General features: G+C 33.9%; 4 protein-coding genes, 2 long non-coding RNA genes and 1 other non-coding gene across 7 annotated transcripts; 2 read left to right on the plus strand and 5 right to left on the minus strand.

Annotated features, from left to right (window-relative positions):
* Positions 1 to 1,192: 1,192 nt before the first annotated feature.
* Trnav-aac (transfer RNA valine (anticodon AAC)) lies at positions 1,193 to 1,265 on the minus strand. Its single transcript has one exon. It is a non-coding gene; the product is annotated as a tRNA-Val (tRNA).
* Positions 1,266 to 5,299: 4,034 nt separating this feature from the next.
* On the minus strand, positions 5,300 to 7,281 carry LOC129805628 (uncharacterized). The gene is made up of 4 exons (XR_008752100.1): positions 7,201 to 7,281; positions 5,541 to 5,629; positions 5,408 to 5,480; positions 5,300 to 5,338 (listed from the first exon to the last, which is right to left on the minus strand). It is a non-coding gene; the product is annotated as an uncharacterized LOC129805628 (long non-coding RNA).
* A 16,539-nt stretch (positions 7,282 to 23,820) lies between these two features.
* Positions 23,821 to 27,478, minus strand: LOC129800316 (uncharacterized). The gene is made up of 5 exons (XM_055844651.1): positions 27,373 to 27,478; positions 27,052 to 27,309; positions 26,798 to 26,994; positions 25,558 to 26,398; positions 23,821 to 25,026 (listed from the first exon to the last, which is right to left on the minus strand). Exons 1-5 carry the CDS (start codon positions 27,476 to 27,478, stop codon positions 23,870 to 23,872), a joined length of 2,559 nt encoding a protein of 852 aa, XP_055700626.1. The 3' UTR covers positions 23,821 to 23,869.
* Positions 27,479 to 39,739: 12,261 nt separating this feature from the next.
* On the plus strand, positions 39,740 to 43,044 carry LOC129805391 (insulinoma-associated protein 1a). Its single transcript, XM_055853280.1, has one exon. The coding sequence runs from the start codon at positions 40,195 to 40,197 to the stop codon at positions 41,260 to 41,262; it is 1,068 nt and encodes a 355-aa protein (XP_055709255.1). The 5' UTR covers positions 39,740 to 40,194; the 3' UTR covers positions 41,263 to 43,044.
* Positions 43,045 to 45,020: 1,976 nt separating this feature from the next.
* Positions 45,021 to 45,698, minus strand: LOC129805620 (uncharacterized). The gene is made up of 2 exons (XR_008752099.1): positions 45,632 to 45,698; positions 45,021 to 45,557 (listed from the first exon to the last, which is right to left on the minus strand). It is a non-coding gene; the product is annotated as an uncharacterized LOC129805620 (long non-coding RNA).
* A 91-nt stretch (positions 45,699 to 45,789) lies between these two features.
* On the plus strand, positions 45,790 to 52,361 carry LOC129805026 (protein-cysteine N-palmitoyltransferase Rasp). Its single transcript, XM_055852834.1, has 2 exons — positions 45,790 to 45,913; positions 50,890 to 52,361. Exons 1-2 carry the CDS (start codon positions 45,814 to 45,816, stop codon positions 52,338 to 52,340), a joined length of 1,551 nt encoding a protein of 516 aa, XP_055708809.1. The 5' UTR covers positions 45,790 to 45,813; the 3' UTR covers positions 52,341 to 52,361.
* Positions 52,346 to 55,850, minus strand: LOC129800388 (dynein regulatory complex subunit 5). The gene is made up of 4 exons (XM_055844771.1): positions 55,676 to 55,850; positions 54,884 to 55,612; positions 52,677 to 52,812; positions 52,346 to 52,619 (listed from the first exon to the last, which is right to left on the minus strand). The coding sequence occupies exons 1-4, from the start codon at positions 55,848 to 55,850 to the stop codon at positions 52,346 to 52,348; spliced, it is 1,314 nt and encodes a 437-aa protein (XP_055700746.1).
* Positions 55,851 to 59,191: the final 3,341 nt, after the last annotated feature.

The following is a 59,191-nucleotide window of genomic DNA, read 5'->3' on the forward strand; positions in this document are numbered from 1 at the left end:
AATAAGGAGTAGTAGTGCAAGTGTTGAGGGTGTAATTAATTGAAAATGTCTCTATGATATGATTGTTTTAATGATGGACGGGAAAAGGAACAAATTGAATTGAACATCGATCCAACAATACTGTTTATTTCAACGTATAGAAAATTCGAAGGAACAGGGCTAAGAGAAGTTAGTATTGTACATAATGCACGCACAATTTCAACAAAACGCACCCACACCGAAAAATGTGAATAGTGGAAATTCATGCATCAAAGCGACGAATTGAAAGTACACCACAATATTGGGTAAAAAACACCTGCCCTTTAAATTTATTTTAGATATGTAGATTTATTTTTACCAAGCAAAATTGGCCCCTATTTGTTACTCACATTCATTTCATGGAGTGTTTGGTAAAAGGAGATATTCTATTTGCTAGCTTGACGAAAGAATGTCATGACTATTTCTCCCCAGTTTTTTCCAGGGAGAAACACACCTCAGCCTGAATATTTAAATTGTAGGCACGAGCTTGGGTCTGTAATTGTGCAAAAATATGAACTGAAAATAGAGGGGTTAGTTGTATGACTCATTTAGAATACTTGTGGACGTCGCGACGCATTTCTTCGGCATTATTCAGAATGAAAAAGGGGGTTTTCGGGAAACTTGGGGAAGCATCGCGCATCATACACAGTGAATCACCGGGATTTCTTCTTACTTTACCATCGAATCTCTATATTGGGCACTTATGAAAAACTTGTTTGTGGTAAAAGTTGGTGTCTTCAATTGATGAGACTTTTAGGGCCATTATTCAAAAGTTTTCTTTTTAAATTCCAACACGAGAGACTTTTCTCAAGTTTATGTTCGATGACGTGAACGCTATTACTCTTGAACTCTATGCTGTGAATGTAAATCAATTTATTTGTTGTGATAAATATTTTATTCCAAAACATTTATTTGATATTATTATTTGAGCATAATATTCAGATATAGAAAATGCCTCAGGAGATTAAAATTTAAAAAGAAAACTGAAGTGTTTTAGTGACTGCGAAAAATATATAATATAAAGTACATACAATAACTAAGAAAATAAAGTAAAATATCTATAAAATGTTAGATAAATAGGAATTTACTGTATAGACCAAGTAGAAGAATCTGCTTAGAAATAGTGATTTCCTATGAACAGTAAAAATAAAATTTGTATGATAAAAAAAATAAGTGTTTCCGCCCGGGATCGAACCGGGGGCCTTCCGCGTGTTAGGCGGATGTGATAACCACTACACCACGGAAACATGTGGTGTACACTTTTGCTTAAATTCGCTTGGCCATGGGGACTGAATTGTGACCAGTTTATTTTGAAATACTTTCATTTTTCAATCTCGTATTGATAATTTTTTTTTTACATTCACATTCATACCAAGATAGGAAAGTCATAGCTTTACTTGATTTGACTTGATTAATTAATATTAATAAATTTGTTGCAACGTTAAGCAGTTTAAAGTACCGTCGTTGCGGGTGACTTTGCACGTTTTTTCGCTGTTTTTCAACTTTGCCCTCTAAAAGTGGATAGTTAAAGTGAAGGGAGGGGGGTTTTTGAGTAAAATTATTTGTATTCAGTTGTTAATGAATGGATTTTGTGCCACTAGCATTAATTTTATAAAATTTTACTATGTTTAAAAAAATCAAGAAAAAAGGCTTACACTGGGGATAAGGTGCGGGTGACTTTGCACTTTTTAATAAATACTAAAAAATCAACAATTTCTGATAATAAACGACAATGAAGATCTTCACATCTAAGGGTAAGATGCACGAGATCTACAAGATGACATGATCGCCATCTTGATTTGACGTTTCTGTCCGCCATTTTGAATAACTGTCAAAATCTAAAATAGGTTCGATTGGGTTGAAATTTTAGTATGTTGTAGCTGATATCAAGGCCTTTTCAGAACGTCTCTTGTAGCTCTATTTTGAGTCCAATTTTGGTTTTACAGAAGAAAATCATGAGAATAATTTCACACTCTGGTAGATTTGATCATACCGCTCATCTTTTTTCTAAGTGGAATATTTTGTCATTTTATGCACTTTTAATAGTTGCTCTTTCTAATAATTTTTTCAAATATAATAATTTAAATTCCTTCCTTCTAGCTAATGACATCTCAAGATCAGGCGATTTAGTACCCGTTCCTAGACCTAGATATGAGTGGTTCAAGAGGTCCCTAAATTTTAAGTCTCCCATAACTATAAATAATTTATATAGAGAAGGTATACCTCTGTCTATGGGTGCAATCAAATCTCGTGTACGAGATTTTGATAGATATAAACTACTGGGGGTGCTATGCTCAAGATTCGATGGCCATGTATACGCTTGTTGAGGCGATGTTTCTTGTTCTTCTTTATGTTTGTTCTCTGTACCATTTGAGTGTCTAAGAGGTTCACTTTTCCAAATAACCTTTTTCTATTTTTTTCTTTTCTTTTGTAATGTTTAGATTATTATTATTATTGCTGTTTTTTATTAATCTATTTGTTTCTTTTTTTTTTACTAATGGAGTGTTTCCTTCTTTTTTTGACATATCAGAAGCTTAATGAGGCTTGTTTGGCTGATTTCTTTTTCCGAATGGTCTCCCGTTTATACGGACCGCTCCTGTCGGCGGTTTGGGGGCTTTGACTTGATATGGCTCGGCGTCGCCCGTGTGTCTTTCCGCCTTTTATCCTTGCGGGGCCGCCTGAAGGGTTGAGCGGTGCCGGGCGCCCCAGGAGTCTGACCGTTCTCCCTGGGTTTGCGCGGTTCTGTTTTTTGAGGTTTCTTTTTTCCAGCTTAACTGGTTTTCTCTTTTTCCTCCTAATGTGATGAGCGGACCCGCGACTCTCTGGGGGAGGGACGCTCGGGTGCCGGGGCGTGGTCTGTGAGGGTGGGGGGATGTCCGGGGGGGCGTCGTTCTTTGTCTGGTTTGAAGTCGCCTGCCGTTACTTGTTTGGGGCTCCGTCTGGCGGGGGTCCGTTCGGATTTCAATTTCAATGACGCCAATTAATAATAAAAGAGATATGGTTTAGCCTTGCTTTTTTTTTTTTTTTTAATTTTTCTTTGCATTTTATTTTGTTTAATTATCTATCTCTAATTTTTTTTTTATTTTTAACTTCTCGGAGATCACATCTCCATTTAGAGAGCGCGAACAGCTTTTGGCTATGCGCTAACTCTACAAAAAAAAAACGCACTCTACATCCTTGTGCCTTTGCGCTAGGTTTCTGCCATTGTAATATTTAAAATGAATTTTGTAACATCAAATATTTGAAAGATTACACAGCCAATGAAGAAGCATTTCTGCCGTTTGGCTTCGGAGGCTGGTCATCAACGCTAAGACGGCGGCAGACGCATGGGAGGGTGGGATATGTAGAGTTTGAATAAAACATTATTATTATTATCTATGTTCCGGTCTACGTCAAGTATTTACCTTGATACAGAGGCTGAAAGTTTAAAAATTTGAAATATTCATATTTTGGCGATTTTTATTTTCTAATCCTGAATTTTAAAACCTAAACGAAATGCCTCAGAAACCATTAGAAATGGTTGAGGCTTTTATTTTATATATTTATTTACTCTTACATAATTAAAAAAAATGAAAAGTGCATTTATTTATTTTTTTATTTTTTCATCTTTGCAAAAGTTTTTCAGATCTTCAAATAATATGCTGTTATAAACAAAAACATTACTTTTCTTTTTGTTTGTTATTTAGATCTCATCGCCTAACGATAATACTGCCTTTTTTGTGATGGTTTCGATAAAAGAAGCTCTCCGTAGTTCTGTATTAATGAAAATGTCAAAATTTTGAAATTAGAGCCCCAGTATCCAAACAATCGCTTGACCTAGGTCGGATTTTATATATGTTCTGAAAAGGTCTTGACATCAGCCAGAACATACTAAAATTTCAGCTCAATCGGATAAGTTTTTTGTTTTGACAGTAATTCAAAATGGCGGACAGAATCGTCAAATCAAGATGGCGACCACACCATCATGTAGATCTCGGTCATTTTATCTTAAGTTATAAAAAAATTGGATAATTTTTGGCCAAATACTTCTATAATAAAGCGTAAGAAAGTCCATTATATGCAATTTTATAATATAAATCATGCGTTCTTAAGAAGACTATAGTGAAAAAAAGGAATTTCCTAAAAATACTGAACAAAATCGAAGTGGATTATTCTAGCCAGATAAATTTAGAATATATTTGGGCAATTTACTTCTCTGAAATCGATTTTGGAATTGCATCTTCAGATAACTTTTTCGCGGAGTCGTTTTTTGACAAAATACCTATACTGGGATTTCATTGACTATTACTGAAACTACAAGAATCCTTTTGAGGATCATTGTATCTAACTTGGTACTTGGTAGCTAAGGAATTATTAATTATCTTAAAATTGTGAGCTTGAAGAAAATTGAGCGAATTTGAATGTATATTTAAAAAAATTGATAAAATTTGCTAAATTTATTATAAATAAAAATATTTTAATTTTTGGTCTAATTCAAAATTTCAATTTATTTAGAAATAATACTTTTGAAAGTAAATTTGTTATATAAAGAACAAGAATTTGTCATAAATCAATATTTGCGTTCACCGCCGTCTTACCACTGATGGTGACCACCACCTAAATCAAACGGCGTAAATACTCTCTCAAGTTTTATAAGCCATCGGAATCTTTTTTAAAACCTTTCTAAAATTTCAGGCAAAAGGAAAAAACAAACTAAGCCGCCAAAAAGGTTTGGATAAACTACCGTTTCTCCCCACTAGGAAGTTCATTACAAAGAGTAATTCTCTCAACAAAGATACAGTGATGTAATTATAGTGTTATAAATTTCTGATGTTTAAATAAAACCATTAAACTTAATTTTTTAAAGCTTTAAATCATTTATTTTTGCAGATGTGATGGAAGTGTACAATAAACGTGTAAGTTCAAGTTAATTGCCATGAATATTTGAAAATCCTGTATAAATGTCCATAAATGTCCATTTGTGAGATTAGAATTGAATAGATATTGTACATCTTTATTTTCTTGACAGTTGACGAAAGTCACGTCTGTAAAGAAAAAGAATAATTTGTAAAATATTTTTCTTAATTTTAAACTGATAAAAAAATACCACATGAATTTTCAGCTAATAAATTTCACTACAACTTCAACTGCAATATTTCTGTAATTAAAAAGAAGAAAAGATGTTTGAAAATAATTAGTTAATCTGAAATATATTAAAAAAAATACCTTTCTAGTTTTCAACAGCGTCACCGATCTAATTCTTTTAAGGGTAGAATCGATAAAATGATTGACATTACAATGATTGAAGAACAGTGAAAAAAGAGTAAGAAGTTTTTAGAATCTGAAAAGTATTTTTAAAAAGAAATATTTTTGATTTTAAAAATTAAAAAAAAAGTTTTTGAAAGCTTACCACTAAGAATACTTCAAGACTCAAGTCTATTGGCACAATGCCTCTAGATCGAACTACAATATCTCTTGATGTTCTGAAAAAAAAGTTTGATTTTAAACATTCTTAAAACTATTTAAAACAATTTTATATTTACATCAACATGAACATGATTAAGACTTTCTTCGTCGGTTTGTCAAATTCGAGGAAATTGGTCTTGAAGATTTGATAAGAAAGTTCTCTGGACTGAAAAATAACCAAATTGTGTACTTCTAAACTCTTTTAATTTCTTGTAAAATTTCGGGTTTAGTATAGGGCATACCGGGGCAGAATTAGACACGCATGGTATTAGACATAGGGATGTTATAGCCTGTCTTAAAAGGAATGTTGAAGAAACCACTAGTCATTCAAAGAAAACACATCCCGTCCTATTCATTGAAATATTTATCAGCCGTTTAGAAACATTTTTCATTCTAATTATACGCATAGTAAAATTTCATTTGCTGGCTAATTCTGCCCAGGTCTCCCCTAGAGTTTTCTTCTTGAAAAATCTTATGCTTTTACTAACAAGAAATTTTAACAGTTTGCGATTATTATTGGGTGTAATTCCATGAAAAGACAATGCCATATTGCCGGCTTCAGACTGGAGGTTTAGGCTTGTTCCCGAAAGTCTCAAAAATCTTAATAACAAGCAATTTTATTGATTTTTCAAAATCTAATGAATCATTTGCCCTTAATATTCAATTCTAAACAACAATTTCCTAAAAAATCATGCTTGATGAGGAATTAGAGGAGTTAAGCCAAATAGCTAAGCCTGAGGTCTGAAGCCCGTATATGGCTGTGATTGTATGGAATTTCACATATTGTTAATTATCTGGGCTAAAATCCCGAAAAGCCAAAATCTCGAAAACCAAAATTTCCGAATTCTTAAAAGTGTCATACCTACGATTTTATAAGAAGTTATTCCACACATTATCTTTCGTATAATTTCATCCCTTTCAGGATTTTGGTCATTCGGTAATTTGGCTTCTCGGGATATGAGCCTTTGGAATTTCGACCTACTCGAGATTTTTCCCCTTTCGAAATTTTATCTCTTTGGGATTTTGGCTTTTCAGGATTTTGATGTTCGAGATTTAGGAGTTTGGAATGTTGACTTTCGGTATTTTGGCTAATATCGACTTTTCTAGGTCAGGGAAGAGTCTATCTTGATTTCCTAATCTTTCGTTTTAGAAATACTTTTCTGCATTTATCATCCAATTTTTCATATTGTCTTAATGGTGAAAATTGCCTACGCTTGTGTAGGAAAAACTGTAAAATGTGGACATAAATTTCTTTAGAAGCTAGAGGCCATGATGAGGACTTTAAATGGATGTTAAGTTTGAGGCTGCTATCAACAAGAAAAATTTTAAAATATCACATGCTTAAATAAAATTACTGTTCAATTGTATGTAATTATTTGACCAAATTTGCGTTTTTGAATACACAATATCCTTGGATGTTACGACAATCCGAACTTTTAATGAAAGAATCGCATCTCTATAAGCGATCTAGGATCATCCTTATCACTGGCTATAAATAATTTTAATATTTACTTTTGCCAGAGCAAACTTTTTAATATTCGTTCTTACAGTTCATTTTGCTGTTATAGTCCATCTAATCCTTTTGGTTTAAATTTAACTGCAAAACTTGCACCATATAGTAATTTCGAAAATATGACTCAATATAGATATCCATCAACTTCAGCTTTTCATCGGATACATTATTAAAGACTTATCATTAGTTTTAAATTCTCTGTCTATACGAAACACCTCACTTACTGTAAAAATAATGTCAGTTCCGGCAGCACAGAAAACAAATACTTCAACTGATATACCTAATAAGAAGGATAGTCGTGCAATTATTATCAAAATGCTTTCAGATCTCTGAAAAAAAAACAGATTATCAAAAAATGTTCTTTAATAGCAAATGATATATAAGTTATTTAAACTAACCATTTGCATTTCATAAAATGTTAAGCAATAGCTAAATACTGTAATTACAAATTGACCAAATAGTTGATATTGAAAGATGTTCTCAAATTCTGCAATGAAATTCTTGATTTCCTTGTGAAAAATTATACATTTGACGATTTCTCCGTAGTAAACGCTTCCCTTCTTCTTTGTCAAACCATTGATAAATTCATCTATTTGAATCATCTTTTCGTCTGGTTTAATTTTCGGATTTACAGCCAACGGTTCATGTCCCAACTGTTTCGAGACGAAACAGAGATTTATTAATTAATTTTTTGTTTTTAAATATTTTTTCCCATAAACTTATGTCTTAATTTAATTAAAATTGTCTTCAACTTTATTCAATTATGCTCATTTTTTAATTAACGTGAAGCTTCAATTGTTATACTACCTTTTCAATTCGAGCGCTAAGACGTTGTATTTGAGTATTGATGTACACAAGAAATATGTACTGCAATGTTGCTAAAATCGTAATGTATGTCACGAAAACTGCCATACAACAAGATAGATATATATATGTAAGATAATACATCGCTACGTTTTCTGTGCTCCATGGTACCCTTTGTGATATCAAAATTTGAATGAATTCTTTCAATAAAGTGAATAAAAACTCATTTTATTCTACAAAATTTACTTACCAAACTTTTAAGAAGAAGGATCGTTCATTAGTATTTAGAAGAGGAGGAATGACATAGGACAAAACTAATGCATAAATAATTGTATAGAAAAGTTTTGTTGCTCTATGAACGAGTTCTTCAGTCCTTTTAACAATTATTTCTTCCTCAAGAGATTGAGGTGAAAACATCGTTGAATTGAAAATTAGCATTAGTTTTTTTATTCTTGGAGTATAGTACAAGAAATGAAAGATTTTTACAACACCGAACATTTGAGAAGCAATAAAATACGATGATTCAATAAATTCGAAAATAGATTTCACTGTGAATAGGTAAAGGACTTGAGAAAGAGCAAAGCAAAACACAAAGATTGAGAATGAGAAAACAGTATAGTAGAAATAGTTACGAATATTTCCAGGATTCCAGAATCCCATGAAAGTAAGAGGAAGAATCTGCCATTTAAATTTTGAGTATTTTTTATCCATCTTTCTCGAATAAAGTTCAAAGCGTTAAACTGACACAAACTGTTCAAAAAGATCTTGAGGTGTGATTGCATGTCACGTATTGTAAATGATTTTATAGAGTCAAAAGATTGATCAGTAGAATTTACTGAATAATTTATTGCAATTCCTATTTTGAACAGAAAATTCCAGTTAAATTCAAGAAACAAATGAAAATTTTTCTTAGGAAATTTCCTTGAGAAAGATAATGAATGATCCCAAGCCTATAATCTTCTTTCATTGTGCTCATTGTGCGATATAAATTTTTAACAATTATTATAACAAGAAAAAGAAAAATATGTCTAAGGGTGTAATCACACTTGCATTTTAAATTTTATTGCGACTTACATTAATTTTTACTAATGAGTGTTCAAATGTGTTATTATGTACGTCTTTAAATTACTTAATATTCAGAGTTCGATCTATTGATTGATAAAAAATGTAGACTTGGCCCGCAAATATTGGTTTGAATTTATTTAAATCATAAATATGTTTTGGAATTAAAAAATTAATAAGATTAGATTTTTTTTGCATTAATTTTATTATAAACCTTGAGGGCCAATTCTACGTTTTATCTATAAATAGATTAAATTCTGCACATTAAGTGATTCTAAGACACAAATAACTTGAACGAATTTTAGACTATTTATATGAATCACAAAAAAGTGTAATACCTGGGCATAAATGACAGGGATCTTAAAAATTATTTAAGATAAAACAATAGTAGTTCTCCAAAAACTTGCACCTATAAAACTGATTGAACACATTTTAGAATATCACTAAAATGATTGAAGAATAGCGAAGACAGAGTAGGAATGTTTTAGAATCTAAAAAAAAATGAAGTCATTTCATTACTTGTTTCATTAATTAAAAATCCTCTGTATAAAAAAGCTTACAGCTAGAAAAACTTCAAGACTCAAGTCTATTGACACAATGCCCCCAGACTGAACCGTCATATCCTTGGAAATTCTGAAAATAAAATAAGCTTTAACATTTAAGCAAATTTTAAATAATTTCATATTTACATCATCATGAAGAAAATTAGGACCTTCATCGTCGCTTTGTCAAACTCGACGAAATTTGTCTTAAAAATTTGATAAGAAAGTTCTCTGGACTGTAAAATAATCAAAATTGTTTATATTAAAAATCATTTCATTTTTATAAAATCTTTAGGTTTCGCACATAGCTTTGTGTAAAAATATTCTGTTTTACTAATATGTATTTCTAAAAATTTTGCCATTATTTTTTTTACAAACTTTACAATAATAAATTTTATTATTTGCGTTTTTAGGGCGTACTGTATAATATCTCTTTCTTATATTTGACAACTCCACATGCAATGCCTTGTACCGTCGTTGCGGGTGACTTTGCACTCGGGGGGTGACTTTGCACTCTGCTGTCCGTAAGACTTTCATAAATTCTAGCACTTATTGATGGTCTTCGCCGATCCGGTCTACCATGTCAAAGTATATAGAGATATGTTATGTACCGAGTAAGGTACAAAGATCCCTAAAAGGATTTTTGTAGTTTCAGTAATAGTCAATGAAATGCTGATATAGGTATTTTGTCAAAAAACGGCTATGTGAAAAAGTTATCTGAAGGTGCAATTCCAAAATCGATTTCAGAGTAGTAAATTGCCCAAATTTAATCTAAATTTATCTGGCTAGAATAATCCACTTCGATTTTGTTGATTATTTTTATTAAAATATTTTTTTCTCTATTATCTTCCTAAGAACGCATGATTTATGTTATAAAATTGCATATAATGGTCTTTCTAAAGCTTTTTTATAGAAGTATTTGTCTAAAAATTATCCAATTTTGTGGGAATTTAATATAAAGTGACCGAGATCTACAAGATGGTATGGTCGCCATCTTGATTTGACGTTTCTGTCCGCCATTTTGAATAACTGTCAAAACAAAAATCTCATCCGATTGAGCTGAAATTTTAGTATGTTCTAGCTGATGTCAAGGCCTTTTCAGAACATATATAAAATCCGACCTAGGTCAAGTGATTGTCTGGATATAGGAGCTTCAAGTTTAAAATTTTGACATTTTCATGAATACAGAATTATAGGGAGCCTGTTTTATCAAAACCATCACAAAAAAGGCAGCGCTATCGTTAGGCGATGAGATCTAACAAACAAACAAAAAGAAAAGTAATGTTTTTGTTTATAACAGTGCATTATCTGAGAATCTTAAAAACTGTTTTCGCAAAGATGAAAAATAAAAAATTAATTAAATGCGCTTTTCGTTTATTTTTTTTCAATTATGTTAGAGTAAATAAATATATAAAATAAAAGTCTCAACCATTTTTTAATAGTTACTGAGGCATTTTGTTTAGGTTTCAAATATTGAATATTAAAAAATAAAGACCGCCAAAATATGAGTATTACAAAATTTGAAACCTTGAGCCTCTGTATCTAGGTAAATACTTAACGTAGACTGGAACATAGATACGTTTTGAAAAGGTCTTGACATCAGCTACAACATACTAAAATTTCAATCCAATCGGACTAGTTTTAGGGTTTGACAGTTATTCAAAATGGCGGACAGAAACGTCAAATCAAGATGGCGACCACGTCAACTTGTAGATCTCGTGCATCTTACCCTTAGAACTGAAGATCTTCATTGTCGTTTATTATCAGAAATTGTTGATTTTTTAGTATTTATTAAAAAGTGCAAAGTCACCCGCACCTTATCCCAAGTGCAAGCCCTTTTTCTTGATTTTTTTAAACATAGTAAAATTTTATAAAATTAATGTTAGTGGCACAAAATCCATTCATTAACAATTGAATTCAAATAATTTTACCCATTAACCCCCCCCTCCCTTCACTTTAACTGTCCACTTTTAGAGGGTAAAGTTGAAAAACAGCGAAAAAACGTGCAAAGTCACCCGCAACGACCGACGGTACGGTTTTTATTATTCATAAAAAAATAGTTACCAAATTTTTAAAAATCCCAGTAATTACTTTTAATTAATTGTTTGGAAATTACAAATATTCGGCTTCTGGGCAAAACCCGTAGTTTGAAGATAGCTTTAAAGCCTATATATCATCGGTTGCCTCAGCAACTCTGCTAACTGCATTTGCTTTGTGTCAGCATTCGTTGTAAGCAACGCATCGCTGCGCGGCGTTTGTAATGAATGCAGACACAAAGCAGATGCAGTTAGCATAGTTGCTGAGGTAACCGACGATATAAAGACCTGAAGAATAGTTTAATGACGGATTAGTTAAAACATTGATAATTCTGTCAGTATTTGATTGATAATAGAAATAATTGTCAATATTTCAAATACAATTACAGTAGAGTCTCGCTATAGTCCATATTTGGTTCCAGATCTGACATTTGGGTCGCACTATAGTCCATGTCATTTTTTAAAATTATCAACGACTTTTAGTATTGAAATTGCTCGACGGCTTCCACATTGTGGTACTTGTCCTTGCTCTCTTCATTATGGATCACAATTATCACAACTACTCAATAAAGTTTGCCAAAAATATTAAAATAATTATGACAACATTGCATGTCGCGTACTAAAAAACATAACCTCAGTGATTTGCAATCAAACGGTCGATAAATTGTGGACTATAGAGCGATGGCCTATAGCGAGACTCTACTGTACATTAAACCATTTCTAAACATATCCTCAGGTCTATTGAGGTTTTTACTTACCGAAAAAATAATTTCATTCCCAGTAAAACACAAAGCAAATAGTTCAATCAATACAGCAAGCAAGTATGACAGTCTTGCAATTATTATCAAAAAGTTTCCAGATCTCTAAAAATATATATTCATAATATAGTAATAAAGAGTATTTTAAAACAAACAAAAAAATAATATAGGTCCTGAAAACTAACCATTAGAATTTCATAAACAGTTAAGCAATAGTTGAATGTAGAAATTATAAATTGAACAAATAGTATAAGTCGGTAGATGTCCTGAAATTCTGAAATGAAATTCTTGATTTCCTTGTGAAAAATTATACATTTGACGATTTCTCCGTAGTAAACGCTTCCCTTCCTCTTTGCCAAACCATTGATAAATTCATCTATTTGAATCATCTTTTCGTCTGGCTTAATTTTCGGATTCACCGCCAACGGTTCATATCCCAACTGTTTCGAGATAAAATTTTTTTTTTGTTTTAAAATTTTCCTCATAAATTGCATTTTAAATAAAGTATTTTATCAAAAATTGCTATTTTTTATTTAATCAAAAGATATCCTTTCCGTACTTCAAAGCCACATTATTATAAACTATACAACTAATTTTTAATTAGGAAATATAATAATTAGGGTAAAGTGGTACAAGTTGGACAATGCAATGGTACAATTTGGACAGGGCTTTTTTTCTTGATAAATTTAGTACTTTATTTTTATTTGTACATTTTTAATGCTTTAGTTTTATAAGTTTCCTTGTGCTTAAAAACAAATTTTGTACTGTACTCATCAAAAAAGAGCCATGTCTAATTTGTACCGGCGAATTGTCCAATTTATAACACTATGTTCGTCCAACTTATATCACTTTACCCTAGATATATGTAAACATTCACAGCTTAAATTATAATATTACCTTCTTAATACGGACACCGAGACGTTGTATTTGAGCATTAATCTGGATAAGACATATGTACTCTATTGTTGTTATAGCCGTAATGTATAAGATACAAACGATCAAACAGCAAGTTAGATAGATATATGATAGATAATAAATCATGGCATTTTCTGTGCTCCATGGTACCCTTTAATATCACAATATGGGTAATTCTTTTAATTTTAATCAAGACAAACTAATTTTATTTCATAAAATTCACTTACCAAACTTTTAGAAAGAAGTATCTTTCATTGGTATCTAAAAGAGGAGGAATAATGTAGAAAAAAAATAATATGATAACCGTTCCATAGAAAATTTTTATTAATCTTGCAACTCGTTTATCTGCTCTCTTAACAATTTTTTCCTCTTCAGGAGACTGAGGTAAGAACATCGTTGAATTGAAAATTAGCATTAGTTTTCTTATTCTTGGAGTATTGTACACGAAATGAGAAATTTTCACAGCACAGTATACTTGTGAGCAAACAAAATACGATGATTCAATAAATTCGACCTTATTTTTCACTGTAAATAGGTTGAGGAATTGAAAAAGATTGTAACAAAATACAAAAATTGATAATGAGAAAACAGTGTAATAGGAATAGTTAGGAATATCTGCAGGATTCCAGAATCCTGTATAAATAAGGGAAAGAATTTGCCATTTGAATTTTAAATATTTTTTATCCATCTTCTTGAATTAAATTAAGTCAAAACTGACACAAACTGTTCAAAAACATTCTAAGGTGTGACTACATGTCATTGTAAATGATTTTATAGAGTTAAAGGATTGATCAGTAGAGATTACTGAATATTTTAGTATAATTCATTATGAGTTTAGTATTTACAAAACTTTATCGTTCAACGAAATATTCAGAGAAATATTTCAATATTATGATTGTTTGTCAAAAGAAAATTGCACTTGATTGCAGGAAAGAAATGAATATTTCTTCAGGAGTTTTCCTTAAGAAAATTAATGAATGATCACAGAGCAATAATTTTCTTTCATGGTGCACTCATTTTGCAAATTACATATCTAACAATTGTTACAAATTACAAATTAAATGATTAGCCATTTATTAAATATTAATATTCAAATGTAGGAGCTCATAACGTAAGTTCAATATATTTTTAGGGTTTTTAGGAGAGAGTGGGACACTTCATGCCAGCTAGAGTTTTTTACAATTAAAGTAACTAAATTCATCTAATTTCCCATATTATCTATTTGTGTATGTATATGTAGCGTAAATAGCACATTTTCCACATATTAAATATAATTTATTTTATATTTAATTAAATCATGCATGTTCAAATTTACCCGATTGTCCTTTACATGATCAATAGTTCCACTCCATAATAAGATGATAATGACAGTATTTTTGGAACGCCACTTGGAGATATGATATCTTTGAGATTTGAAGATTAGATCGATTTCGTATTGTTAAAATTGATGACACTTGTAAAGCCCTTCTGATGGTAATCGATCTCGAGAATTACTATAAATGTTTTGCAAGCATTAGGACTTAGTATTTTGATCAGTCAGTGAAGTCGTATTTATTTTGGCTTTTAAGACTTGCTTTAAATATCATATACTTTGTAAAAATTACTTTATTACACTCTTAGAAAAGTTTAGACGTGATTACTAATGAAAATTAGTTGTTCGGGCGATTATTATCAAATCTATTTAAAATAGTTCTTATATTCTTAAAACATTATACTCATAATAAATTTATTAGTAGTGAGAATATAAGACAATATTTACGTGGATAAGTTGCGGGAATTATTTCATAATGCTTTCATACAATTATATTTGCTTGTGTTAATTAAATGAAATCATTATCCCAACTAATATTGGTCACTAATTCCTTTTAGTTCTCACAACCAATGTAAATAGATGGGCCTATATTTTCATAAAGTTATGACTACTTTTCCAATAGTAAAGAGTGGTTTTTATTTTAGTAATGCGTTGAAGCTCTATCGAATTTTAAGCAACTAATAAGAAATATGCATCACAATGAATGCTATATAGTAACCACAACTAATATGATATAGTTATTACAGCCAATAAGATGGGTATCAACCCCATTTATTTAGTAATTGGAACTAATATGTTATAGTACCCATTACTATTTTGATTTAGTTGTGATAACTAAATGAAAAGGATACTTTAACTAACTGTGGTCAACTATTTCATTTAGTTACCCAAACTAAATATATAGTTGGGTCTATATTTTATAGTTCTAATAACTGCATATGAGCTTGTACGAACTAATTTTTTCTAAGAGTGTAGGTGAAATTCTCAACAATCTCACCTACTATAATGCCACCAATATTTCATGTCCTCCGATCGGGATCAAACTTTGCCAAAATGTGTGTTCGCCACTCCCTAATCACGAATATATGATTGGCTGGCTAAGTGACGTTCCCGGCCGGCAGGGTTTATCAAAGGCATAATACTTTCCAAAATCCAAAAACATAATTTAAAATGTGAAAAAGTATTAGATCCATTATCATATTATCTTGAAAATAAGCATGTTAAGAATTGTAGAAGCGAGGGGAAATGATGGTCCTGTTTTGTTATTTAGTCTTTAGTCTTCAGTCTTCCCTTGGAAGACTAGAGGTTAAAAACATTCTTGAAAATGTATTTCTCAACCCATTGAAGAAAGTTTGAATTGTCATAATTTAGATGCTTTATAAATCTATTTAATCAATCGTGAACCAATTTAATACTAAAAGAATGACTCTCGAATTTTTAAACTAACATATCTTTTCATGAGTTGGACCGCTAATAAATATAAATTGACAGAAACTTTAATACCTTTAATGCCTAAGCAAAAGGATTGTATGCTTTGACACCCCTATCGTATAGAAATCCAAAATACAGTCTAAAGAAATTTTTGGCTTTTCTTTCTCAAAATTTTCCTCAATAATGTACAGAATTGTAACAGGTTTTCCTAAGTGCTTCAAGTTCTGTTCAGAGATTTTACCCCGCTAATTGATCTTTTGCTAACTTTTCAATTGAAGTGCGGACCTCAACAAAAGCCAGAGATTGTGATTTCTGAACTACATGTGTGTCATTTTCTGTCTCCATGGTTTCATTGGCATTTTCCATTTGCTTTTGACCATCTGCCCAAAAATATTTCGCCCTCATACAACACAATAGTAATTCTCTATTAGCCGGTCTCCTTTGGCGATGCCTTTATTTAGCAGTTGCGATGGTGTGCAGAATTCAGCCCTGATTTAATAAAATCGAAAAAATACTAACGCGTTTGAATTTGATTGAATCTAAGGGCTATGATTTTTTGCACGCACCATTATTTTTTTGAGAATGTATGTGATATCGATGCACATGGACGAGGGAAAATTCACAGGAAAAAAGAGTACATATGCGCGAGGTTTGTTGGGAAAAAAGTATAGCATAGGGGAAGGGTGATTCGTTACTTATTATACACTCGATTATTATAACAGGATATGCGGACTCCTCTATGGCTAGACTAGGACACATCACGTGTGCTTGGTAGTTTCCTCAGTAAGAACTTTCATTATAATATGTTCAGGGTGGATGCTCGATTTTCCACTGGGCTTCAAGAATACTCAACACTATGCATTGGTTCAGGGAAAACGAGAGGGAAATAGCACAACAATACTCATAGTAATTCTGTTACACTCACGCATATGTGTGAAAATATTGGGTGGTTGCTAGAGGGGCAGGATAAAGGGGCACAGAATGGTAGAAGAAGAGGTTGATGGCTGAAAAAAGGGGTGCCAATGAACAAAGTGACACGCTAACGTAGCTAAACAATTTTTAATTTTTTTTTTAGAATAACAAAAGACAGGCTTGAGGGTGAAAAATTTCTCTCCTTCAACTGGAGGAAGTGTCTTCTCATTTTGAGGGATTTTTCATCCCTCATATTTCATATGATGTTCAGTTCTTTTTCTCGTTGCAAATGACGCCTCTCGAGAAAGTTCAACACATAAAATTCTCACTCCCACTAGTGAAATTGATTTATTGTTTTACGGATCTTCATCATCAAATTATAATTGATGGTGATCATGATTCCTTTTACTCTTGGAAAGGAAAGAGAGAGTTTGTTAATGGAAAGGGTGTCTTGCTGTGAAACATATTGGTGATATACAATTTCTCTGTTTCCACCAAATTAAATTAATTTTTGGGCATTGTACAAAAAATGCAACCATCAGTGGTATGTTTTATTGAATAAACACCTTTTATTTGGATGTCTCATAGCAAAATATGATGTTTATAAGCTGGAATGCGGGTTATAATCACAATATAAAATCAAGTAAATTTAATTTAAAGTATATTTTCCATTTAGGGGAGAACGAGGCTACAAATCAGACTTTGCATACTAAAAAAAAAATTAATTTTATTATTATTAAAAATGTAAAATTTTTCCTGCATTTTATTGCGAATTTCAGAAAACTAGATTTTTTTTAAAATAATTATATATATGGTAAAATGAATAAAGTGTACACTTGAAGATGTACTATTAATTGCATTTATAAGACTTAATTTTCTTTTTTACATTTTTCTTTCTCAGAGAAGGATTACGAACTGCATATTGCATATTTCCCGCCAATTAGAAATTGCTGTGACGTGATGCTCCAGTGAACTATTCATTAGTCTACGCTTTTATAATATTTTTTTTCAAAAAAAAAAAAAATAAGGATTCACGCTTTTTTACTGCTCGAGCTCCACATAGTGAGAGCAGTATAATCCTCGATTTTGCTCTACCATTTTTTCAGCATACCTATATGCCTTGTAGATGATTTCTGAGAAATGATGTCACGTTGTTTGTCCGTCTGTCTGTCCGTCCATCCAGCCGCTATCACGCCTAAAGCCCAAACGGTTAGAGATAGAGACTTAAGACCTTCGGGAGACCCTCATAAATCGACACTGAGACCATAATAATAATAATAATAATAATAATAATAATAATAATAATAATAATAATAATAATAATAATAATAATAATAATAATAATAATAATAATAATAATAATAATAATAATAATAATAATAATAATAATAATAATAATAATAATAATAATAATAATAATAATAATAATAATAATAATAATGCTGGCACAACATTCCATGAAGGAACAAGGCCTTCCCGCAAGGGGATTTCTAGACATGCATTATTATCTTTTCTTATACGGGATAAGATTGTCAGTTTCATGCCCGTGGAATCAAATGCAGTGAAGCTCACTGCATTTGATAATTTGATAAGCTCACTGCATAATTCGAACCCCTTTAATGCCAGAAAAATTCCTGGTGACCTAAAGGGGATTCGAACTCGGGACACTTGCATTATAGAGCGAGTGCTCTACCACTTGACCCATTGAGTGCCCCCGAGACCATTAATATGCCCCTCGTTTTTCCCCTCCCCTGCCCTACTCCTCCAAAACCATATTTTTTGGAATTGCTTAAAAACGCATCGTGCGATTTTTTTCATTTTTGGACATGTTTTAAAGATTATTCACGGTTTCTCAAGGTCGACAGTTAAAAGGCTCTAGAAAGCGTATTTTTTAACCGTTTGAGATCATGTTTGCACTCATTGGAAAGGTCTTGGAATTCATGACAAGCCTAAACCGGTTCTAATCCCAACAACAATTTTTTATTCGAAATTCAATATGTTACTACTAAGCTATTTTAGGCGATGATTCAAGTGATTTATAAATCGGTTCAAATCGGTTGCGAACCGGTAAACTTAAATAGAAATTGCCCAGTGGGAAAATCTCTGCGAAGTCGAACTCGTGAACATTGCTCTTTACTCTTGAATTGAACAAATTAAAAACTTTCTTAATATAAGTTAATGATGCGATTGTACTTTTGAGGTTTAGAATATAAGTCACAAGTTCGAGCACTTTGGAAAGCCTGGGCGCTTTCCCATCCCTTTAAAAAAGAAAGTTGTGCAATTAGAAATATTTTAGATAGATGTTGCAAATATTTGAATTGTAAACATGATTAAATGCTGAGTGACTATTTAATTCTCTCCCATACCCATACTAAAAGCACCTAAATTAGACCTGGCCTCCCCTATTTGTTTCAAAAATACCTTTATATATACACATAAGTACTGACAGTTTTTTTGTACTTGTCTCTTCACTTCCTTTCCTCTTTGCGGTGTTTTTTGCAAAGATATTTTAATGACAAGTCATATGAAATAACTCAACAGAGAGGTAAATTCCACTGTGGAGATTGATAATGATTGATAATGATTGATAATGATTGATAATTGATTGGAGTATTTAATTTCAACAAAAAAAACTGGTGTTCCTGGCACTTTTCACGTGCTCAGCGACAAAAATGCAAAAAGAAATGCGGGCTCAAAACACCCCTTTTTCTGCGATGGTACTATTACCTAAACCCAGACAATGTTTCAAGTGATTCCAGAGTGCTATAGAGAAGGTTCAATTGGCATTGCATTAGATAGGAGATATGACCAAGTTTCTGGTGTTAAATTACACACTTTCATCACGACCCCTTTAATATTGCATTTCCCCTGGTGAGATGATGCCAATCGATCATTCAGAACTTCATCCTGAAAGTTTTAGCAGTTAAATTTCGTCTCATGTTTCGCACTAGGAATGATGGATAAATTTTTGATTTTATGGCGATGGTATTTCATCTCATTGGGGTCATTCTATAACACCCTTCGTTATTCAAAGCTCTTTTTTTTATCTTCAGCGTCTAACTCTTGAGATGATTTGCTCTCAGAGATCTCCCTGCAACAGCCAATGGAATTATATTTTACTCTCATGTGTCACAAAACAAACGGAATTGTTTAAATATTGAGTGTGAGAAGAGGATCGGAGTTTCTGACCGTTGGAAGTTGATGGGCTTCTTCCCTTTTTTTGCTAGGGTGTTTGTATAAGTTTGTTTTCCAATATACTACTAACAGAATTCAATGTACATTGAGAAAGAAAGCAAATAAGTGAACAGAGAGACAACTAAAATGTGGCTGATTAATTTTTTTTGTCGTTCGAATTGAATTTACAAGGGGTGTTTTCGGGAGTTAGAAAAAAGACATATTAAAAAACACAATTTAGCACTTTCTTCTTCATTCGTGGCTGGTGATATAGAATTACTGGAGGAAAGTAAAATATTTGGTGAGATGTGCTTGAGTGAATTTATAAAGAAAGATTAGATTTTTATTCTTGTAATTTAAACAATTTGTATTGGAAGTCGTAGAAATGTAATTCAAAACTTTTATGATAAGTATATCTTTGAGTTTGTTGTCAGTGTAAAGCTATTGATATGAAACATAATCATTGATTTCTTTCTCATATTCTTATATGTATTCATACAGTATCGAATAGTAATACTATCAGGCAAATTTTCAAATTGCTTATCACGTACCTATGCTTGCAATATTAGATAAATACGATATGAAATTATATAATAAACGGAATAAATTGAACATAGATATAAAAACGACTGTCTTAAATAATGTTGCTTTATGGGGGGTTGTCGAAGACCGGAAGTCGATATCTTTTACCGTTTGGCCTCTAGCTGTGTCACAAGTTGAACAGTCGATTATATAACGCTCTCTCTTTGAGTTTGAGCAGTATAATACAAAGAAAATCACACAAATTCAAGTAAATGCAAAACGAAATTAGTGGCATAAAGGTTTCTTATTAACGGCCTAGCGTCTATTAACGTAATCAAGAGCGTAGCGAGGGATGAGCGTTGTTCTCCCCCAATATGATATTAACTTAAATTTAAAAAAAAAAAAACATAAGGCAGCTCCTTTTTTTGCTTCATAGGTTTTTTTCTTGAATCTTATGACTATTGCAAACTCCAAAATCTTAAAAATTTTTAAATTTAAATTTTTGGAATACAAATTTAAAACAAAATTCAATTAAAAAAAAGAGCATAAAAATCTATGTGGAAATGGATACACATTTTAAACAGAAATTTTATTAGAAAACTTTCAAAGAAGTTTTAAATGAAAATTCAAGATACTTTTGATTCTCTACCTTAATACAAAACAAATCTTTGAAAAAATTTATGAAAAAGTTTAGGGTAAGTGTCCCAAATTTCGGCATAGTTGCATGCAAGCTCCAAAGTCTCAAATTTCAAATGTAATATTTTTAATACAAATTGATTTTTTTATTCCCTTTTCTTAATGAGTGTTGCTTGGAAACTTGTTAACAATTTATCAATTCAATTCAATTCAATTCAATTTGAAGTTTATTTCATGCCTAAAGGATACAATGTTTCCTAAGTATAAGGCTATATATAACTTACAAAAGTTTATTTATTTTTGTTTTTGTGACGTGAGTTGCAACCGATCCTAGCCTAACAGAATGATCGTTTTTATTTTTATTATCGTTTTTATTTTCTATGAAATCATTCTTAGTACATTTTAAAATGAATAAAAATGTAAACATAGCTTTGGCCCCCTATTTGTTGGGAGCGAATCATCTAAACATATTGATTTTAAGTAGAGGAGAGCCTGCATGTTTGTGACTCAGGTAATTTGAAACGATATGAATTTTTCTTTGATTTATTATAATAATTGTGACAAAAACACTAATCGAGTTATTTTAATAAGGTCTAGTGAGTATACTAAGCGGTATACAAAATTTCAAGATATTTTTTGAGTTTTGGAAATAATGCTTAAAGTCAAAACATAAAAAGTGTCTCAATCATGCCGGATGCCCCTACCAAATTAAATTATTTTACATTTATCCTTCCTCTCATGAAAATCTCCTGACTATGTTCATGGTTAAGACACTTACTAACTGCGTTTGTCACAATGGTCATAATTTTTAGCCCAGATTTTATTTATAGGGGGACGTTGGGCTATTTTGAGCTGGGGGTTACATTCATATATGATTTATTCTCATATTTCTGAAGGAAACTGGGTTTTTACGTAATGCAAGTTAGATAGATAAAACAATATTAGATCTAAATTAAATTATAGCAAGACGTAACTTCCTTTAAAAGTATACGAAAAAAAGTATATCAATGTAGCCCCACTGCTAAAAGTAGCCTCAACTCCCCCAATATTGCAAATTTGGTAATTAAAAATTTGTAATAATTGATGAAAATAATGATGCCTTCAACAGTAACGGTTAATATGATCCTGCCTTAAAAATATGATAGGAAAAAGGAAACTTGTTATGTTAGAAAACAGCCTTATCAAATTCCTGCCGTAAATGGCTCAAATTTCATCATGAAAAAGTGAATGTGAATAATAAATAAAGAGAAAAGAAATTCCTATAAAGATGTCAAGATTTGTAAATTACTACGAGGCGGTGAGTGTCTTCAACCACTAAATTATACATAGAATTTATTATTGAAAATAGATCTTCAGTATTTTCCCATGAGGAATAATTCATTGAAAGTTGGCGCCAATTTTCTGATACGAAGAAACCGCCCTGATATTGGTCATACGTTTTTAAGACAAGAGTAAATGCATGTATAGTTGGACTTTCTGAGATTACCACAAAATGCCCCTCACTTTGTCAATTATCCTTGGGGAAAGGTGTGGGTTTGATTACTAAGAATATGTCCCCAACACTCTTTCGTTTCCCCTATTTTGCAAATGCACCCACTAACAGGAGGTGTAATATATTAAACATTTTATAAATGGTCACGGCGACAAACGGACTAGACATTCTGTATTATATTAGAGAGTGTGTTATTATTAAGGGAATGTTAGCGTTTTATCCTTATATTTAATTCATTCACCCACCTCGTCATTTACTCAATGCTTTTTTGAGGTTGCTTTTTGCGTAATTTTACCTTCTCACTCTCATCAACCCTTCCACAGGGGATATACCCTCAACTTCAGCATTATTTTCCACTAAGCAATAACTACACTTATCGTTAAAAAAAAAGTTTGAAAAAATGAAGAGTGGTTCAGGAGGAAAAGGGTACAAGTATTTACGCTTTTTTCCAACCCCTTTTACTCGTTCTCCAAAGCATGAGTCTATGCATTAAAAATGTTAATTACGCCAATCAGTGAGTTATACAGCAAAAGATTCAGCTGCCATAATTAAAATCATACAGAACCGACACATTTAATTAACTTGTAACCCCATAGATTTAATTGGGCACAAATATGTAAATTTACCAGGGATTGGTGTTATAATCATGAAATCGTAAAAATGACTCAAAATTATGTGGTACAATGTTTTTATTCGCATTTGCCCTGAATCATCAACATGTAGAAAATCATTCACCCTTAGTGTAGGATTTTCCGATTACACATACCTCGCTTTTATGATTCTTTCACGCTGCGACACCAAAAATAGCAATCGAACTACTAAAATATAGTGGACATTTCCTATAAATGACCATCATGAGCAAGAGAGCAGAAAAATGTGATAAGAGAAGAATTTTCAAATTTCCGTTGGACATTTTCGTCTGGACACCGTCAAAACATTTCTCAGTGAGCAGGAAGATGGTATGAGAGGATTCCACCCCTGATATTTCGGGTGAAATGGTCAGAGACGATAGAATTCCAGTGAATCAAACATTCTCACGCAATCTCTTGTTGAGAAATAGAAGACTGGAAAATGCTGAGAAATGAGAGAGGGTTGTATGTCCGAATATGTATTTCACCCTCCATGTGCTTTTTCATCACTTCAACCCAATCAATTCCACCCTCTTCGGAACAGACATCAACCACACACATTAGATTAGATTAGATTATAGAAGGGGGCGGTGACTCAAAAGTATAATTGGCACCGCTGCACCCAGGCCTCTGTTTGGGCCCATTATGCATCCCCTAGACTACCCTAATTAAGGGCGGGGTGTGTCAAGCCAGCCAGTTCTCCGGACAAATTCCATCAAACAGGCTGGTTTTAACCCCGATAACTCATTCTGAGACAGTATTGCTTTACCAAGCAGCATCCGCCTCAGATTATACAAGCTAGGGCAGTCACACACTAGATGTGTGACCGTCTCCTCAGATTCATTGCATCCTCTGCATATTATGTTGCATTGAATGCCCATCCTATTTAGATGTTTATTGAGGCAGTGACCGGTTAGAAGGTTGGCAAACCGCTGTGCTCTCCAGCGGCTGCCACACACAATATAATCCGTTCGCTTCCTGTTAATTTCGGTCATAAACAGTTTGGACACGCGGCACGTGTTTGCCGCTGTCCACTCCGCCTGATGAGCCTTGATCATATCTTCTAATATAATTGACTTCCTCATTTGTGAGGATAGTCCGACTACTGGTTCAGGTCCAACGAAGTCAACCCCTGCTCCCTCAACTGCAAGGCGGTCTGCTTCTTCGTTGCCTTCAATTCCTTGGTGTCCAGGTACCCAGTATAGATCAACCTCGCATTGCCGCAAGGTCAATTCCAATACCTCCTGGCATTCCGCGACAAGAGCAGATCGCGATCTCCAGCCCGATATGGAGAGAATTGCAGCTCTGCTGTCCGAAAAGATTTGTATTTTCCTTCCCTCAATACCGGCCTCCAACAGTCTTTGGGTGCCCAGCGTAATGGCAGCGACCTCAGCCTGAAACACCGTGGTGTAATGGCCAAGGGACACCGATCCATTCAACTGGAGCTCTGGACAGTGGTAGCCGGCTCCTGAGCAGCCCTCAACACATGAACCATCTGTAAACAGAGTAACGGCTCCGGGTTCAATAATCTGCCCTTCGCGTTCACTCCACTCGGCTCTGGTGTATATTGTAGCTTTAACTCGTTTTTTAATAGGCTTTTCGCATCTATCATAATCATCTTTCATTAAAAGTTCAGGGTGCCTCCGGACCGGTTTATCGAGGATTCTCGTATGGCCGGCCGGATGGCAACCTACCTTCCAAGTTCCTGCTGAGCGTAACCTCAGAGCGGCCAAGCACGCTTCCGCCTTTATATAAAGCGGTAGTGGTGGCAGGCTTAGCATGACCTCAAGAGCCGCTGTTGGCGCTGTCTTGATAGCCCCCGTCACTGAAAGACACGCTAATCTTTGGAGCCGCTGTAGTGATCGCGCCGAATTTTTAAATTCGACTCTCGGCCACCAAATCACAGCTGCATAAGAAATTAACGGCCTAACTACGGTTTTGTAAATCCACAACACAATTTTCGGCGATAAGCCCCAGCTTTTGCCGAAAAGTCGTTTACAACTGAAAAAGGATCTAATAGCCGCGTCGATCCGGCCTTCTACATGACTCTTCCAGGTTAGTTTATTATCAAGCAAAACGCCTAGATATTTTGCCTCCTGGTGGAGAGAGAGATCATGCCCAAATAATTTGGGTGCTCTGTATCCATCTAGTTTCTTCCTCCTAGTAAAGATGGTTAGTGCGGTCTTTCCGGGGTTAACGGTAAGTCCGCGAACTGTACACCATCTTTCTACGATACTAAGTGCCCTCTGCATTAAGTCGCATAGAGTAGGTAAAAATTTCCCTCGCACAACTATGCAGATGTCATCGGCATACCCTTGTGAATAAAGGCCTGCCGCATTCAGTTCCACTAACAAACCATCCACAACCATAGACCAAAGCAAGGGTGACAGGACCCCACCCTGAGGACATCCGTTGCTAACGGTTGCTTTTAGGCGGGCTCCGCCAATCCTCGCCTCCACAGTCCGATGTCTCACTATGTTGATTAACATTCTTTCCAAGGTATGCCCGATACCGAAGTCCTTCATAGCCTTAAGTAGAGCTTTGGAATTGACCTTGTCAAAGGCTCCTTCCACGTCCAAGAATGCTACGAGTGCCATTTCCTTGTCACTAATTGATTTCTCCAGTCGGCTTACCAACTGATGGAGAGCCGACTCGGTAGATTTACCTTTCTGATATGCGTGTTGCGTAGTACACAGTTGTCTCTTAACAAGAACTTGACTCCTGATGTACCTATCACAAAGCTTTTCCAGGGATTTAAGCAAGAATGACGTCAGACTGATCGGTCTGAAGGACTTGGGGTCGTCATAATTGCTCTTCCCCGGCTTCGGTATGAATACGACTCGTGTTTGCCTCCAGGCGTGTGGTATGTAACCGGTGGCAAGACACGCTTTAAAAATGTTACAGAGGTATGGAATAATCATCTTAGCCACGCGCTGAAGCATAGCCGGGGTGATACCGTCCATACCTGAAGTTTTGTACGGTGAGAAAGTACTCAGTGCCCACTCCACGCCTTCAGGTGAGACTATCTCTGCAGCTTTCCCCCAATCACTGTTCCTACCAATATAAGATTCAGAACAGGCACTATCCGAATTTTGATCACCTATCACGCAATTCGGAAAGTGTGTTTCAAGCAGCAGGCGAGCGGCTTCTGACGGTGTGGTGGTGTAACCACCGCTTGGAAGCCGCAGCATACCTACCTGCTCAGAGGGATTTTTTGATAGGACTTTTTTAATTCTTGCCGCTTCATTGACGGTAGTGATTTCCCCACAAAAATCCCTCCAACTGTTTCTTTTCCATTTCCTTATTTGTTTTTTGTATTCCCTCTTATTAGCGACCGCTTCATCCCAGTCACAGTCTTGCATAGTATTGCGGGCACGGTTAATAGACTTCCTGGTGCTCTGTCTTAAAAGACTAAGCTGTTTTGGAAGTGAATACCGCTTTTGTTTTGGTAATCCGACTGTTAATGGACAAGACATTTCGAAGGCCGTCAACATGGATGAGTTCAGTTTGCCAACCGCCTCTTCAATGCCCCGCGCGTCCCTCGGCATACTATCATTTTCCCCCCACCCATCCACGAATGACCGCTCAAATAATACCCAGTCTGTTTTCCGCGGATTTCGGTAGGGTTCTAAACCTTCAGTCTCAGCCGAAATGTCGAAATATATTCTGCCATGATCAGACATGGTGAGACATTCCGACACGTGCCACCTTTTGGTCAGTTCGGCCATGAGACTTGTTCCTATTGTGACGTCAATGACTTCCTTCCTGCTTCTGTTGAAGAAGGTAGGCTTGTCTCCGACGTTCAATATATCAAGATTGTTAGTACAAATAAACTCTAAGAGGGACTCACCTCGTCTGTTGGTGTTCGTGCTGCCCCACGCTGTGTGATGTGAGTTTGCATCAGCCCCGACGACCAGTTCCCAGGAGTTCCGATGACAGGCTTCAACCAGACATGCCAGCTCAATAGATGGCGGCAGGTCGGTTGAATCATACGGCAAATAGGCTGAGGCAAAGACCACGCTTTTACTCCCTTGAGTGGTTTCGACCTCCATTCTAATCGCCGCGAGATCCCCCGTAGAAAATTGGGGTAGAAACATTACATTCATGTCTTTAGAGACATATATGCAAGCTCTAATTCTATCATTTTCACGGTGGCTATGAAAGAGCTTACCGCGCAGTAGGCTGATGCCTCTTACTTTATTTCTAATTGTCCAGGGTTCCTGGAACATTCCAATACAACCCTGCATCCCCGCCAGCTTTTCATCCAAACAATTCATGGCTGCGCGGCAGTGATGCAGGTTTGCTTGCACGCAATTAATTTTCTGCAGCATTCTGAGTCCCTTCCTGACCCACGCTGAGTCTCATCCGCAGAGTGCCGAATCCATAGAAAATGCGGCCATTATCTCTACGGACGGTGTCAGCCGATGCCCTGTCGAGACCCAGATGCAGCAGCTGGCCTCTCTCGAATTGTTCGGCGTGGTAGACCAGCCAACCGGATGTGTTGAGCTGACGGTTCTGCCCGCCGATCTGAGAGATAACAACCCTCGGATCTTCCACTTTGCCAGGGACAAACAAAGTTGCCTTTGTTTTTCTCAGCTCCCCAAGGTTAACTAGCCTGAGGTCGGAGCCCGAGGCCATAGGAATGCCATCCATTTCCCTATGTAACCATACGCGGGTTGGTTCGTCATAGCAAGCTATGCGGATCACTCCCGCGTCGAGTTTTACACCCGCGAATCTAGGGCTAAGGCCCTCACTGATAGCAGCGCGAATCCTTCCCTGTAAGTGGGAAAGGATACTTTCTGACATGCTCTCAGTTATGCCTCCATCACCGTGGTTCACTATTGCCAATCTGAGGTTGTCTGCCACAACCTCCCGATACCGCCTTGGGGGCGGTGTCTTTTTCTGACAAACCCGCTTGTGTGGGTTTCCAGGCGGCGTAGTGTCCTTGGATCTAGCTCTCTTTGGGGTTCCCGGATCGTCCTGGGTGCCGCTTGGGTTTAGATCCCTCACAGCGTTCCCGGTACGATTAGGTTTGCCTTTGCCTTGCCCAAGGGCCGCTTTTTTCGCGGCCATTGAACTACCAGATGAGTTGTTTTCTCTTTGGGCTCTGGTTACCCCAGAACCACACACATAGTCCTGTAATCGTTTCACAGGAAATGAGCTCAATATGATTCACAAGAACCACACGTAGAACCATCAACAGAAAACGACAGAATCACCATTTGAGGGAATCTGACATAGTTGGTTTAGAGGACTCTAAAACAGAACACTCATCCTTCCAAAAGTACCAGAAGGGGACCGATCAAAAACCGAAAAGAGAGAGGTATTGGAGGTATTGAATGAGGAAGCAAATGAAGCAGCTGGTCAGGTAAAAATCTCCCACATATGAGGGCATATTCAACTACTAGATAATTGTGGTGTATTTTGGTGGGAGTGATCAACATGAAATGATGAGGGCAATCAACTCGAACGAAAAAGAAGTGATCGTCGAAAAAAGACCCTCACATGCCTAATCGATTTTTACATACGTTGCAGCTGATTTTATATCTCATACACAATCGTCCTAATAACTATGAAATTATGTCCAATAAACATATTTTGTTTCTTTGATGCATCAATTCTATATAATATGAGAAAATTCAATTTTACGGTGACGTTTTTAACGTAGTTTAGTAACATCTGAAGCACAGGATATTTGTTTATTGCGGTGTAATATATTATTCGGATAATTTAGTGGGAATTTAAACACATGGAAAATGAAACTGAAATTAACAAGAATAGCAAGAATTAGTTTAAAGAAGAAGACAAAACATGTTTCTAAATGAAAATTGAAATATTCATATCATGAATAAGAAACAAAGAACTGATAGTTTAAAATTTACTATAAAATTTGCAAACCTCAGACTTTAGACAATTTTGGCTTATAAATTATTTCTTTCAAATATTCAACCTAAACTGATACGCTTATGACTAATATAAGGCTGAAACAGACGATATTGATAAATGATAACTTAATTTAACCAGGGGTGAAATTCTAAAGTGCTTTAGAAGTAGTTCTAGTCCTGGAAGCTATACATATTTAGGAATAGTTGCAATGATATCACATAATTTCAGTACATCAAATACTATTCTAATGATGAAATTTATTCTGAAGAAGAATAATTAATGTAATAAAAATACTAAAATGTTTCTATTTAGTGAGACTAGAGTTACTAGTCATGATTAAAGTCCTTCAAAATTTCACCCCAGAACCTTGCTAAAATTCTTAAAGGCAAAAATTACTATCATAAGTGCGGGAGACTTTGTCCCATGCGGATGACTTTGACACCCTCCTGTTTGTATAAGCTTTACTTTAATTCTTATGTTTAAAAATGGTTCTCACCGGTCAAACAAGGTATCGGTAAAGACCATCCTTAAGTTCTAGAAGTAACGAACAGCTTACGAACAAGATATGTCAAAGTCACCCGTAAGGGACAAAGTTACCCGCAACTTACGGTACTTCAAACTTTTTAAATAAATATGAAAATTACGAAAAAAGTATAAATTTTACAAAAAAGGATTATAATATAAAATTAAAATATTTTTAAAAGTATTGTGCACATATTCTTTTATCAGAAACTATCTTTTACAATTCTTTACAATTTTTTAATATTTATATTTTGCAAGGATTAATAACATTTTACTCTTCCTGCCCTTCCTGCGTTTATGATCAAATCGTTATATTATGGCTTAAAAATTCCTTACATTACCACAATCTTTGCATACAAATACAGTTTAATTTGATAAAGAATATTATAGATTTGTTAAAAAAGTTTAAAAAAAAGTTTTTTTTATTAAAAAACTATTAAAAGTTTTATTAAAAAGCTTTTTTTAAGATTTCGATTTTTCTACTGAATCAAGTGATTTTACTGATTCAAATTCAAGGGAACTGAATATCATTTGTGAAATAAATTTTTTCAAAGTTAAATCTTATAACATTGGACAAATCCACGAGGGTAAGCAAACAGTGATTTATTAGTTACTGTTTATTAAATTGGGTAATAATCTGCACTCTAAATCATGTGTAATGGAATTTACTTAACATTCCCTTTACTACTTGAACTTAAAGAAAAAGCAAGGAATCGTCTTTTTTTCAACTTGTGACCATCCTGGAGCTTAAACACTAAAGGATGTCAACTTCCGGTCTTCGACGACCCCCAATAAAAAACAATGTAAAAACCATGTTTTTTGGTTTTTCTCAAAATTAGCCCAAGCTTTTTCAATGATTTTCGGATATGTTTTACAGGTAGCCCAGACGAACATTTCAGCCAAACATACCTATGACCAAAAAAAATCGCCATTTTGAATGATTGAAGGTCTTCAACCACTTTGGACTGCTCAATCTCGTGAGTTCGAGCATTACGCAAAGCTGGGATGCTTTGTCATCTCTTTTTAACCCATTCCTAACCATGGTATTATACATCATACGCAAATTGAGTGATTTTTGATGATTCATTTCTGGGCAATTTTTATCCGAATTGATGTCGGGAATAGATTTTTAGTAAAGTTAGTTATTCAATTACTTGAGAAAAATAGTCCGACAGAGATGAAAATACATTTTGTTATTATTTTCTTACTTCGCGGAAGGTCATGCAAAATTTTTGCTCAAAATGGCGGACGGAAAATACGACATCCCGTCGAATTTGTTAAAATTGGCCTCTCTCCTGTTTCCTGATTTGAATTCTAGTTGCCAATTGGTGTTCTTGGATAGTCACTCTATCTAAAGCAATAGAGTTTGTAATGAATTAATGCGCAGAATTTAAATTCAGTGACCGTTAAGACGTGTGTTTGACAGAGGCTCCCCGCGCCCCAATGAGATAATTTTTTTTTCTTTTCAAAAAATTCATCTACTAATCTGTAGGAAGCTAATCCCAAAATATGAACATTCTATCTCAAGTATTTCTGGTACATTGACTGAATGGGAAACATTAAATTTTACAATGAAAATTGAAATAGTTGAAAATTGAACGAGTTGATATTTCTAGTTAAATTCGCAAAAATTAAATAATAATCGTTGTAAAATCCAACATTCAATTCGGAAATAATTTTTTTACTACAATTTACTATAACTTAATTGTAGAAAACTTTATTATGATAACCATGCTGATATTATTGTATATTAGCTGAGATTCTTTACAATCTCAGCTTTTGTAGTCACAGGTGAAATCCGACCTCATCAGATCGGGCCCAAATTTTGGATTTACACGTCTTGACACTGATTTATAATCGTGGTAATTTGTTTTACAATGAAGTATTATTACGAGTCTCGTTTTGTTTTTGGAAATTTGACTATGGAAATTACGATTCGCTATTTGTTGCGCAGATATAACCAGAAATGTATCCATATAAAATATCAATTACTTCGTATAATAAACCATTTCCTCTTCATCGAGACTGTTTTCATTTTCCAAACTGAGAAGCGAAATTATCTTTAAAAAAAATAGAGGAATGTTGGTATGGTTCGCACAGAGTGAACCTTCAAACAACGCAAATTTTCTCTTTGTTTACAAAGAGCTAGTTCGTCATTTCTTAGCCATAAGATAGATAATTATTATGCTCATGATTAGAAATGGTAAGTTAGCTCTTTACAAACAAAGAAAAAATTTACATCGTTTGAAGGTTCACTCTGTGCGAACTATGCCTACATTCGCCTAAATTTTGCCAAAGTACGTTCGTAAATTTAACTTCTGAAGATAGGGTACGATGGAGTAATTTGGAATCAAGCGCCTGACAAGTTGGCCTTTTTATATGGAGCTATTTGAAGCCAATTCCTAAATTGATCTCGGACTCAGCTCACAGTGCTCCAAGGAAAAAATTTATTTAAACAAAAATTTAGTATATTTATCCCTCCATACGGAAAAGTATCTTATAATACGGAAAAACTTCTCACTTTTTAAATATTTAGCATAACGATCACGAATGCAGAAAAATTCCCATACGCATTTGTATGTGAAAGTAGTGAAAGTAAGAAATTGGCTTCAACTTTGAAGGCCATTCGCCGGGGACTAGTTTGGAATCATGTCTAATTTGAAACTGTGAGATTTCCTAACAGTTTTAGATGACAAAAGAAAAACAAAACAACGAAGAAGTACTCTCGAACGTAAAGTCTTGTACTTCTTCATTGTTTCTTTTTATCTTTGACCATCTGAAATAGTGAGAAAATCTCAAAATTCCAAAATAGACATGACTCCAAATTACCCCATCTTAACCTATCTATCTAAAATTTAAAAAATTGTTTATATACATTGACTCAAAAGTCAATACAAATCCAAAACTAAGCAAAAAAGATAACTCAAGAAGCAAAATAGCTGCTTTATAGAACCAAGTATCAGACAAGTCTTTTAGTGCACTTTTAAAAGACTTATAGTCAGAATTTTCTGTTGCAATTCCTATAGAAGCTTTGAAGATCCTTAAGAGTGCACCACTTTACTTATAGTATTATCAGTTATAGAACTAAGAGCGTTAAAAGCAAATAAAAAGATTTTTGGTTCTATAATGCCTTACTTAGGGAGTTCTACAAGACTATATTAAGAAAAAATTGTTTCTTGGGAAGCTGTTATTATCCTTACAATATAATTGGCTGTGTGACTTCCGGACGTCTGTAAGTTCCTTAATTAAGCAATACAGCCAGACTTATTTAACGACTCAGTGAAGCCCAATGTTGCAATCTTTTATGTCCAGTGCCTTGAAGCACCATGAGTGGTTTGTATGTTGCTATGGATTTCCTTAAAGTTTATGATTCTTGTTTATTGTTTGTTTTAATAATATAATATATAGTCGCCTTTCAAGAGGTAGCTCACTCTTGTGTGAAATCGTAGGCCTTCATTGGATAAGCTATTAAATGTGCAAAATACTGTTGTCATTCAGCAAAAATGTCTGTGAAAGTGAATATGCAATACGATGACTAGCAGTACAAATGAAGTGAATGTCAACTCCCTTTCCAGATAGCAATGCAATTGAACTATACACAGTTCCACATAGAAATCGTACATTGATATTCCAGGGAATGACAAATGTATATATAATAAAAGGGACTGAGGGTGAGAATGCATGGCATTGAATAGAAGCAGTACATGTGCAATTATCCCTTGCACATGATTCAATATAAATTGGGAAATGAATTTCCAGCAAACGAATCTATGACAAACTTTTGTCAACACTCACCCAAGGGACTTTGGGAGGACGAGGGGTAATGGCAAGAGGGTGAAAAAAAAGACAGAATTAGGAAGTTCTCTATGGGTGATTTTAACTTGAAACAGTTTCACAATGGGTGGATTATTGAAGAGAGCGAGAGGAGTAGGAAGAAGTAGCTCTCTTCGGATGAAATAAAAACCCAATCCCTCTTGTGTAGGGACTTCTTTTTTTTTGCCACAGTCACGATCCAATGTGCAAATAGAAGCCACAAATAGTGAATGTTTCTGGGGTCACGAGGAGACTTTAGGGTGGAATTTGGTGACGAAGAGGAGTGGTATTTTGTTTGTTCTTTCGTCTAATGCCACGTGAACGTCCAACGTCCTCCTAGGAAAATCCAACAGACACATTAAACGTAGTTTGAGGACTTTTTCCTTGGGTTAATCTCTTGGGATTCAATTGATATAAATTCATGAGAAGTGAATTCACTTTGTGGCCATCGAGATTATATGTGTCAATTTGAGGGAAAATCTCACTTTTCCTGCGAAGGGATGTGAAATCCAGGAAATTGAATTTCCTAATCGACTACGTGTGAAATTTATCATGCACACTGATACTCCATTGATGATGTATCAATGACTCTCCTGGGAAGAATTTGTCCAAAATGCAGTTGATGGTACATGTGGGAATTTGAAGTGATTTGCAGTTCTAGATAATCACATTTTGTGCCTAATATTATACAGCATATATGATATGTGATGAGAGGTAGAGCTTTGAGGCTCAATAATAAATTGGACACTTCACCAAATATTTCCCACAACATTGATCATTCGTTGATTGATGATATTTTGTCGAAAAATTGTGCATTTGGTGAATGACAGGCATTTTTAGGGCATTTTGTTAGAATTATATCGTTGAAAATAAAAAAAGGAGTGAAAATTGTGGGTGCTCAGTGATAAACGAACCATTAAACTTGTGGGAAACTGTGATAAGCCCAATAAGTCCCTCTTTTTCAATTCACCAGAAAACACAAACCCTCCCTCTATCAAATAACCAGCAAATTGAGAAATAAAAAGAAATCCACCGAGAGTAGTATTATTTGTAAACACTTGCTTAACAGTTTTTCAAGTGAATATCTTCCCCTATTTTTCTGCATCGTCTCAGTCTTTTCGTGAAGAAATGCAAAGGGGATTTTTTTTCGCCTTCCTTATCCATAGACATCCCCTTTTGTATGATACTTTACTTCACCTTAACCTTGCAATTTCTATGAAGAACATAATTTTATCAATTTCTGGTGAAGACATTCGCCACAAAATCCAATTGGCACTAAAAAATACAAAAAGTTTCACCCCTTTAGCAGGAATAACTCCCCAGGAGACACGCAATTGTTCATGCAACATTGGGTAGTTAAGTGAGAAAGAGCCTCTTGTTGCCAACACTGTTTATTTGAATAGAATAGGTTGTTGTACAAATGTTCGTATTGAATCACTAAAACATGATTCATAATTTCGGAGTGTTGTCTTCAATATTTATTACAGCAGCAAAAAAACAATAAACCTTCGCATTACATTTTCAATTATTTTAGTTACCTAAATATAGAAGTTACACCATTGAGTCTGCTAAAAATTAAAGGATAGAAATTGTTCTATCCTAAGTGAATTTAAGGATTAACGATTTGAAATACCGGCTAAGGACCTTCGAGAACCCCCGACAAAATATTTTTAATTCCAATGTATAGGGGGAAATGGGCCACCTTTAAATTGGGGTTCTTTTGGAAAAGGGCTTTTTCTAATATTTTTAAATGCAACTGAAGTTTACAATAATATAATTTAGCACGACAAACGCAATAAGTCGCAAATAGCCAACTTTACAGGAGCGCGATTTCAAGCTGAGATTTTACATGCTAGGTATGGAATTTTTAAGATTTAAAACCCCTATATAACTTTGGGAATAATTAAGTTTCCGCAGGGAAGGTAGAGCGTGTCACGGAGTATATCCGAAACCCGAAAAAAACTAATTTTGCAAAAAATCAACTTATTCGACTTATATTGTGACAAGTCGAAATTTCATTATGATAAGCCTCAATTCTTTTTAAATAATATGAGTACAAAGCTCAATTTCAAAGGTTCTCCAATTCAAAAGTGCCCCACTTTCCTCTATCGAAGTTGTACCATTTAGTTCAGACAAACTAAGAGGAAAAATTTGTTAAATGGTTTTTAGGATAAACAATTTGGGACAAAGGTTAGGAATATCCGAGAACCCCATTACAATATTTTTTTTTATTTCATTGACACTTTTCTTAACAATTTTTTCTAATTTAAACAAATGCATGTGACTATTTAAATTTTAAACAAACTATTACTTCCTTCCTCAAAGTGTTTGCTCCTGATGTTAAGAGTATGCAACGAACGACTCTATCAATAATATTTGCATTAACTGTTTTTTGTGAGTTATGTATTAATATCGGGTTCCGGACAAAATCCTGAAAGCCAAAATTCCGATTTCTTAACAGTGTCATAGGTACTGCCATGATTGCACCCGTGCTTTTTCAACGTGATAATTTTCAACCGCTTATCCCTATTGATTAATAATGAGAGAATAAAATGATTAAAGACTTATTCTATTCAGAATTAAATTCCCTTACAGTTGAACCTAAATGGTCCTTGATTTTTTTCAATGTTTTGCGACTAAAGCCAAAATTTTGACACAAAATATATATTTTTTCTTAAACTATTAAAAATGTTCCGACTTAACGATTTTTCCAGTCTCTCTTGGTTTAACTATTGAAATACACTTAATTAAAAAAAAAATGAAAATTTTGGTACATTATTTTTTTGCCCTTTTTGCCAAATTGATAGATTTCCCACCAATAAGGGGTGCTGCAACGAAGTGTTCTGATAAACTCTAGAGATCAATGGGCAATTTTGTAATTTTTTTTTCGAAAAAAGGTATCTAAACACTTTAATATGTATTAAGATAAGGTAAGTGTACCAGTGACCAAAAGGGTCTTTGGAGCGCTAGGTTGTCCTCGTATAGTTGCTCCAAAATAAAATGAATTTTTAAAAATTATTCGCTACTTTTTACCATTTAACTCTTACAATGATGGACTGTATTAGTTCACAATTTGTAAAATTAATTATCCATGAGATACCTGGGGATCTGAGGAACCAATTGATATACCAATAAGCAAGAATACCAAATATTCTTGTTTGTATATATTAATATTCCGATCCTTGGTGGTCTTCCCTTATACCAAAAATTTCAAGACGCTTAGTCTTTGCTTTGTCTTTCAAAAAAATATCGCGAAAAACAGTTATTTTTGGTTTCCTAATTCGGTTAACCCTCTTAGGGGGAAAGTGGGGCGCCTTTGAATTGGGGTACATTTGGAAATTGATTTTTTCTCCTATTTTTTAAAAGGAATTAAGATTTATTATAATGTAATTTAGCTACACAATTGAGGAGCTCAGAGCAAAAAAACGCTATTTTAATAGGGAAATGCATACGACTTTGAGATTTTTTGCTCCGAGCTCCTCAATTGTGTAAGGTTAAATAATATAACAGTCCGTTTAAAAATAGGACAAAAATCTTATTTTTAAAGCTTCCCCAATTCAAAAGTGCCCCACTACCTCCTAAATACTGCTACGAAAAAAATGAGACACAAAGAAATAAAAATTCTTGTTTAAATGAAAATTTCATTTTAGAATGTTTATGACAAAATGTTATGTTTGTTTTAGACAAAATGTCTGGATTTTAATACCAAAATTTTGAAAATCTGCAAATCTAAAATGTAAATCAAAGGAGTGCAAGAATCGTTCAAACCGAATAAACGCCAAAATAATGCCCTAGACACACTTACGACTTAAGCCGAGAAACGACTTAGTGCTAATCTCGGCTAATCCTCAGGTCTGTCAAGGCCCTAAGTTTGTTCAGATAGTGTTTTGAACATTGACGTACAAGTTTCATTTGACGTTTGTTTGGTTTCAAACGGTTCTTGCACACCTCTGGTAAATCAAAATGAATATTTTGGGTTAGAAAAACATTATTCTCTGAATTAAGTACCTTTATCTCAATTTTGGCCTATTCTTTCCTCAGTAAATTAATAACATTTTCCAACAATAACTCCCATTTCCCCATGTGTTTGTCGGTTGATGGGGAAAAAACGACAACTTTTATTTCAAAGTTAATTGGCTATAGTCCGTGTGATGTCGCATTTACATATCGCGGTTAATCATAATTTCACGTGGCAGAAAAAATTGATTTATATTGACTCATTCAGCAATTTTCGCCCACAACATTCCAATAATACCCTACTAATTAGTACGATGTGAATTATATGATCCTAAATATATCCTTTACTATTTATGGTTTGTTTGCTATTTTTTTCTAGAGGCCAGACGGGGTCAAAACTTTGATTAATAAATGTATTAGCCAGGAAATTTCCAATGAAATTCAGAGGTATATAATTTATACTGAAGCCAGACACTGAATTGTTTTTTTATCTACTTTCCTCCCTGGTGATTGCATGTATTTCACGGAGTTTTCGTCCCTGGAATTCTGAAAAGGGGTTTTTCTTGGTGCGTTCTTTTAAATGCGTCACACTCCAATGCGTTCCTGAATAGCACGAGCTTTTTAGGGTGGTTTCCGGAGTTCGCTGTCGACCCCTTGGCACCTCAACCACCCCGTTGTTGGTATGATGCAGTGAGTGTGTGACTATGGTGAGGATTTTTTACGCTGATGGATATGCATCGAATACTGTCCACAAAATGCTGAAGGGATTTCCCAACATTCTTTTCAAACAAGTTTTAAAAAGGGGAATATTTGACTGGTATATTATGGTGAAAAATAGAGATGATTATGAAAGTTTTCAGTCAGAACAGAGAAATTTATTAGATAGATTTTAGAGATTTTATTTTCTCTTAATCCATCTGCGGCTGCCGCCGACTTTACAACCAACCTCAACGGACAAGATGGCAGAAAATCCCGAATCATATATAAACTTTTATAAACTTTGCATGATTCGGTACTAATTCATTAATAGATTTTATAAACATGTTGTGAGACGTTTTGCAGATGGAAAAAGCTGAGCTCCAGCATGGACTCCTGGGAGGAGTATGTATTCGCTGGAACTATGTTGGCGTTTTTCGTTTTTTTTTTTTTATTTTTCATAGGAAAGTCTCAATTTCATATACTTTCACAATGTTTCATAAATTCGCTAAAGATAAAGATATATTTTTTCACTTAGGGTAAGTGTGCCAAATTTCGGCATAGTTGAATGCAAGCGCCAAAGTCTCAAGTTTGAAATGTATTATTTTTAGGATACCCGATTTTAGGAACATTTTGAGATTATCTATTCATGAATTCGGTACAAATTTTTATTAAATCAGAGCAAGGACGAAATGGACAATAATATTTCCCGCACAACTTTTAGATCAAGAAAATTTCATAAAATTAAAATTCACAACCGTTTTTTCTCAAACGTTTCGCGTTTCTCCCATTATTTCACACTCAAAATTGGATTGATCTAAATTGAAGTTGAGGAAGACACGATAGATGTCGAAAGCTCTGGTGAAAATGTGCGTTTGATTCATAGGACATGATGGACATGATCAACAAATTCCGAAGCTCACCGAAAGGATAAATTGTCTTAGAGAAAGCTAGCCTAGTTCGAAAAGAAGGATTCGAAAGAGTGGAATGGACACAATACAGCTGAGAAAGGAATGTGAATTTTGATTTCACCAAATTTTCCTGATAAATCCTGACGATTTGTACCAGATCCATTAGAAATTTTTGTGGAAAAATTAAACTCTTAAGAACAGTCCTTTTCTATATTAGATCTGTAATTTCTCTTTCAATTATCAGGTGTTTTTGAAATAAGACTTCAATTTTAAGTTATTCAAATTAATCCTAGGGGCGCCCTATACGAGCTTCAAACCTAAAGTCCTTGACACACTTAAGACTTAAGCCTAGAGACGGCTTAGTGGAAAATTATTGAAATATGGGTTAACCACTATTTCGAATAAAATTAATTTCGCTAAGCCATCTCTCGGCTAATCCTCAGGCCTGTCAAGGCCCTAAGGCTTAGCCATATGTAAAATATTTCACTTAGAATTGAATATGAAGAACAAATGATCCATTCCGTTCCGAAAAACCACTAAAATTTATTGTAATTTGAACTTCAAGACCTTCAAGAACTGGGCTAAACCTCCAGTCTGAAACTCGTGCTAGTTAAACCTAAATCTTTTAGAACTTTAACTTTCGAAAATTACAAATCTTTCGTTTTTTAACATTCACCTTTTCCAAGCATATCTATAACACTCTATCTATGCTACACCTAATGCTTGGGAACCCCTCTTGCACAACAACATGTGAATTTGCTGTGAGGAAAAGAATGAAAGAGAAACGGCAAAACAGGGACCCCAATATCGCACGTGTTAGGCAAAGAGTCGCGTGCCGAAAAGGCGTTTCCAGCTGCGTGTGATGCTTTCTTGTATATTTTTTGGGGTGCGCAAGCGCCTCTACCATTGGATGAGGGGAGAATATAGAGAGTCCGTGTTATGCTGAGGATGTGTACATTTGAGCCACTGGAAATGCCTGGAGAATCCCATAAATACCAACATTTCCAGCACTTGTACACTCATTCACTCCTCATTTCTCGTCGTGGTGGCATCGACTGTGTGCTTTAAGTGATTTTTTCAAAGAGTTTGATTTTCCAGTTGTGTTTCGTTTGAACGTTTTTTTATTTTTTTTAATTTTGGGATTTTTTTTCTGTGTTGGAAGAAGGATTCTGTACCTCTGTTTGAGAGTGTTTAATGTGAATTATGAGATGGCATCTCAACAGTTCGTGCCATTTCGGCAAATTGCTACTGGTGGTCTTCTGACCACCGTGGCAGATTTGCCGGTGAGTATAAAGCGTCAGTACACAGTACTAACGGAATCCCCACTGGATTTGTCAGTGAAATCGGGATTAGACGCTATTACACCACCGAGTACTCCGTCTCCGCCAAAGAAGCGCTATCGCGAGAGTGAGGTGAAGGTGGAAGTAAAGACGGAGACTGAGGAGATTAATCAGAGGACACCCAGCAGTAAGCCAAAGGCAGGGAGATCTGCCACAAAAAGTGAACATAAGAGGACGAAAGCCGTGCGCAAATTAAAATTTGATGAGGATACCTCATCACCGGTTTCGGGCACGATTATTCGACCTCTGGAGGAGATTGATGAGAATAATGAGGATCAGATTGGTGACATCGATCCACAGTACAATATTGTGGAGGTGACGGAGGAAGCCAAGGCTGAAATAGCTGCCATCCCCAATGTTATTGGCGCCTATCAGTGTCGATTGTGTCGCAATGAGTTTGAGGATGCCTTTGGATTGGCGCGACATCGGTGTTCGTGCATTGTGCTGCTGGAATATCGGTGTCCAGAGTGTGGGAAAAGGTTCAACTGTCCAGCCAATTTGGCGTCACATAGGCGCTGGCACAAGCCAAAGGAGCAACTTGTGTCTAAGCGACAGGACACCGCTGACTCAGACAGCCAATTCCCGTGCACCGAGTGTGGGAAGTTCTTCAAGAGGATGGCCTATCTGCGAAAGCACATGGCCACTCACACAAAGAAGGACAAGGTTCTGTCTCATAGTTCACGCAGCAGTGACTCATTCAGTGAACCATCGCGTGCCGAAGACAGGCAGAATATCACTGAAATGATTTTCCGCTACACTATGCGAAATACACCGTCCACCACATCATCTTCAGCCTCTGACCGTTCAACTCCATCACCCAGGATGGAGATCATCGATGATGCCTTCACGGAGGAAGAGAATCTTGCCGCAGCGGCTCTCGCTCATCTCCGCAACGGACCATCCGTTATTCGACATACAACAGCTCTTGTGGTGTGACATAAGGGCTTGTGGTTGTCCCCAAGGGAAAGTTCTAGCTCACCTAGGTCACTATCATAAATTTCTAAGTCTAAGTATAAGGTGTAAATAATTTTTCTCTCAAGACAGAGAAGAAAATCATACGAAAGATGGGATTATCTAGTCAAAAGAAAAAAACTCTATAAGTTATGTGTTTTTTTTTTCTAATTGATAAGTGGAATTTTTATTAGTTTGAAATATTTTTTTCTGGAAGAAAGTTGAGTGTTTTCATTTAATTTTTTCCTTAGTTTTGGAATATCTTTGTGTTGAGCACAGTGTTGTTGAATGAATAAGCCATAGGAAGGAGCTTCTGTTGCATCTTTCACTGGATTTTTTTTTTTAAATAGGGGAAATTGGGGTGTAGTAAACTTGGGATAGCTATAAACATTTATTTTTTGAAATCTATGAATTTTTAAAGGTCTCGTCCTCTGAAGTCCAATATCTAATTTTAAAAAATCGCAGTGTTAATAACTACTCTATTTATGTTCACTACTGCTCCAGTTTCTCCTTTAATTCCATTTTAAAATCATACCAAAAATCCGGAAGTTTTCATTGGAAAATATCACTTTTTCTGATCATATTAATGTGAAAAAATTATTTAAAAAAAGAACGCTTAAATCCCTTATAATGATTACGAGAGTTAAGGAAATGCACATTTTGGATACAAAAAGACCTCTTTTTTGTAGCTAAATTATTTAAAACGACATTTTATTATTTAATTATTAAACAACATAATCGAATTTGGTGACTAAAAAATGATATGAGAAAAATAGAATTTTTCCTATTTAATTTACAAACACTGCATTTTAAGAATAGCCATCCTTAGAGCCTATATTATAAATCATGTTAATTTTTTCAATTTAAAGATTCAACAAACTATTTTCAAATTTGTACATTATAGCTCCGGTACACCTTTTAGATCAGGAAAATTTCACGAAGTCTAAATTCGCGTCTTTTTCTTTCTCAAAAGATTTACATTAGTCTATCTCACTCTTTCCGATCTTAAATTGGACTGAACTATTGGTGTGATGTTCAAAAAAAAAAGAAGAAAAGTGCGAAAAAGTACGATAGATATATGCAAAACTTTTAAGAAGGAACGGGACGTGAATCTTGATTTCATGTAATTTTCTTGATCTAAAAGCTGTGCCGAAGCCATTAATACATAAAAATTTATTTCTGACCAAATAATACCGATTAAAACCACCTAAAAATATTTATGCAGTTCTCCAGATCAATTCGATTAGTTTGTTTGATTTTATTTTTGATAATAACTTCGGAAATACACTAAAATTTTCGTGAATAAAAGCTCTTTTGATTTAAGGAACTTAAGTTATTTTAGAAAAAGCAAAAAAATATTCCTTATGCCTCCGGCACACCTTTCAGATCGATAAAATTTTATGAAATCAAAATTCGGGTTTTTTTCATTTACAAAAAAATATGCATACACTAAGAAAAAAAAGAGGATGCGATTAACTTTTTTTTCTCAGAAATTTAACACTTTTTAGGTGTAAAAATATATCAACATTTTTATTGTTCATTTTACACCTTTTTAAGGGTAAAAATAACATGAAAAAGGGTAACTTTAACCCCTAATACACCTAAAAAGCATAATATTTACACAGATTTTGGATCAATACTGCAGGGTAAAATTAACATTTCCGGAGTGTTATTTTAACTTTTTCGGATTTCTCTTAGTGTAAGTCTATTCCACTCTTTCGGACTCAAAATTGGACTGAAATAAATTTAATTTAGACGACAGGAATATAAATAAATATACACAAAACTTTTAAGAAAGAAAGGGATGTAAATTTTGACTTCATGAAATTTTCCGGCCTAAACAATGTGCCGCAGCCATTGTCATTAAGCTTTGCGAATTAGTTAAATCAGGGTTTATAGAAATTCTTGAGAATAAAATTTGCAACTTTGAGTCCAAATTTTCCTCTCAATTTCGTAAATCTGAAAAACTGGCTTTAATGTGGTTCTTTTCTGTTCAACATGAGTTTTCAGCATTTATAAAAAAGAAATAAATGTTTCAATTATTTTTTTTACACATGCAATATGCAATTCTAAAATAGTTGAGTATTTTTACAAGAAAATTAAAGTTATTTATCTCAAATTATTTTTAAAGCAAATAAGCTACACTAAAAAATAGACTAAAAGCTAGCTACAAAAAAAATCATTAGGCTTTTTTATCTTGAGTGTTTAGCTTCTTAAAACAGAAAACTTACTTTCAAAGTTCTGAATCTTAGTTAAAACTGAGAATTCTATTTTCTAAAAACTCATAATATTTTTGAATCGGAAAGTTAAACGAAATCACATTTGGGTTTCTTCTAAAATATGGGGAGGTGGGGCACCTTTGAATTGGACCAGTTTTGAAATTGGGCTTTTTTCTTCTATTTTTAAATGGAACACTGAGAAAAAAAGAGGCTACGATTAACTTTTTTTCGTCATAACTTTAACACTTTTCGGGTGTAAAAATATATCAACATTTTTTAATGTTAATTTTACACTTTTTAAGGGTAAAATAAACATGAAAAAGGGTAACTTTAACACCTAAGACACCTAAAAAGGGTAATATTTACACCGATTTCGGATCAATACTGCAGGGTGAATGAAGCCTTATCATAAAGTAATTTAACTTCACAGTTGATTTGTGGAGCTAATTTATATCACGGTAAGGTCTAGTTCCATTTAAAAATAGGAGAAAAAAGCCAAATTCAAAATTGCCCCAATTTAAAGGTGCCCCACTTCCCCCTAGCAAGATCATGCTCTGAACTGGCTATTTTTACTTTTCAAAAAAACAATCTCTGATTCTATTTAAATTTCTGTCCAGAAAATACCATTACATTTAAATGCCGTAATTCACGTTAAAATTGAATCTAAATTTACTTAAGCATTTTCACAATTTTTATTAATCTCGAATTAAAATTGAAATTTTGAATTAACTAAATTCAGTCAATTCAAAACATTCCAGTCTCCAACTTATGAATTTATGGGTGTAAATGCACATTTCACTTTTTTGTTTATTAACTTTTTCTTTGTAAAAATTTTAACGTAACATTTCTTTCATTGAAATTGGCAATTGGCAATGAAGAAGCAGGCTAAAGGATGTAGATTGCAATTTCGTAAAAAGAAAAATTGTGTGCCATGTCTTTAATTTTCAATTTTAGCTTAATGTAAAAGAAAATGGTAAAAAGTAGTTGTAAGGTGTAAAAAGAAATACATCCTGTGCCTCTTTTCGGATTAAGTTTTTAAAGTATAAAAGTGGTACAAAAGAAATCAATTGCAGATTAAGTAAAAAATAAAATGTTTTTAGAGATCAGAAAAAGAAATTATTAGATTTTTATAAAAGTCCAACTAGTCATGGTGAAAAAGTCTATTCAAAGAATCACACTCATTCTCAGTGACAAAAAAAAGCTGTATTTTCATCATTCACAATCATATCACAAATTAATGGTATTTATAATAAGAAAAAAAATGTAATTATTTTTGTACGAATTCAATAAGATGTTTGAGTAATATTCTAGTCCATATTAGATTCTAATATTTATTGCGAACGAGTTTTACGCACAACCTTATAAATTTTATAAATTTAATTTTATCAAAAGAATTTTTGCAAATTTATCTAATAAATTCTATTCAATGTGATATTAAATCTTAAGATTTCACCACGAACAAAGAGAAGAAGAAAAAAAAAACAATGTAGAATTAAGTTTATGTATTAAGAAAACAACCAAATGTAGGATATAAAATTAGTTTTGTAATTCTTTGCTTCACAAATAAAAAAAACTATATACATTTTTCATACGATTTGCAATGGTATGTCAATTTTGCTCTTTATTAAGTGGATCTGAGGGATGAGGGACATTCCACATGCACATTTTCCACCCCCGAGAAAATTATATGAGCCAACTGTTGAGGAGCAATTGCGACACTTCAGCTTCCCCTTTGTCCACTGAGATGCCTGGAATTCCTCTGTAATCCACTCTGGAAGGTCTTCTTCGTCCAAAAATAAGTTATCTTCTGCAACAGTTGAGCAATTTGTTGATTTAATCTCTTCAATTGTCCTCTTCCTCAAATGAGCATCTTTTATTTGACTCTCTTGTATTTTTATCACAATTTGTCGACAATTTTTACACTTCAGTTCCATTTTCACCAATTTCCGTTTAATTTCAAATAAAAAAGCTCGATTTCTCTCTCGCAAAGTTTTAGAAGCACTGATAGTGGTTTGTGTCTCGGGTTGCACGTGTGAGTCACGGTCACGCAGAGTGGGGAGGCTGTTTCGGTTATTTTCCCATTAAAAATCATGTAAAATAATTGTAAATTTAGATGTAAAAGAAAATACGCTTACTCAGTGAGAGTTCTGTGATCGAAAAGTCCGTGCACGTCCTGTTATTCCAGATAGAGAGCGAAAATAAGTCCTTCGTTTCACATGTAAACAAAAGAAACCACTGACATTTTCTCTCTGGGAGAGAGAAAGCCAAGGTTGAGCAACTGAGAGAGAAACCGGGAAATTTGAGCAAAAGCGCCAAAATGGTGCGGTATTTACCGATTGGTGAAATTGGCGCGTATTTTGCATTGAATTTCATCTTTCTCTGCTACTCATCTTACAGAGTTTTCAGCTACGGAAAAGGTAAATTTTCAACATTTTTATTTAATTTTATTTAATTCTTAGATGTACTTATAGTCAATTCATAATTAAACAGGAGCATTAAGTGTAATTATATTTTAAAAAATTAGAAATTATCACGAATATGAAATTTTAGATGGAATTTTGTTTTATTTATTGTTTGATGTATATTTCTTTCTTATGCCTTTATTTCTCGTAATAAGAAAAACATAATATCGATGAAACGTTAAGCAATTCGAAGAAAACTCTTTGTAGACAATCAAAAATGTATTTTTAATTGTTTTCCATCACTTTTGAGATGAGAAAACCTTTCCATTTCGGAAATAGTGTATATGCGTGTATATTCAGAACATATATATGGGGATTACATGTGCAATATACCAATGCACTGTATAAGACGAATATTAGTGTTCTGCGACTTAACCTATTCCTTACCATGGTATTATACATCATACGCAAATTGAGTGATATTTGATGATTTATTTCTGGGCAATGTTTATCCGAATTGCTATCGGGAATGGATTTTTAGTAATGATAGTTATTCAATTACTTGAGAAAAATAGTTCGACAGAAATGAAAATACATTTTGTTACTGTTTTCTTGCTTCGCGGAAGGTCATGCAAAATTTTTGCTCAAAATGGCGGACGGAAAATACGATATCCCGTCGAATTTGTTAAAATTGGCCTCTTTCCTGTTTCCTGATTTGAATTCTAGTTCCCAATTGGTGTTCTTGGATAGTCACTCTATCTCAAGCAATAGAGTTTGTAATTAATTAATTCACAGAATTCAAAAAATTCATCTACTAATCTGTAGGAAACTAATCCCAAAATTCTATCTCAAGTATTTCTGGTACATTGACTGAATGGGTTAATTACATCTTCCTCCATAAGAAATAGAATAGAATAGAATATTTATTTGGTTAATGCCCCGGTTGAATGTAACAAGTTGGGACTATACAATATTATACATTTTAATACAAAAGACAGATATGTTTAGAACAAAAAGTATACAATCAGATACTTAACAAGACGAAAAAAATGGAAGTGCTACAAGAGTTGTGATAAAAATTAATTAAATATTTAAATTTTAATATTATTAATTTAGCGTTTGATTGACGCAGATGATATCATTAAGTGTTGAATAAAGTTTCTTTCATTTATTTGTTGATTTGTTGCTACGAAACGTTCGTAAAATTGTCTTGAAAATTGTTCATGATTGTTTGTGAATTCCTAATTGGGATTAACCCCCTCCTTCTTCTCCAAAACCATATTTTTTATATTTTTCTTAAAATGACCCAAGCTTTTTCAATGATATTCAGATATATTATCAGGTAATCCAGACGAACATTTCGCCCAAACATACCTTTGACCGGAAAATTCGCAATTTTGAATGATTGAAAGTCAAAGATCAATCGCTTTGGTGGGCTAATTTTTGGACCGATTTAGTTGAATTTGGATTTTATCTGGCTATAACAGTTTCAATCGGTAAAGTAATCGTAATTGATTTACGAAACGATTTATGAAAAACATTTTCTAAATTGAACACTTTTTAGCCAATTTTCTAGTTTAGAATTGTTTTTCGATTTGTGAATGGTTTAATCGTATAAATAAACTGGTATTACACCCAAAAATATGCAAATAAGTAATTTACGGATAGCTTTTTCTCGTGAATTCGAGCATCCCATCCCGCAAAGCTCGGAGCTTTGCCCTCTTTTCATAAACATTGTTTGTACAAAATTTTACGAACTTCTGTGTGTTTACGAACATTTACGAACAAACGTTTGTAAAAGAACAAAAAATGCTCGTCAGGGGGTCATATGATGAAGAATGTTTATGAAAAAGGTACAATATTTGCGAACTTGTTTTTGGGTTATGCCCAACGCAAAATAACTTTTGTTTTGTAAACTTGTTTTTGACATTTCAGTCAGAATGAAAGCGATCTAAATCTATACTGATCTCCCTCACTCTCATAGGAAATTTTGAAAACATGTTTACAAACAAAAGTTTTTGTGCGCTGGGCATTATACGATTTATGGGCATTTCGTAAGTTCTCAAAGGTAATTCACAACATTTATGAAATACCATATTTTTCTGCGTAAACCACACAGTTCTTTAGCAGGGACATTTCAGACATCCTTCGCTCAGTAAAAAAAATTAGATACACATACCTTGTTGTAGCTTGAAAAGTCCAATGAAGATAGAGTTGAATGAGACTTACGCAAAGCAGTGAATATATATAGTTCCTGTTAAATGGAAAATTACTTCAGAAAATAAGTCTGTTGACTAATTCAGTTTTAAGGGTGTTGATTTGTCCAATAAATGAAAGTTCTTTAATTTTCTCTCATTTCTAAAAAGAAAAGAAGGAAAATCCAAGTGCAGAGTTTTTGAAAAATTCGTGAAATCGAAATTCGCATTTCTTTCTTTCTCAAACTTTGTGCATAAATCTGTTGCACATTTTCGCACTCTTCTTCATCTTTTGAACATAACAACAAATTCAATTTAGTTCAATTCAATTTTGTGTGCGAAAGTTTGAGATAAACTTAAGGCCTCTTCACATTGGGAGCAAATTTCGTCAAAAATTTCATTTTTGACAGAATTTTAACGTTTCTACTCATAACACTGCAGGCAATTTTCTTCAAAAAAGCTATTTTTGAAGAAAATTGCTTCCAGTGTGTAGACACTATTATGTAAAACGTTTGAGTAAGAAAGCGATTTGAATTTTGATTTCATAAAATTTTACTGAGCTAAGCTTAATGTACCGAATATATAATGGCACTGGCGACCAGGAAAATTTCATGTAATCGAAATTCACATCCCTTTGTTTCTTAACCCTTTAACCACGAGACAGTTTTCGCGGACCGAAAATCAGCAATAAAAATAAAACCGATGAACAAAATCAGTAAAAGATCTTACACCTATATAGCTTTAGAAAATCCAACAGTCTTATTCGGTGTATTTTTTACCTCTATAAGTAATAGGGACAAAAATAGCCCAAAAATTTAAGTAATTTTTCTGACAATACCAATGAATTATAATTTTCACTCTAATGAAAACATTATGTTTAAGTATTGCAGTTTCTTTTTCCACAACGGTTTTGCTTAAAAAAAAATTGGAAGTACAAAAAATAATTAAAATTAATTTTCATTATGAGAATTTAAAAATTCGTCATTTAGGTGTGATTTCTTCATAATCACACCTATTTTAGCTTAAAAAATCCGTTGAAAATAAGGCCCTCCAGATTGGTTGACCTTTAACATTGAATAACTCAAGATAGTGATTTTTCCGGTGATAGGTGTCTAAGGACGAAATGTTCAGCTGGACTAACTACAAAACATATCCGATAATCATTGAAATCGTCAGGGCTGATATTTTGAAAAGTCAAAAAAAAAAACTTGTTTTTGGAGGGGATACAAGGGATGGGGGGATACTTTGAGTAAGTTAGTTCGATAGATAATGTTGACTTGTGGGGGTCACCGAAGACCGGAAGTCAGTATCTCTTACCGTTTAGCAGCCAGGATGAAGAGAAATTGAAGAAAAAGTCGATTGTGAAAACTGCTCTCTCTTGGAGTTCGAGCAAATAAAATTTACTATATAGCAAATAGCAAAAGACTGGCAAAAAATATCCTAGATTCCTACAACCTTCTACTTTGCAATTACGTAAAAATATAAGGAAAAAATGACTTTAGGTAGTCAGGAAAAAATATTGTCTTTATGGAACACCGGTGTTCCAATCGTCCATAAAGGGTTAAAAGCTTTCAATATGAGCCCGATCACAAGTAGATTTTTATTCTCCAATAGTGTCTTGGATGAAAGGTAAATGGAACTCTATTTGCACAAAAAGTCGTTAAAGTTCGAAGAATTCAAATTCAATTTCGAATTTTCATACTAAATTTTCGAAAAAGATGGGGAAAATTTATCAAATATCACACTAAAAACGGAAAGAATATGTCTATCCTACTCTTTTGGACTCCTCTTCTTCTTTTGAATGCCATAAGAAGTTCAATTTAGTTCAATCTAATTTTGAAAAAGAAAGAGTGGTATAGACTTATACAAAACTTTTGAGAAAGAAAGGGCCGCGAATTTTGATTTCATGAAATTATACCAAGCCAAAGGTCTGTCAGAGGTATAAAAATTAAAATTAGTCAGTAAACTAAAAAGTCAAACTCGATCATTAATAACTCTTTTTTATACAAAATAGTTATTATTATTATTTTTGCAATTCACACAATTTTATTTTTATTTTGCCAAAACTTACATGATAAGTTGACTCATTTGCACTGCTATTAGAGATCTAAAATCGAGACTGATTAATTTTTTTTATGTCTCTGGTACACACTTAAACCGAAAAAAATTGTAAAATGAAAATTTATGTATCTTTTTTTTCAAACATATTGAATTTTTACAATGTATTTATTCTATATTTTACACTTTTCTCTTTGTGATGCATGTGCACATCACCAGAAATTTAATTTGGATTTAAGTGCAAAAGAGTTGGATAGAAGCATTTCAGAAAGAGAGAGACTGAAATTTTAATTTTTATAAATTTTTTTGGATCTAAAAGGGTTGATAGAGGCAATCTTTCTCAAATTTAATTTCACTGACAATAAATGAATAAAAATACAACGGAAATGCAAGAATAACGCTTTAGATCCTGAATATTACATTATAATTTTTTCTATTTTTTTTTTGGGATTACGTAAGAAAATTCTGAATACATTTGAGTTGTAGAGGAATTGCAAAACCTTCCCAATGATACTAAATCTCCCACTATCCGTCATCTTGTTTAATAGAAAATTCTAATTTTTTAAAAAAGTAAATTGGTCTTCGATTTCAAGACCCATCTTGATTTTTATAAGTTTTACCTTTTTAGGATTATTTTTTTTTAGGATTAGTCAATACTGGTTTATGCTCTATTCAAAAAATATTAATAAATAAATAAAAAATATAAATAAATAATTCTATTACCTTTCGACTTTTCAGCAATTTACAGAGAAAATGCAGATTTTGGATTTAGCGAAGGCTGGAGGATAATTGGACGACCCAAAGATGATATGGATTACGAATGGCACAATTGGAAAAATTTTCTGATTGAGCACGCTTTCTGGTACATAATCCATTTGGTTTTTGGACAAATTGTCCGGATACTGAGACAGAAACCTTCTCCCTTTTGCTATGCAGCAATCTCGTTCATCTTCATCTTCACGAGATATGGATTCATTATGACCATTGCAACCCTCGTGAGTGCTTCAGTATTTTATGGTCTAGCAAAGACCAGTTCTAAGGCTGTATTCTGGGCTGGGAGTTCAGTGTACCTCGTGGTATTGAATCTGCTAAAAACTGATGCTTTCTTTGACTTCCTGACCATGCACACGAGACTTGGTGAACGAGAAATCTACGAGATTTTGATAGTTTTTGCGTGGAAACTGCTCAAATGCATTAGTTTTGGCATTGACTGTATTGAAGATCGGCATTCCGGGCAATCACATGCAGATGAATTTTCTCTGGAGGCTTTTTTGGGATATGTTTTCTATTTTCCAACTTTGCATTTGGGACCAATAATGATCTATTCAAGGTACCGCAAGTCCCTCAAGACAGAATTTTCTGAATTGAGTACGGAGAAAATTTTATTTTTTCTCAAAGATATTTTGCTGTCAATTTTTTGGATGATCTTCCTGGAGGGAGCTTTGCATTTTTTCTACGTCAACAATCTCCAGGCCAATGAGAAGATTGTCTCAGAACTGGATTCATGGGCTCTGTATGGATTTGGGTATTTACTTGGGCAGTTCTTTCACATCAAATATGTCATTGCTTATGGAATTGGAATGGCATTTGCTCGAATGGATGGAATTGATCCACCAAGGAAGCCTAAATGCATCTCCCGGATTCATCTGTATTCTGACATGTGGAAGCACTTTGATCATGGACTCTATGAGTTCCTTTTTCGCTACATTTATTGTGCACTCTGTGCAAAAACTTCGTCAGTTGGAAGGAAATTTCTAGCCAGCTTCCTGACATTCGTCTTCATCTTCTTCTGGCATGGATTCTACTTTTACATCTTCATCTGGTCACTGATGAATTTTCTCTGCTTGACTGTTGAGAGCTTCTCCCGGCAGCTCTCGAAGACACCCGGATACCGACAATTTGTTCAGACGTACTTCCGGGAAACCTGGGAATATCGATGGAATGGAGCTCTCGGCACGCTTTTGCTCATTCCAGCCGTTATTTCGAACTTTTTCTTCCTGGCCAGCTACGATGTTGGTGTCATATTTGTTCAGAGGACTTTCTGTAGTGGCTTTCTTCACTATCTATGCGTCTTTGGAGGTGTCATCTGCATCTTCTTCACGTCTGAGTTCATCAAGCGCCATGAGAATGCCCTCAGGGACAAAAACGCAGAAAAAATGTACATCACAAGAGAAATCATCACGAAATAAAAGTATTATTTTTCCCCTTCATTTAGGCTTTTTCTCAAACGATTTTTCAGCACATAATCATCGATGATCATCCGGGAAATTGTTGAGACTTCCGTATTTCGAAGATCAAATTCCAAGAGATTTTTATTCTTCGGAACGATTTCTGTGATTTTTTCACCCATTTCATGGGTAAATTTATTGACAGAGAGATTGAGTATCTCGAGAGATTTGCATTCCATGACGATTTTCAGAAGAAGGAAGCTTATAGACGCGTCCAAGGAGCAACATGAGAGATTCAGCCTAAAATTCAGTAATTTCTGAAGAAGGATTTGCAATAGAAATGGTAGGAAAACTTACTCTTGAACTTGGATGTCCTTGAGGATCCCAAAAATCGCAGATGCTCCTTCGGATTTAATTGGATTCAATCTAAGATCCAGCTTCTTGAGTCTACGGCGCTTAATCACGGTTGTTAGTTCTATTATTCCATTGAAGGCTGCAAAAGAAAATCTTGCTTTAAATGATCTTGAAATGGATCATTTTAGAAGTTCTGTAAAATTGTTCTATATTTTGCACCTTCTGAAATTAGATGATTTGACCCCTTGAATGAGCTCAGATCATAAATACATTTTAGGACACGCCCTTTTCATGAATTAGGGTGGAGTCATCTCTTATGGACGTTATACACTTGTGGACAGCTTGCAAAAATCTTAAATTCTTATTTAAAACAGATTACGAAAAATATTATTAAAAATTTTATGATTTTTCTAAATCTATTAGGTAAACTTAAGATTTTTATTTTTCCACGCTGTCTAACTTCCATAAGTGATGGTCCGACCTTATAGCTAAAACAGTTGGGCTTATTAATATACAATATTTGAAGCCCTGGCAAAAGCTATCCCGTCATTTGAATCTGAGATTGAACACTAAGCAATCAAGGCATGAAATTATAAGCCACACCCATTTTAAGATTTTTATAGGATTTAAGGAAATTCAAGGGCATGCGAGCTAATCTATTTTGGCACAGAAGGGAGTTTAAATTTTGCAATGATACTTTGCACATTATTTGCCTTAGAAATAGATGAGAATAATATGAAACACTTCTTCGGCACTTCCACAATGTAGGGGAAAGTACTCTCCCTTCGAACATTCATACTTTCGAATAATGTGAATTTTCTTTTATTTTTCCTAAGAGACTGATGCCCTAGACATATTTACGACTTAAGCCGAGAGACGACTTAGTGGAAAATTGTGAAAATGTAGTTTAATCATTATTTCTAATATAATTACGCTAAGCCATCTCTCGGATAATCCTCAAGTCTGTCGAGGCCATTATACATTTCTATTAAATATTAGTTAGTTTATCATCAATTATTCATAGTTATGTGATAACTATGTGTAAGTATATTTGGAAAAATAAAAGAAAATTCACATTACAGTAGAGTCTCTCAAATCTGAATCTCTCAAATTCGATCGACGACGTTTGGATTTAAAATGTCAATTGTGGGGTTATGTTAAAAAATCGTATTTTGGATGAATAAAAATCATATTTATGTGCTGCTTCCTGAATGTTTGCGTACATAATGATCGTATAAAATGAAAGGGAAGTATATTACCACTAAGGCTTGTGAGAAAGTACGGGAATTTGATTCAAAGTACAATTTAATCTCACATAAATTTCGTTAATTTCGAAAAAATCGTTCGAATTTTGCAGGTGAGAAATGTCAAAAATACCCCCCGAGCGTTCGAATTTAGAAGACTCTACTGTATTCGAAGGCATGAACGTTCGAAGGGAGAGTACTTTCCCCTATATAAAATATTTTCAATATTCGTACATGAATGCTATGCTGCTTATATCTTATAGTACCGAAAAGTTAAAGATTAAAGCTAAAGCTAAAACTAAAGCTCTTGAAGGGGGCGTGGCCTATTATTATTCATATAGGAGCTTGAATGAAGTCACATACTTTCTATATATATAAAAAAAAAAGAAAGGACCAGTAACACGCAGCCAATTTATTTGTAAGGTAGTATGTATCCCCTTCAAGAAGGCACACCCTATAAATAATAATTAATGTCGCGTTACGCCCCTTTAAGTACCGAGGATCATGAGAAATTGACTTTTTTAATTATAATACTTAATAAAAAAGCTATTATTAGAACTCGCGGGTAAGCAAACCTGCAATTAAAACGTATTAGATTATATAAATCAAAGAAAATGTAAAGAAAAATCAAATTCATTTAAATGCTATTCAAACAGAACTTCAATAAAACACTTCAAATTAAGCCACGCCCACTTGGAGACCACACCTATTAACTCTTTGTACCTCCCGTCCAAATAATATTCCTTTGTAATAAAGAAAATCATTGGACTGCTGAGAAACGAGACCATATATCCATATATATTTAAATTGAATGCTACGTAAAGGGCGTGGCCTATTTTTTGTGGACATGCAAAACTTAAGATAGGATTGGATCCCATTTATGAGGTCGTAAACACTAATTCCCTGCACAAAAAAACAATTAAAAAAAATTAAAGTAACAAGCGAGGTACTCTCAAATTTTCTTACTCAGGAAATTGTTACTGAGGATCAATGTATGAATGTTTGGAAAAGAATCTGGCCCTAAAGCTTCCAAAAAGGCTAGCAATCCTGCATCTCCAAACCGACAGTGTGGCAAAGAAAGAACTTCCAAATTGGGACATCCTTTGTCCAGAGCCACTGCCAGCGTTTTCAGCATTTGAGCATCCAACTTGCTACTGTGCAGGCGGAAATTCTGCAATTCAAAGCACTTTGCCAGTCCCTCAGACAAGGATTTGATGTCATTTGCTGAAATATTAGAACATCCCAGGTAGAAATTTGTTCCCACGTTCTTGAGATCGTAAGTCAAGTCAATCTTGCGCAATTCAGGCAAGTTCGACAGAACAATGTTCATTGGGACAACATGATCATTGTGCTCAGATTCAATGGAAGCCATTGCGGGCTGGAGTTGATTGATAATGAGATTTTCTACATGAGAAGCACATAATTCCAGAAGCTGAACTAAGCGTTCTTCCTCATAATCGTCACTCTTCATATTTTCCAACTTCTCTGCGAGATACTTCTCCATAAAGACTTTGATCCATGGACGATTTCTTGTCTGGGGGCAGTATTGTGGCCATCTGGACATGAAAAATCTTTCCCAAAAGACATCTTCTTGGATTTTGGTCGACAAATCTGCAACAGGAATATCTAGGCTAAGGATATCCAGCAGATAGTTCCTATCCACATCGTAGGTGACCTCAGAATAAACGGGATTAGCTGCAAAGGGAAAAAAGAAGAATTTTGTGGGAATCTTCAGAGGTAAGATAAAAGACGAACAACCTGTCCAATTCTCTGCAAGAGCTTCAATACTCAGAATTCTAAGAGACTCAGGACTGTTGAAGTTCCACTTGAGTTCCAACGCATTAAGTCCCTCTTGAGGTTTGTGCCTTCTGACCACTTTCTGGTCAATATATGCCTTAAAGGTATTCCTATCAACAGTGTTTGAGTATTTCATTATTGAGCACTTTCTAAATTCTTGAACAGACCAAACACTCTCTAGAAGTATCCACCGGCTGTTTAATCAATATTCCAAATTCCAACTGATGGAATTTCCTGGGGGAGAGTGAATAAGTACTATAGGGAAAAACCTAAGCTGTTGAAACAACGTCATTCAATGTTGCTGTGTCTCACATTTGATTAAATTTGAGAAAAAATCTTAAAATTTATAATAATTCATTATATTGAGTATAGAAATTTTGAGCTAGGCCATTCCACAAGAAAATTAAATAAAGTATATTTTATTTAAAATTGTTTGGGATATTAGGTATGTATGAAATTTTAAATACATATTTTTGAAGGATGCTCAAACTCACGAGATAGAGTATTAATTAACACATTTACAATTGACATAATTTTTGGATGCGCATATCGATTTACTATTGATTTTAAGTGGTTTATAAATTATCAAGAAACTATCTCAAATTTTAAAAAATAAATGAGAAGAAGTGTTTATATTTTGCACCAATTCGTACATAATCGCAGAATAATTTCAAAATAGCTTTAACATTTACTTTTGTTAAAAAAAAATCGTTAGAATAGAAATAAATTTAGATATTGGGCATAAACTACGAAATATTTGACTAGAAAACTCTTGAAATACAACTGAAAATGAAAGAAATCATTAAAACTCTATAGGGGAAAGTACTCTCCCTTCGAACGTTCATGCCTTTGAATAATGCGAATTTTCTTTTATTTTTTCTAAGAGACTTACACATTTCTATTAAATATTAGTTAGTTTATCATCAATTATTGATAATTACGTGTAAGTCTATTAGGCAAAATAAAAGAAAATTCACATTATTCGAAGGCATGAACGTTCGAAGGGAGAGTACTTACCCCTATAGTTTCTATACTAATGGCAAAAAATATTTATAAAAAGCAAAAACTATTATATTTTGGTTGTTTTTATTTTCAGTAATAAATGTAAAAATGGCCCAAAAATGGTTTTAAACATTTCTGAAATGCCGAAATGGTTCATAACTTTTTAATTTTCATTTTCCCAGTAATATTGCACTACTTACCAATTTGAATTTTTACTTCCCATTTTTTTTATTTTTATTTATACCATTTTTACCAAAATACTACCAGCTGTAGCCCTATACACAATGCAATCGAGTTGGAAATTTTACGACCTTTTTGTTAATTCCAAATTTTGGGTAAATCCATGAGAAATAAGTCTTGGCAATTACTGAATTTTGGGAAGTATCCCTGACTGTTGTTTGAACTGTTTATCTCTTAAGCACGAATATTATTAATCTTGTCTATCTCCAAAACAAATTCGAAAATGAAAAAATTCTAAGAGTCGTTTTCGAAATAAACCGGAAAACATGGTCTCAAAGGAATAGGAGGGGATTGGGAGAAAAAGAAAAAAAAAGACTGTCCTAGATAATGTTAACTTATGGGGGGGGGGGGGTCGTCGAAGACCAGAAGTCGATATTTCTTACCGTTTGACCCCTTCACAAGTTGAAAAAGAAAGGATTATATTACTACTCTCTCGGAGTTCGAGAAGTAACAAATAAATCGAATAAGGGACACTGAAATATTAGTCAGCAAATCGTCAGTTAAATCAGCATTTGTCGTAACTTCATTTTTGCGATTTTGGGATATATACATATTTAGAATCGGCGTCATTTTGTTTATTAAACTCACTTGAGAAAAAGAAACATTTATAGACCCATTAAAAATTATTTTAAACAAAAATTATCGTAAGTGCCCTTAATTAATAAAAATTTATCAGAATTTGTCGTAACTTCCATTTTTGGAGAAGTTACGACAAATTTTCATACAAAATTTGCTCTAATCAGCATTTGCCGTAACTTTTTTAGCTCGCTTGCGTGGCTTGTAATTTGCAGTGAAAATTTAATATTTCTCATTAAAACGTTCACAAACTCTTCCATATATCCAAAGATAGTGCGAATAATGCAAGATTAAATCATTTTAATTCGATATTTGTGAGAAAAAAAGTGAGGAAAAATCCCTGCCCATCTGTCATTATTTCAAAACAAAACAAGCGATGCGGCGCACAAAATTTATCAAATAAAATTTATGAAATAAAAGCTTTTAGTGACAAGGACCACAGTTTAATTGACCAATTTAGTGAAAAAAAGGCACTCATTATCACTAGAGCAATTAAAATTGATATAATGTGTTTTTGAAAATTGTCGTAACTTCCAAGATCTCCATACATTGGAAGTTAAGGTTTTATAAACGATGGAAGTTACGATAAAATACTACTGTGTTTCTTCTAACATATATGTCAATATCTCAGCTTTTAAATCATTTTATAAAGATTTTCTCAAGTTAACTTACAGTTAATTAGTGCCACTTTTATTATTTTGACTCAAAAGTATCGCATTCGGGGCTCATTTTTAAGAAAAATAATGCTGAACTGAAAATTTTGATTTAACTGACGAAATATATATTATATATTAGCTTGCCTATAATTTGTGAAAAACAATCAATTCTACACTGATAAATATTTATATGAATAATAATAACAATTATAATAATGGTGGCACAATGTTCCATACGGGAACTTAAGCCTTGTCGCAAGGGGATTTAGGGACACCCATTATTATTTTTTCTTATACAGGGATGAGCTTGTCAATCCTATGCACCGAAGCTCTTTGGATGCAATTCGAACACGTTTAATGCCAGAAAAATTTCTGGTAACCTAAAGGGGATTCGAAACCGGGACACTTGCATCATAGAGCGAATGCTCTACCATTTGACTCATTGAGTGACGATTTTAAAAAAAAATAAATAAGAAGAGAGTTAATTACACTGAATGAATAGTATTTTGCTTAATATTCTTTCTAAGGGAAACTGTAACACCTTACAAACTCAATACTATAATTCTGGCTAGTTCTGCCCCGGTCTCCCCTATTTCGGCAAGTGTGGTTTAATTTTAATCCATTAAATTTATCTAGATTGAAGATTTGCAAAAACCATTACAATTTAAAATTAACTCTAGTGTAGAGCATAGGGTAAGATGGGGTAATTTTGAATGATGTCTAATTTGGAATTTTGCAATTTCCTAACAGTTTTTAGATGGTAAAAGTTTTGTACTTCTTCGTGCTTTCCTTTTTCTCTTTAACAATCTCAAATAGTGAGAAAATTTTAAAATTCTAAAATAGACATGGTTCCAAATTACCCCATCTTTCCCTATGGCATATTCGACAAATGTTAACCCAGTCGACGGCCATAACCCACCAATCCTATCTTTTATTCCTTTGACACGCCCAACCCCTACCATCCTTATGGGTGCTGAAAGGTTGCTTTGGGGCTCTTACTGTT

The sequence above is a fragment of the Phlebotomus papatasi genome, chromosome 1 (genome assembly GCF_024763615.1).
Source record: "Phlebotomus papatasi isolate M1 chromosome 1, Ppap_2.1, whole genome shotgun sequence".
In the NCBI taxonomy this organism is placed as follows: domain Eukaryota; kingdom Metazoa; phylum Arthropoda; class Insecta; order Diptera; family Psychodidae; genus Phlebotomus; species Phlebotomus papatasi.

Excerpts from the sequence above, each read along its gene's own strand:
- LOC129800316 (XM_055844651.1), bottom strand. The coding sequence starts at position 27,478 with ATGAATTGTTTGGATGAAAAGCTGGCGGGGATGCAGGGTTGTATTGGA. Across the intron at positions 27,310-27,372 it reads AGGCATCAGCCTACTGCGCG|ACATGAATGTAATGTTTCTA; the intron begins GTAAGCTCTTTC and ends ATGTCTCTAAAG. Across the intron at positions 26,399-26,797 it reads ATCCGCGGAAAACAGACTGG|GTAGGTATGCTGCGGCTTCC; the intron begins GTATTATTTGAG and ends CCCTCTGAGCAG.
- LOC129805391 (XM_055853280.1), top strand. The coding sequence starts at position 40,195 with ATGGCATCTCAACAGTTCGTGCCATTTCGGCAAATTGCTACTGGTGGT.
- LOC129805026 (XM_055852834.1), top strand. The coding sequence starts at position 45,814 with ATGGTGCGGTATTTACCGATTGGTGAAATTGGCGCGTATTTTGCATTG. Across the intron at positions 45,914-50,889 it reads AGTTTTCAGCTACGGAAAAG|CAATTTACAGAGAAAATGCA; the intron begins GTAAATTTTCAA and ends TCGACTTTTCAG.
- LOC129800388 (XM_055844771.1), bottom strand. The coding sequence starts at position 55,850 with ATGAAATACTCAAACACTGTTGATAGGAATACCTTTAAGGCATATATT. Across the intron at positions 55,613-55,675 it reads TCTTGCAGAGAATTGGACAG|CTAATCCCGTTTATTCTGAG; the intron begins GTTGTTCGTCTT and ends TTCCCTTTGCAG. Across the intron at positions 52,813-54,883 it reads CCTCAGTAACAATTTCCTGA|CCTTCAATGGAATAATAGAA; the intron begins GTAAGAAAATTT and ends TTTCTTTTGCAG.